Below are 72,089 nucleotides of genomic sequence, written 5' to 3' on the forward strand. Positions count from 1 at the left end.
TGTTGTATGGTTAGTGAAGGTCTTCTTCCACTCTGTAGGCTTTCTAGTTAGTTTGCTAGCTATGTCCTTTGCCATACAGAAGCTCGGCAGTTTATTGAAGTCCCACTTCTCCAGACTTTCTCTGATTTGTTGTGTTTCTTGGTCCTTATTAAGAAAGTTTCAACCTATGCCAAGGAGACCTAGTGTATGTATCTCCTTTTCCTTCTTGTAAAGTTTTTAGTGCATTTTCTTTTACCTCCAGGTCTTTGATCCATTTGGAGTTAGTCCTGGTGCAGAGCATGCCAACAATGCGAGGAAGGAGGCAACAATTAGGAAAGCAACTCCTTTTGCAATAGCCTCAAAGAAAATAAAGTACCTAGGAATTAATTAAGAATGTAAAGGACCTTTTTGATGAAAACTTTAAAACCCTGAAAAAGGAAATTAAAGCAGAACTGAGGAAATGGAAAAACCTCCCATGCTCCTGGATTGGAAGAATTAACATCGTGAAAATGACAATCTTGCCAAGGGCTATCTACAAATTCAATGCAATACCCATCAATATCCCAATGTCATTCTTTAAAGAAATAGAAGAGGCAACCCAAAATTTCATATGGAATAATAAAAGACCCCACATAGCAAAAACACTTCTTAGCAGAAAGAATAGGGATTTCAATACCAAACTTCAGACTTTATTACAGAGCTATAGTGACCAAAACAGCTTGGTACTGGCACAAGAACAAGCCTGAAGACCAATGGAATAGAACTGAGGACCTAGATATTAACCCACAGACCTATGGCCACCTAATCTTTGATAAGGGAGCCAAAAAAATAGAATTGAAGAAAGACAGCCTCTTCAACAAGTGGTGCTGGCAGAACTGGTTAAGCACCTGCAGAAAACTAAAGGAAAATTATTTTTAATTGTGTAACTTCGGATATAATTTGTGTGTGTGTGTGTGTGTGTGTGTGTGTGTGTGTGTGTGTGTGTGTGTGTGGCCTAGTGGTAGAGTGCTTGTCTAGCATGCACAAAAACCTAGGTTCAATTCCTTGGTAACACATATACAGAAAAGCCGGAAGTGGTGTGATTCTGCTGGTAGAGTGCTAGCCTTGAGGAAAGCCCCAAGGACAATGCTCAGGCCCTGAGTTCAAGCCCTAGTGGCAAAAAGAAAAAAGAAAGAAAGAAAACAAATAACTAGTAATTTTACTGATACTGATGATAGATGACTTTTTAATCAGCTGGAAGTGGTATCTCACATTCTCAACCCCATCTACTAAGGAGGTAAGAGATCAAGAAAACTGTGGTTTGAGGTCGGCCCAGGCAAAATATTTGTTAGCAAGAGCCTATCTTAAAAACAAAGTTGAATCCAGGCGCAGTGGCTTACACCTTTAATCCTAGCTACTCAGGAGGCTGAGATCTGAGGATTGAGGTTCAAAGCCAGCATGGGCATTAAAGAACCTGAGACTCTTATCTCCAAATAATCACTAGAAAATGGGAAGTGAGGCTGTGGCTCAAGGGTAGGGTGGTAGCCTTGAACTGAAGAGCTCAGGGACAGTGCCCAGGCCCAAGCCCCAGGACTCACAGAAAACAAAAGACAAAAATGAAGCTGAGAAGTACTGGCACATACTTGTAATCCCCCCAAATGGTAGGAGAATCAAGGCTAAATCAAGACTAGTGGGGAAAGAGTGAGATCCTATCTGAAAAGTAAGTAAAGTGAGAAAGACTGGCAGTGTGGCGTAGTGGTTGTGTGCTTACCTAGTCCACATGAAGCCCTGGGTTCAGTTCCTCCAAGACACATGCACAGAAAAAAAAAAAAAAACAACAACCCAGAAGTGGTGCTGTGGGTCAAGTAGCAGAGCACTAGCCTTGAGCAAAAAAGTATCCAAGAACAATGCCCAGGCCCTGAGTTCAAGACCTAGGATTGGCAAAAAACAAATAAATAAAAAATAAAAAGCTGGGGGGCCGGGGGAGAGTACCTCAAATGGTAGAGCCTGCCAAATCTGAGGCCCTGGGTTGAAATACTAGTACCAATTTTTTTTTTAAAAAGTATTCTTTTGATACATTTTTATTCAGGTATCAGGTTAGTTTCGTGGAAATCATTTTTCCTCTTCTTGTATAGAAAGTATTCATTTCCTTTCTTGTTGCAGTTTACAGAAATAACAAAAGCAAGCTAAAGAAAAATATAAAATGGCAATATTCCTCTCTCATGGTGGACACTGAGGAATGGTAGACGTGTATCTTAGCTCAGAGCTTCAAGGGTGTATTTTAAGGAGGAGGCGAGCCTCTGAATGAAGGAGTAACATGAGTGTCACTACCGCAGGGTGAACTCGAGTTTCCGTACTTGGAGACCTCGTCAAGAAATCGCTTCAGAATCAAATGTGGCGATGTATGCCTGTAATCCTCTCCACCTGGGAGGCAGAGGTTGAATTACAAAAAGATCGAGACACAAAGAGATGGAGAGAGTCACTCCCCTGGGCTGATAGGAGGCTGTCACCCAGCTACACAGGAAGTGCAATGGCACTGGCGCCAGCGTAAATGCAAGAAGACCCTTTCCAAAGCATAGCTAACGCCAGAACGGATTGTGGGAGTGGCTGGCGCAGTGGCGAGCCGGCCATAGCAAGCCTGAGGCCCTGATGCCAAGCCCAGCCAGCCCAAGATCACTTCGGGCTCTGTCTGGAGAATGAATGGGTCAATCAGTGTCTACATGGCACATGACGGCATGGAGTCAGGTGTCGGGACAGGTGCCTGTCATCCCAGCTACTTGAGAGGGGGAAAGTTCCAGAGCAGGCCCAGCAGAGAGATAAAGTAGAAAAGAGCCAGGGATCTAATCCATCCTGTAGAATGCTTTTGTAACATATGTGAGAGCCTGACTTCAAACCAGAAGGGAAGGAGGGAGAGGGGGAGAAGGGCAGCCACAAGTGGAGAACAAACCAGCATATCAGCACGGAGCTACGGAAAAAGAGTATCAGTTAGCCTGGAAACACACACATATATTTTTTTCACTCAGAAAAATAGGAGTTAAAACTTATTAAAGGAAAAACACAGAATATATAAATATCTGGCTTCAGTGAGTTTCACGAGGTCACAGAATTCTGTTGTCTGAGAGGCAGAAATCATAGACCAACATGAAAAAAGTAAGAGCATAATATATAAAAATGAAGGAAGCTAAAATGTGTAATACAATTCAATTTTATCTGGGAATAGAAAGAATCTGGGAATAGAAAGGGCAGGAAATCAAATTTGTAATTGGAAAAAATAGTTTGATAAAGTATATCTGAGAAATACCAATATTGCCCAAGAGTGAACAGAATAGTGGAAAAGGAAAGAATCAGAGATTTAAAGAACATATTCTAAAATAGGAGGGGAAAAAACTATCTGCACAGAAAAACAAATCAATTCTCAGCAACACTATGCAGCAAATAGTAAATACCAGTGACAGCAAAGCTGTCTTTACCTCTGCGTGTAAGTACAGCAGAATGATCTTCTTAGAAAGGACCAGCAAAATATACTCTTCTCTTTCCTTGGAGGAACAAAACGTTGGTTTGAAAATCTGGAATCTACTGGGAAGCTGACTCAAACTTTAGAGCTTTTCAGGCTGCTCAGTGAAAGTAGAATTTAACACTTAGCTAATATAATTATGAAGTATAAGTTAAATGGCATTTGTAGAGAGGAAAGAAATGACAAAAGTGCTACATGTCTCCTCATTTAGGAGGGTGTCAAGAAATGTGATTTAAGACAGGTGCCATAGCACATGTCTGTAGTCCTAGCTACTGTGGAGGCTAAGGCAGAAAGATTGCTTAAGCCCATGAGCTGAAGAACAATGAGTGATATCACAAGATCCTATGGGAGGGAGGGGAAGAGAAAAGAAAAGGAAAAAGGAAATACCATTTAAATCTTGATGCTAATATTAAAAATAGAACAAAACCAAGCTTCCCTAGTGGATTTCAATTCTTTTTAAAAATTTTAACTTGCAGACATTAATTATATAGAGTGGCTTCATTATGATAAGCATTGATTCCAAGGGAGAATAAAGAAATACACTTTCGGGCCAGGAGTGTGGTGGAAGTGGTATTGTAAACTTCCCTGGGAATAGACATGAATGCAGAGTCTCTTAAAGACAGAGTTAGAAACTGTATCAGAAGCTTCAAAATAGTCCTAAGGTAATTTATCCTAGGGAAATAGAGAGGCACACAGATATTTGGAAACAATGTTAATATTCAGTAAATTGAAACAATTATGGCATATCATGAAATATTTTACAGGTGTGAGAAACTATATTTTTTATTAACTTATGTGGAGAGGGATTTTATTGTAGGAACTAAGTTTTTAACCTAACCTGTGATATTTTTCTTGTTAATTGAGTAGTGCAGAGACACCTAAAATGTTTAGCTGTATTACTGGATGAGGGAGTAATGATTAACCATTTGAAATCTTTCTTCCTTCCCTCTTTTCTTTCCTTCCATCCTTCTTTCCGGATTGCTTACTTATGTGCTTGCTTCCTTGTAATTTTACTTATTTTGATATTTTTTAATTATTATTTTCTATAATGGCTTGCATTTCTTTTACTTTTTTTTCTTTTGCCAGTCCTGGGGCTTGGACTCAGGACCTGGGCACTATCCTTGGACTTTCTAAAGGATAGTGCTTTACCACTTGAGCCACAGCATCACTTCTGGCTTTTACTCTGTATGAGGTACTGAGGAATCAAACCCAGGGCTTCGTGCATGCTAGGCAAGCATTCTATCACTAGGCCATGCTCCCGACCCCTGCATTATTTTTATATTGAGAGAAACTAATTATTTTTAAATGAGATAATAAAAATATTTTGAAGTTATTGGAAATGTTCTTCTCATTAATGCAGAAACGAAATCATTGTAACACTTGCTGTTCATTAAAATTTTAATTTTATAAACAATATTAAGAGGGAAATTGCAGAAGAGTCATATAACCAACTTTAAAAGACTATAGTATGCAAAACTAATGTGTGTGTATGTGTGAAAAAAAGGGTATTTATTTTTTACAATGAAATGAGGAACTTGAAGAATTCAGAGATGGGAATGTGGAAACAAAGCATGGGAAGAGCATACAAGGGAAGTGCGAAATAGTCTAGTTTCTTGCCCTGTTGGTAATTCCTAAGAATTTATTTTCACCCTCTTTGGTAATTATTTTGTGTGTGTTTGGTGTTGACCTCAAGCCTGGCTGTAAAACTCATCCCTTTTTATATTCCCAGTGCTTCGCATATAATATGAACATTATTGACAGAATGAATTTAATGACAGTGTAGTAGAACACTGATGGGTAATTTTGGTGCTATTTCTCTACGTGCGGACTGTCAGTGCATTACAGCCTCCTCTCCCGCACAGCCGTGTACCACCCTCCCACCAGTGCGCAGGCGCCACGCTCCTGGGCTCTGCTGCAGAGCTGTGGGCTTCCCAGGACTGTGAAGTGCCGTGAGTTTTGAGTCTTCATGAGCATTGTCCCTATCTCTGTGCCAAGCGCTGAGGCCACTGACTTGTTGGACTTTTACCACTGGGCACACATTCTTTCCTAAATCCATCTTTCACGATTTCGGTCTGTGTTTCTTCGCTGGTGTCTGCACAGAGACTGGATTTTAAAAAGTTCCAGAGTAAGCCACAAATCCCTACAGGTTGGAAAAACGGAAAGAAATAGAGGAATAGATATCTCCTATGGGCCTATGCTGCCCGTTAAATCTCAAAATGTCAGCCTGCTGTGGTTTAGGTGTGTGATGGCAGGAACTTGTGTCAGAAAGCAGAGTACATTTATTTCCCTTTAGGCATAATAGGAAATACAACTACAATTTTACTTTTAGGAGACTATCCTGATAGAAGCAGGTTCCCAGTGGGGAGAAATGCAATCATTTCTTTTAGTGCAATAACTATGCTAATAGACAAGTAATTTAGTTTTCCACAACATGAAATAATTTACAGGTTGGTTTGAAGATGCAGAAGGTTTTTTTTGTTTGTTTTGTGGGTACAGGAACATGAACTCAGGCCTTACTTCAGGCATTCGACCCCTTGAGCAATAGCTTCACTTCTAGCTTTTCTCTGGTTAATAGGAGATAAGCGTCTTACAGAATGTTCTTATTGGGTTGACTTTTATCTGTAACCATTAAATCTCAGGCTCCTGATTAACTAAAATTACAGGGCCAAGCTACCAGTACTAGAGCTGAAGACTCAGTTTAAACTGGAGATTTATGGGTCCCTTGAAAGACAATTTCTTTTTTTTTTTTTTTTGCCAGTCTTGGGGCTTGAACTCAGGGCCTGGGCACCGTCCTTGGGCTTTCTCAAGGCTTGAGCCGCAGCACCACTTTTGGCTTTTTCTGTGTTATGTGGGTATTGAGGAATGGAACCCAGGGCTTTGTGCTTGCTAGGCAAGCACTCTAACACTAGGCCACATTCCTGGCCCCTTTTATTACTATAATAGGACCATCTCTCCTAATTTTTCAGATTTGAATGTCTGTCTATCATAGAAGGAAAATGTGTGCTTGAAGCTAATAATACTATATCAGAAATAAACCCTGGGCCTGCAGGTGTAAAGCTGAATAGTAAGTGCTTTCCTAGCATGCACAGGCCATGAGTTCAATCCCCTAGCACTGTCAGAGAGAAAAGGGGGTGGGAGGGAAGAAGGGAGGAAATATGAAGGAAGAAAGGAAGGAGGGAAGGAAGGGGGAAAGAAAACTGGGTGAGGAAGTCATTTGCTTCTTTATTATGAAATTATAGAGGCAATGGCTTATTCAAAACTACAATCATCTTGAGTATACAGATCTCAACTTTATAGTTGCTTTCAAATTATGGTCCATGTTTTGAGATGTGAGACAATCATTCTGCTCTGTGTCTACTTATAAAAGGGTTACCCTAAATGTCTTTTAAAATGCCAAGTCTGAGTCTTGTACTAGCTTCCCTAACAAGATGTGCTGGATGCTCCTGAAGTGACCTAACTATGATCATGAGACCTATATAAATGGAACTTCAAGGATCATCTGATTAAATGTGTTTCATGAACAAGAATGAAAAAGCATATATTGTGGGATTCATTTCATTCTTACATGAAGTTACTTAATATAGACCATGGATACATGTGACAGAGACTCTTCACAAATTTGAATGTAAGTAGTTTAAGTATGGATCTTGTAACTTAGAGCTGGAAGCTGTAAGGTGTGAGTATTAACATCAATGACTGAACAGACTTCCAATGACTTCTTAATCCTTCAGGGATGTATTTCATAGATAGTTCATAAAGGATTTTAATATTGAGTATAAGCTTTAAGAAACAATAACAGGGGATTTCCAGAGCATGAACTAGTTACTCCTGAATAGAGTTACTTTTCTTTTCTTTTAACAGGAATCTTTATTTTCTTTTTTTTTTTTTGCTTGAGCTCAGGGCCTGAGCACTGTTCTTGGGTTTTTCTCAAGGCTAGGGCTCTACCACTTGAGCCACAGCACCACTTCTGGCTTTTTTCTATGTATGTGGTACCAAGGAATCGAACCCGGGTCTTTGTGCATGCTAGGCAAGCACTCTACCACTAGGCCAAACTCCCGGCCTAGAGTTACTTTTCACAATATTTTATTGGTGATTTTTTTCCCCAATCTTGAGGTTGAACTCAGGGATTGGACAGTTTTTGCTCAAGGCTAATGCTCTACCACTTGAGCCACAGCACCACTTCTGGCTTTTTCTGTGTATGTGGTTCCAAGGAATGGAACCCAGGTCTTTGTGCATGCTAAGCAAGCACTCTACCACTAGGTCAAACTCCAGGCCCCTTTCACAAAATTTTATTGCTTACTATTCCCATCTTCTTAATTGCATCTTTTGAATCCTTATTTGTATTGGTCCATCATTTTTATTTACTTATTATTTATTTATTGTTCCAGTACTGGGCTTGAACTCAGGACCTGAGTGCTCACTCTAGCTTTTTCACTCAAGGCTGGTGCTCTATCACTTGAGCCATAATTCCACTCCAATTATTTGCTGATTAATGGAAGGCAAGAGTCTCACAGATGGTCCTGCCTGAGCTGACTGAACCACGATCGTTAGATCTCAGCCTCCTGAATAAGAACAATTACTGAATACACATGTTTCTTACATATCTTTCACATGTTTCTTAATTTCATGTAGTATGTAAATAATATTCGTATTACCTTCAGAACACCATGTCTCCTAAATTAAATAAAGCCCAGAATATTTAAGGGCTTTCTTTTTTTTTTGGTATTTGAATATCTGCCTGTGATAGAAAAATATGTGCCTGAAGCTAATCTTGCTCTATGAGAGATAAAAGTCGGGGACTGGAGACGTAAGAGTTCAACAGTAGCATATTCCCAGCAGGCACAAGGCCATGATTTTCATCTCCAGCAGAGAAAGGGGTTGGGGGGAGGGCGGCAGGGGGAGGACTGAAGATGGGGAGGGAGGGAAGGAAGGAAAAAGGTTAACCAGCAAAAACATCCATCTTGGTGATATATAATGCACTTTACCTGAGGGATCTGAAGGCCAAGCTCTTGGAGTGGGTTCGTGGTATACACACAGTCCCCGGCTGCCGGCCTCCCAGCCTGTCAGGTCAGAGTGGTGGGGCTCGGGGACCCTTGTGTGATGGTTGAGCTGGCCACGGGCCTTCGGCCACCGGCTTGTGCGGCAAGTACAAACTGGAAGCCGCGAGCCCGTGGTGCACAGGCAGCTTGGCTTTCACTGGGTGGAGGCCACAGGCCCTGGCCCGCGGTGTGGCTGCCGGGCACCTTGGCCCCCCCCGCCCCGGGGAAGCCCGGGTGGCCCGGGCTGGAGATGCGTTGACCAGCGTTGCGTGGCAACCACGGGCCCCCGAGGCCAACCGATTCTGCGCCCGGCTGCTGGGTGGAGGATCCCTGGAGGGACTCGGCCCGGTGTCGTTCGGAGGCTCCAGGGGAGACCACGGTGCGGGGAGGACGTGGCCGGGGTGGCAGCGTCCCATGAGGAAGTTCTTTGGCTTTGGGGCTAAAGTCAGGACGCCCCTGGGCTTCTGCGATGCCCCCCCGGGGTCGCGTGAGGCCAAGTCCCAGGAACTGTACAAGCTCTCCTACAAACCGCATTCGGATGACATGTTCCACTGGGCGGCCGTCCGCGGGGACATCGCCCACATCGAGAGATACCTGGCTGCAGGCTTCGACGTGAACTACAGGGAGCGCAAGAGGAGGTACCCAGGGCTTGGGGAGGGGCCCTGGGCGTGGGGCGGGCGGGACGGAGGGCCGGGAGGAGGGGAGGATGGGGGGAAGGAGAGAAGGGAGGAGGCCTGTGCCGGACGCAGGCTGTCACCTGCACACCTTGGAGAGGTGTGGCACCCCTAGGAGCAAGACAGCCAAACAAGACCAAGTCTTTCGGCACCATCATTCAGTGACTGAGCAACTCCTTTACTTCCAGATCTTGTCATGGCTCTGGTAGGAAAGGTAACATTATCCAGTAACGTTCAGGATGATTCCCACCAGTAGACATGGACATGTGTTTGGTCTTCAACGGAAAAAGGAAATCTGAAGCAGAAAAACGGGCTTCCTCATTCTCCTCCTCTCTTCCTTTTCCTCTGCTCTGTTGTTGTGGGGCTTAAACTCTGGGCCTGGACCCTGTCCCTGAGCTCTTCAGCTTAAGGCTAGCACTCTACCACTTGAGCTACAGAGCCACTTCTGGTTTTCTGGTGGTTAGTTGAAGACTCTCGGGGACTTTAGTGCCTGGTCTGGCTTTGAACCATGATCCTCAGACCTCAGCCTCTAGAGTAGCTAGGATTACAGACGTGAGCTACCGCACCTGGCCTTCCTCTACTTGTTTGTCTGCCAGGCAGCTCTGAGCCAACTGTATCTTCCAGCTGACAGTATTCCTCATGAGCATGTATTTTGCTGGCTTTCAAGCCCAGAAAGCCCTTTGAGATGAAGGTAATTGGCACTGGCCACTCGTTCTCACCAGCATGGCTTCACAATGACCAAGAGAGCTTCAGAGCTTGTCAATATAATAGACTTATATATTATATTTGTTTGTGAAAGACTGTAGGGCTTCCTTCAGTCTAGCTGACATTGGACAGGTCTTACCTTGCACTTTCTCAGGGGACCCCAGCGACTTACCAACTATGAGCACACCCAGAAAGATCCTCTCCTGCACTGGAGCTTCCTGGGCATAAGATTTAGTGTAAATGTATCTGCTGATTGACAGTATGCTAAACCACAGAGATTTCTTGTATCTAGTACACTTTAAGTTTTGAACCATTGTGTGTGGAGGGGGGGAGGGTGTTGCTCCAGCCAGGGCAAGCCTGTCCTTGCTCTTGTGCACCTGAATGCCTTTGGTTATTGGGCTGGTGAGCTTTGTGGAAGATGAAAACTACATGCTTGGTTAAACTCAGTCCCCTGCATTTACCAGCACTGTTGATAAAGAATCATTAGGGCCTATCACATATAGTTGTTAATAGATATCAATGCATAGACACTTTCAGTACATTTTTTTTTGCTTTGAAATTGACTCTTGAACCAATTTAGAATTTCACACTAATGCTTGGTTTTAGTGTTCCATTTGTAATTCAATAAGGAGGGAAAGCTTCAGAATAATGTGTCATTCTTATTTCCTGACATTACATAATCTTCAAAAACATTTATATATCAGTACATACCCATGCATGTTTACTCTTTACTGACATGCCTTACAAGGAAATTTCTTTGGGTAGAAGTATGGATTCTCATCATTTTCCCCCTTTCTTAGTCTCATTTCTTTTCTTTCTTCTTCTCATCCTTATCATCATGGATGTATGCCTCTTAATTTTCTTTTCTTCTTCTCCTCATCTTTTGCCCATATTCCTCCTGGTTCTGTTTCAAATTAATTATAGCATAGACTAGATTTTTATTGACCTTTTCCATTCTCACTGTATCTCTATTCCTCATATACTTGTTCATTCCATAGTTTATACAGTTTTTATAAAGGATGATTCAGTATAATTTTGATCAGCCAACTTTTTTTTTAAAAGAATAAGATTTGCTGGAAAACCTTCTGATCTCTGCAAGCACTTTTTTTTTCACTTTAGTCACTTCCTCACATAGAGGAAAATGAACCTGGCAGTTTTACTTTTTTTGTGTGTGCCAGTCCTGGTGCTAGGACTCTGCATTTGGGCGCAGTCCCTAATGTTTTTTTTTTTTCCTTAAGGCTAGCACTCTACCACTTGAGCTACAGCTCCACTTCTGACTATTGTTTTTTTCTTTTTTTTTTTTTGTAGTTTTAAAGGACATGCTATTTTTCTTTTCCTTTTGTTTGTTAGTTTGTATTTGGGAGGGTAAAAGAGGGCAATAAGAGGAGAAACAGGGTAAAAAAATACAACAGTGATACTCAATAGACAGTGTGGAAAATGAACTGCATAACTTGTGAGTGGGGATGGGAGGGAGAAAACCAGCAGAGAGTGCTGGAAGGGGAGACATGGTTCAGAAAGAATTGTACTCATTACCTGATTCATGTAACTTTAACATTCTGTATAGCAACATTCTGTAGAGCAACTTTACAATAACAAATGAAGAGTCTTGTGGATTTTCCTACCAGGTCTGGCTTCAAACCCCAACCCTGAGATTTCAGCCTCCTGAGAAGCTAGTCCTGAGTTTTCACCCTTTTCAAAGCTGTAATTTTATCTTGCTTTTTGTGTTGAGTAAAAACATTAGTCAACTGTAGTCAACAAATCTGTTCAACTTCATGTGCAAAATTGTTCATTGTCTCCGTGCATGCCGTTATTTGCTCTTTGTTGAAAAGCAGCAATGATATTAATTCTAATATTTACTGCGTTAAGTTGTTCATGCACTTATTCAAAAAATTTGCATAGAGTCTTACTGACGCATCACAGTAATGTCTCCAGAGAAAAGTACTAGTTTTGATTCTTATTTTATGGGTGACAAATTGAAGTATAGAATGATAAAAGATAGCTAGTAAGTAACAGAGGGATTTAAACACAATGTGAGTGAAAAGCAAAGGTTAAAAACTTTTTATTCAAATACACTTCTCTGGACTGGCAATACATCCCAATGTCAACTGCTTCAGGTGAGGGAGCCCATGTGTTCTATCTCCAATACCAAAATGTATCAAAAATAGACTGCACTTTATTTATTGTAGTGGGACATTAGATAGTAAGTCCCATTCTTCAGGACCAAGTGGAATGTTTGCTTAAAAGGCTGAGGAGCCAGGTACCAGTGGTTCACACCTGTAATCCCAACTACTCAGGAGGCAGAGATCTGAGGATCAAGTTTCAAAGCCAGCTGGGGCACAAAAAATTTGTGAGATTCTTGTCCCCAGTTAACCACCAGAAAACTGTAAGTGGTGCTATGGCTCAAGTAGAGCACTAACCTTGACCTGAAGAGCTCAGAGACAGCACCCAGGCCCAGAGTTCAAACCCCATCATGGACAAAAAAAAAAAAGGCAGAGGAATTACTTTCAATGTAATCTTGATACTTACATGCGTAATTGTGTATTTGAGACACTACTCTAAAACTTTATTGCAACTCTTTCCTCTCCTCAGGACTGCTCTGCATTTTGCCTCTTGGTATGGGAACCCAGATCTAATTACTTTCCTCCTGGAAAAGGGGTGTGATATAAATATCCGGGACAGCTGTGGTTACACACCTCTAATTAAGGTCGGCTACCCAACGTATTTCAGCGTGAGATAGGTTTGATTGAAATGCTTAGAGTAAAAGTGAATTAATCTTCTTTAAGCATAAGTATTTAGCTGTAACTATCGTCTTAACGATAACTCACCCATGAAATCTGCGTTTTTCTGGAGCTCTCGATCTGATGATGTTTCTTGTTCTATTCCCTTACAGAGTGTACAAGCCCGGAGGCTGCAGTGTTTGACTGTGCTCCTGGAATATGGGGCCGACCCAAACATGAAGGACCATAAGGGTTACACTGCCCTCTTCTATGCTATCTTTTGGGAATGGAAGCCAATGGTTGTCAAATTGCTAGAGTATAATGCATATCTAGAGATAAAAAATGAGGTATAGGTAACCTAATTTTCATTGAAAATATTTAAAGTGCCTGTGTTTAAATGGTACCCTACACGGGGTCACATTTTGGTGCTTATGAACTCAAGTGTCTGTTGAATGGAAATATTTTGAAGTGCTTCCTATATTTGTACTTTGAAAAATGTATTGGAGAGTACAGCTTTCTCTCTCTCTCTTTTTTTTTGTCAGTGGTGGGCTTGAGCTCAGGGCCTGAGCACTGTCCTTGGGTTTTCTCAAAGCTAGAGCTCTACCACTTGAGCCACAGCACCACTTCTGCCTTTTTCTATGTATGTGGTACTGAGGAATCAAACCCGGGTCTTCATGTATGCTAGGCAAGAACTCTTACCACTAGGCCAAACACCTGGCCCTACATCTTTCTTTTATGCCTCCAGACATATATGTATATATTTAGTATCACTGAATTTTTTGAAGGTAAATCTTCTGTGAAATGTACCTTGGCTTTGTTAAAAATGCATCATAACAAAAGCATGATTTCAGTGTGTCTATCAAGTTTACTAAACCCTTTTGTAACAACTGGGCAGTTGTAAAAACAAATCTATGACATTAGTAAGAACATAGACAGGAAGTCTGAATAATTATGCTTCAGTGGTCCTGTGTAACTCATCCATTTACGTAACACACCGGAGATCAATACAAATAGAGCATAAATTGTCAAGTGCTGGAAGGATTCTTAAGTCACTACTACGTGTTTTTATTTTTAATTTCATTTTGGAGATAGTGTTTCTGTAAAACAATATGAACTAAGGAAAATATTACATACGCATCTTGTTTTGTATGCTCCCATTGACAAATGCAAGCCCAGCAGAGATAAAGAGAAGGACGTGACTCAGTGTATCCTCGATGTGTCTATTTTGTATTCCATGAAAAGAGGCCACAGGAAATATCAACTTGTTCTTTAAGAATAGCATCCATTTTTCATTTCCTTCCTTCTTTCCTTCCTCCTTCCCTCCCTCCCTTTTTCCCTCCCTCCCTTTTTCCTTCCTTTCTTCTTCCCTTCCTTTTTGTTCTTTTTGTTGTCACTTTCTGTCTTTCTCTCTCCTCTCTTTCCTTCTCACCCCCCCCCCTTCCTCACTTCTTTCCCTCTCTCCTCTTGCTTCCTTTCTTTCTTTGCTGGAGATGGAACCCAGGGCCAAATACATACTAGGCATGCACAGAGCTATGTCCCGAGGACTATCTCTATTCAGTTATTTAATGAAGATGCCTGGCGGGGTGAAAATTGGTGGTACTGAGGTGAGCACTGTGAGGAGTTTGAGCCTTGGACGTAGGCATCGCCACAGCTTGGCCTTCTTCTTGTCTTTTTTTGTTGTCATCTTCCATGTCACCACTCTTCAAGCTCAGAATTTCAGAAAGGCCCATCAGGCAGCTTAAGCACCTGTCCTCCATAGAGGAGGCTGTGGAGTACCACGTTGCCTATGAAACCAGGTGGCTGGATATGAGCAGGATGATACCAGTGGAGAGGCGATTGGTGGTCTGAGCAGAGTAGTGATCAGATGTATGAGAGCAATGGCCTTTCCAAAGAGGACACTGAGAAAGGATGAGGCTATTGGAACTTTACACTAAGGATCCAGAGTTTGTAGCTTTTGGGAGAGAGCATTAAATGGAGCTCTAACACAACATGGATTCAAAGCCTGGAGAAGATGGGAGGACTGGGCTCCTTGTGTCTTATATGAATATGCACTTTCAACACCACTGGAAGAAGAATCTTCTACTAAAACAATAAAGATGGAACATACACTATTTCCCTAGCTTAAAACAATAGTATCCTGCCAGGAGCTTATGGCCGACACCTATAATTCTACCTAATTAAGATGCTGAGATCTGAAGGTCTGGATTCACACCCAGCTTACTGTGAGACTCTTATCTCCAATGAATCTCAAAAAATGTTAGACGTGGAGCAGTGGTTCAAGTGACAGAGTGTTAGACCTGAGCAAAAACATTAATGGACAAATGAAGAGGAAAAGAAGGGGCGGATGCAGTCAAGAATTCAATGTATATCCTATAAAATGAGGCAGAGTAAGGGGAGGAGTGGGTTGGAGGGAAGAGGTGAGAATATTGAAAAGGATGACATTGATCAAGATGCACCGTATTCATGACAACTTCTTTGTACAACTGCTTAATAAAAAAGACAAATAAAAATAAACATTAACAGACAGTGCTCAGGCTGTGAGGGCAAGCCCTAGTGATGGTAAAATATCTATATACTCAGTCTCCTTTAAGTCCATTTGATTGATGAGTGACTGTAAAGAAGGTATTTCCATTTTTAGCTGGACATCTATTTACTAACATTTTGGGGAGACATCTTTGCTTATATAAATTTAAGGTTTTCAGTTCTTATTGAAGCTATAGTTCATATTTTAGTGTATTCAGATATATATTTCAAAATTATGTTAACTTAGGGGTGTGTCTATACTCTTAGACATGGTGTTGAATTTTAGAACTTAGATACTTTTATAGTTTAAACTTGTTCTCTTTATTCTGTCAATAGTGGTATTCCCATTGGAATAGTTATAAAATTTACTAAGTTCTTCTCTATTAGTGCTGGACAGTTTGCATATTTTCTTACCTTCAACAGTGTCCCTTCATAATGCAAGTCATTTGTTGTCTTTGATAATGCTTTTAGATCAGTCTTAGAGTTTTCATCGATAAAGCTGATGTTTTAATTTTTGGATGAAGTGAAAATAACTTGAGCTGGGCATCAGTGGCTCACACCTATAATCCTAGCTACTCAGGAGGCGGAGATTTGAGGATCACAGTTCAAAGCCAGCCCAGGCACAGAAGTCTGTGAGACTCTTATCTCCAATTAACCACCAGAAAACCAGAAATAATGCTGTGGAGCAAAGTGATAGAGTGCTAGCCTTGAGTTGAAGAGCTCAGGAACAGCACCCAGACCCAGAGTTCCAGTCCTACAACCAACAACAACAAAAGTAAAAATAACTCAAGTAATTAAAGTACAGCAAGAATAACACTGAACTAAAATGAATAGATAAGCTGGGTGTGTTTGTGCACGCCTATATTCCCAGACCGTCAGGCTGCCTGGCTTACATAGTAATACCCTGTTGTGAAACAGAATAGAAAACAAACACAGTGTGCATCTGAGTCACGGGATTGTCATCAAAGTGTGAATGAAATTTTGTATTAAGCCTTTCAATTGCTAGGGCAAGAATCTTCTTGTAATAGAACACACAAGTTATTTGCTAAAAAACAGTAATTTCTTTGACGTTTATTTCATTAATTCAGAGACCGTTTCCTTAAAGACTAATTTCAAGCCAAAGCCTAGTATTAGTACTGGAGACTTAACACAATAAATAAAATAATCTTCCTTCATGAAACACTGCTTGTCACAGAAAGCATGTCTCATAATAATTAAGCAAAATCAAAGAGATTTAATTAATGATTCATCATATAATTTCATCATATTTCTTAAATTATCTGATCATGCAGTTTTTTTGTTGGAGCTCAGTATGTTAGTGACAGTAAATATTCTTTGGAATATATATTTTAAAAATCCCGATAAAAGTATGAAAATTTTGCTCATCCATTTTACTAAATATTACAAAAACTTCTTATGGTGTTTCTGAGTACTAGGTTTTAAAACAAAGATCTAGCTTTCGGCCAGGAATGTGGCCTAGTGGTAGAATACTTGTCTAGCATGCACGAAACCCTGGATTCCATTCCTCGGTACTACAAACAAAGGAAAAGCCATAAGTGGCGCTGCGGCTCAAGTGGCAGAGTGTTAGCTTTGAGCAAAAGTGCTCAAGGACAGTGCCCAGGCCCTGAGTTCAAACACTTGGACTGGCAGAAAAAAAAAAAGAACCAGGCTTTGCCCTTAAGAAGTTCTTGGGAGGGGCGGGGGGAGAGGGCAGGGGGCTGGGAGCATGGCCTAGAGGTAGAGTGCTTGCCTAGCATTCATGAAGCCCTGGCTGGGTTCAATTTCTCAGTACCACATATACAGAAAAAGCCAGAGGTGGCGCTATGGCTCAGTGGAAGAGCACTAGTCTTGAGAAAGCCCAAGGACAGTGCCCAGGCACTGAGTCTAAGCCCCAGGACTGACAAAAAGAAAAGAAAAAATCTTGGGGACCGGGAGTTTGGCCTAATGCTAGAGTGCTTGCCTAGCATGCACGAAGACCCAGGTTCAATTCCTTGATATCACATACAAGGAAAAAGCTGGAAGTGGTGCTGTGGCTCAAGAGGTAGAACTTTAGTTTTGAGAAAGCCCAAGGACAGGGCTCAGGCCCTGAGTTCAAGCCCTGGGACTGGCAAAAAAAGGTAAAATAAAAGAAGTAAATATAAAAGAAGTTCTTGGTTTGGATAGGATGAAAATATCCTGCGAGGTACAATGATAGAAATAAAAAATGCATGCTTAAAGTGAGATTAGAACAGCCACTGAGGTTTGTGTGACAAGAGAGACAAGAGAGGGGCACTGCAAATAAGAGCAGCAGAGATGATAAAACTACACTTTACTCTGGGTATTATTTGTTAAGTAGCTATGGTCTTAAAATTTTCACTTTAGTTGAGAAATACATACTTTCGTAATTATCAATTTTTTTGTCTTATAGGAAGGACTTACACCACTTCTATTTGCTCTAAAAGAGAACAAAGAGACTATAGCAGAATTTTTAATAAATAATGGAGCAAATATTAATGCATTTGACAGATTTCAAAGGTATGGTCTATTGTCTTTGTCAGTTAAAATCTTTAGTGGAGTTCTGTAGTAGTAACAATCTCTCAAGGCAATAAGAGTATATTGAGAGGAAGAAGGTTAAATCATACTAGTACATAGTGACAGTATCGCATTAGTCTTCAGTAAGGAATAGAATCAATTATTTGTAATAAGCAAATCAAAGAATAGTACAAAATAACATTTACCACCCCATCAGATGTTGGCTGATGTTTGTTATTTGTAATTTTGCCATTCCTACAATCTTGTACACATTCATTTTATGTGATTTGAAATCATATTGGTTTAATTTTGGATCCACAATGAATTTTTTCTTTCTTTTTTTTTTTTTGTCAGTCGTGGGGCTTGAACTCTGGGCCTGGACACTGTCCCTGAGCTCCTCAACTCAAGGCTACCGCCCTACCACTGGAGCCACAGCACCACTTCCATTTTTCTAGTGGTTAATTGGAGATAAGAGTCTCATGGACTTTAGTGTCCAGCCTGGCTTTGAACCTCAATCCTCAGATCTCAGCCTCCTGAGTAGGCGTGAACCACTGCACCCAGATTCAAGAGTCTTAAGCACAAACAGTAGTTGCAAAGTTGTAATTGGCTGGATAACTCATTAAATTGCCTTTTTTTTTGCCAGTCCTGGGCTTAAGCTCAGGGCCTGAGCACTGTCCTTGGACTTTGGACTTTCTTAAGGCTAGAGCTCAGTACCACTTCTGGCTTTTTTCTATGTATGTGGTACCGAGGAATCGAACCCGGGTCTTCATGCATGCTAGGCAAGCACTTTAACCACTAGGCGAAACTCCTGGCCCCTCATTAAATTGCTTTATTTGAAGAATATTGCTTTTTATAACTACATACTATTGTCATATTATTACCAAATGGGGCCTGTTTTTTTTTCCATTTTTGATGTGTTGATTTTATGATGAGTGAACAAATAAAATACAAAGTCCCTTAACCAGATAAACTTTAATGAGGACAAATACAGAAAGGATCAAAGCTTTAGATTCACACAAAATTGAATTTTATTCCTAACTTTTCCACTTGCTAATTGCATGCATGTTAGTGAGAATATTACCTGTCACTAAATATACCTTCATACATATATGAACAGGAAGGCATTATACTTGCAGGGTAATTGTAAGAAGATTTATACAGCATTTAGTTCAGGGCAGTTCATATGGTTATCAGCATCACCAAAATTATTATACTATGAATATCACCATTCTGAGTTTTATTAATTCTACTATTGCTTTTACCATGTTTTAATCATGCAGATGGTTCTTTCTTACTTAAACTTAGGTGACTATGAGTATTGCTTTATATTAGAGAAAAATGGACACTGTTTCATCGAAATGATTGCCGACTTCAGATGAACATTAGCATATTATTGTCCACTAAAAGATATTAAATAAGGAATTCTATGCTATCGTCTTCAGTGGGACACAATACTTTGGGTTTATTTTCTATTTCTCAAGATCATTTACAAATACGAACACTTGAGTTTCCAAGATACTTATGTGTGTAAGAAAATCATTACTTCACAAAGAGGGAAAATATGAACACTTGTAAAAAAATTGATTAGCCAGGCACCAGAGGCTCATGCCTATAACACTGTAATACTAACTACTCAGGAGGCTGAGATCTGAGGATCCTGGTTCAAAGCCAGCCCAGGCACTAAGGACCATGAGACTCTTATCTTCAGTTAATGACTAGAAAACAAGAAGGGGTAGGGTGGGTGATAGCCTTGAGCTGAAGAGCTCAGGGACAGTGCCCAGGCCCAGAGCTCAAGCCTTATGACACAAAAAAAATCAAATGGACTTGTTGAATTGCTTCATTCTGGTACTTAAAGATGCACTCTTCTCTGCTATTGTAGAAACACCCTCATGTATGCTGTAAGGTGCGAGTCAGCCCCTATGATTAAGCTTCTTCTTGACAGAGGTGTTGATCCCTGTTTTCAAGACGCCCACCTGTGGACGGCACAACGTTACGCTTTGGAAGGTCGCTGTAAAGTGTAAGTGTTTGCATTAAAATGCTAGGTGACAAGAGATGGCTGTTCAAAATAATGACAACTTTTACACTTTATACACCATGCGAGATTTCCTTGTTTAGGAAGCTTGGGAATGGAAGTGAGTTCACTTCATGAAGCAGAAACAGAGCAAAATGATAGACTAGTTAGAAGTGGCAGTGGATATACTATTACTTAGCTTCCAGCTATGTTTTAGCAGTGATAGGGATGGAATCCAGAGCCTTACATATACCAGGCCAGTGTTCTACTGAGTTCCAACCTCCTCCCCTACTTTTGGAAACTTTTTTGCCAGTCCTGGGCTTGAGCTCAGGGCCTGAGCACTGTCCTTGGACTTTCTCAAGGCTAGAGCTCTACCACTTGAGCCTCAGCACACTACCGGCTTTTTTCTATGTACTGGTACTGAGGAATCAAACCTGGGTCTTCGTGCACAGTAGGCAAGCACTCTACCTCTAGGCCAAACTCCTAGCCCCTACTCTTGGAATTTTAAGGCCCTTACTCATTTTTTAAAAAAAATTAATTTATTTTTATTGTAATTAATAGAGGGGTTACAGTCATATTCGCCAGACAGAAGATGCATTACTTCCACCTATCGATACCCCTTCTCATGTTTTTTGTCCCCATTTCCCTCATCTTGTTTTCCCCCTTCCCTTTCCTATTTCAAATAAATAAGCGTATATACAATATACCAGATTACAAGGTAAGATACTATAACAATATGAGAATAACCAAGGGACAACAAAAGAGAGAAGAGAAATAACATAGTACATTAAGAACAACAATCATACAAGATAAAGCTCTTATTTCCATATCTGGAGGTGCTTTCATTTAGCCTCATCCTATATGGTAAGGCCTTACTCTTGTATGTGTGCACATGCACGCACAAGTCCTGGGGCTTGTACTCAGGGCCTAAACTGCTGCTTTGCTCAAAGCTAGTGCCCTACCACTTGAGCCGCAGCTCTATTTCCGTTTCTATTGTTAGTTTAGTGGAGATAAATCTCATGAATTTTCCATGTTTCTCCAATCTCGGCCTCCTGGGAGGTTTAGTTAGGATGAAAATATCATGATAGGTGTAATGATAGGAGTAAAGATTGGCAGAACAATCACATGTTTAAAGTGAGATTAGAAGAGCCTTGAAGCTTAGGCAACAAATCTAAATGAGAGAGGTGCATTGCAAATAAGAGCAGAGTAGAGAGACAAGGTGTGAACCACTGGTGTTTAGTTCTTATAACCGCAGAAATTTCTATTTTATCCTAACTATAATTACACATGAGCTACAAATATTGTCAAATCTTTGAGTTTTCTAATTTGCTCTTTGAGTCCTGAAATATTCAGTTTACCAATAAATATTGTTACCTTTGAAAGCCCTGCTCCTTGGATTCTTAAGAACTTAAGGTTTTCTTTAAATTCAGGGGAATCAGTCATCTCTCACAAGTCAGCCAAAGATGAGAACATGAGAGTCATTGAGTCATTGTGTAGGTAGATTCTGCCTCTGCGTTGCTGTATTTACAGAAGCCTTTACTGGAGTTCTCTAATAATCCTTTCCTACTAGCTTCTTCTTACTGACCCAAAGCCCTAAGTTTTTATAGTAATACACAGGCATAAAAGATACAAATTTTGTTTTGTTTTGTTTGTTTTAATATCACAAGCACTTTTGTTGGTCACTGGGCTAGAATTCTAGGCCTGGGCACTGTCCCTGAGCCCTTCAGCTCAAGGCCACTTGAGCTACCAGTTTTCTGGTAGTTAGTTGGAAATAAGAGTCGCATGAACTTTCTTGCCTGCGCTGTCTTTGAACCTTGATCCTCAGATCTCAGTTTCCTGAGTAGCTAGAATTGCAGGTCTGAGCCGCTGGACCCAGTTTCAAGCACTTTTTTTTTGTTTTGCCAGCCCTGGGCCTTGAACTCAGGGTCTGAGCACTGTCCTTGGGCTTTTTCAAGGCTAGAGCTCTACCACTTGAACCACAGCACCACTTCGGCTTTTTCCATGTATGTGGTATCAAGGAATCGAACCAGGTCTTCATGCATGCTAGGCAAGCACTCTACCACTAGGCCAAACTCCCAGCATCAAGCACATTTCTTAAAGCTCAAACATTTCCAACGCCACAGCACTCTGCTTTGGTATTGGAGGCTCCTAGATTAGCCTCATTGCAAATTCTCCCATGTTCCATTCTAAAGCATATAAGAGGTTCCAACAGTGTTCCAGGAAGAGAAGACAGTTTCCTTTCTTCTTTGATGCTCCACCTGTATACATCCTATGTAGAATGTTCCCTCAACTTGTAGAAGTTGCTGTCTTCCTTCCTGGCGAAGAATGCCAACTTTTGATTAGCAATTCAAGTGACTTTTTCAAAAAATATATAATAATGAGAGTCTGCCAAGCTGTTTGAATCTGTTTCCATTTTGCAGGAGATTTTTGAATTTTTTATCTCACCAGGAAGCCATTAAACATAATTCTCTGGCTCTAGTTGGGTTTATTGAAATTAAACCCCATTCTCTCTCATCATTTCCAGTTGCCAAGAATGGTTTATTCTTTGAAAATCTGTTGAGATAACATTTGGAGATCAAATATTACTCTAGCAAGGATCTGCTAATTCAGAGCTGGGGAGCAAGAGTTCTATTTGAAGGCTAATCTTGGAATTCATTAGTTTCTGTATCTAGTGTGAAAGAGCATCAATTGATCTGACTTAGGGAGTTTATATAGTAATAAAAACTGCTTTGCTCTGCCTTACAAGTCACAATGAATAAAATAGCTGCTAAATAAAATCAGAGCTTACAGTCTTTTTTTTTCAGTCCTGGTGCATGAACTCAGGGCCTGAGCACTGTCATTGGACACTTTTTGCTCAAGGCTAGCGCTCTGCCACTTGAGCCACAATGCCACTTCTGGCTTTTTCTGAGTATGTGGTACCAAGGAATCAAACCTAGGGCTTCATGCACGCTTGGTGAGCACTCTACCACTAGGCTACGCTCCTCACCCCACTTACAATCTTCTGGTACTTAGAATACTAGAATGTTAGACTGGAGAGAAATACATGTAGGGTTTATTTGGTAATCCCAAACCTTTAGAAACCCAGCATTAAGAAATTATGCTGGCAACCCAGCCACAATACTCCTGCACATCTATCAAACACACCACAAGCCAGGATACCATAAAGACACTTGCACGTTCATGTTCATTGCTGCATTAATCACAATAGCCAAGTTATGGAAACAGCCCAGATACCCAATAATAGATGTGTGTATCCAAAAAATGTGGTACCTATGCACAATGGAAAGCTTTAAAGCTATAATTCTAAAGAGTACCTTCTTTATTGTCTGAAGTTTTCTTCACAATTTAGGTAGTTGGATCCAGGTGCCAGTGAATTACACCTATAATCTTCAGGTGCTGAGTAACAGAGCGTCTTGGTTCAAAGTCATTTCAGGCCAAAAATCCACAAGACTATACCTTCAGAATAACCATCAAAAATCTGGACCAGGGGCTGGGAGTTTGGCTTAGAGGTAGAGTGCTTGCCTAGCGTGCATGAAGACCCCGGTTCAATTCCTTGGTCCCACATACATAGAAAAAAGCCAGAAGTGGTGCTGAGGCTCAAGTGGTAGAGCTCTAGCCCTGAGAAAGTTCAAGGACAGTGATCAGGCCCTGAGCCCAAGCTCAGGACTGGCAAAAAAAAAAAATCTGGACCAAAGAGTGCCTGCCTAGCATGCATGAAGACCTGGGTTTGATTCCTTGGTACCACATACGTAGAAAAAAGCCAGAAGTGGTGCTGTGGCTCAAATGGTAGAGCTCTAGCCTTGAGAAAGCCCAAGGACAGTTCCCAGCCCCTAGGCTCAAGTCTAGAACTGGCAAAAAAAATTCTGGACCAAATGTGTGGCTTAAACGGTAAAGCCTCAGCCAAACAATTAAGCCAAACAAACGAGAGGCACTGAATTCAAACTCTAGTACCAGCAAACAGCAAAAGAGAATTCATGCATATGTCAAATGTATTATATGTGGATTTAAAATTGTAACTATCCTTTTTTGTATATGGCAGTAAGCACATATTTTCGAATTATGAAGAGGAAGAAATCAAATACTTAGAAAAACAAAATCAAATTGAAGGTAAGATATCTAGGAATGAATTGCTCTTAAGACACATCATAAATAAGAAAATTAAAGCATGAAATTTTAAATTGGAGAATAGTTAAAATATGTCAACAGCATTTTTTCAATTTTTAATAGTCTAGAGTTATTCATAAAATAACTAAGAAAATTCACAAAATTAATGAAATTTGCATTATGATCACTACAGGTGTAACTCAAGTTGCTCTGTTTCTGTCAGTGGATCAAAAGCTCATCAGTGAGTTAAAACTAGTATACAATAAAAAATTAAATGTATGCTTACATACCATGCCCCATGTGTGATCTAATCTTTCCATTGAGATACTACTACATTGTTTCTGCGATTCTTTTTTTTTAAAGATTTTATTAACATTGGTTTTTACATCATATCTCAAATGTCATGTTTGACATGACATTCAAGAAGGGAATCACTATATACAATCACTGGCACATAGATTTTAGAACATAATTAAAATTAAGCTGAGGATTTGTATGTCATAGATACATATGAATCTATAATGTAACATTATGTCTATAGAGTATATAGCCCATCGTATATTTTTATGTCCATATAGTTATGTTTGTATCTCCAATACCATGTCCATAACATTGAGTACCCAAATATTGAGTCATTGCTTTTGTACTGTTTGAATCTAATAGCCACATATTAAAGATACCATGCCCCTTTGGTCCTTTGGTCTTGACTTGTCTCACTCAACATGATTTGCTCTAGATTCATCCACTTCCCTGCGAATGCCATTATTTTATCTTGTCTGATGGCTATGTAGAATTCCATTGTATATATATATATACATATATATACATATATATACATATATATACATATATATACATATATATATGTATATATATCATTTTTTGTATCCATTCATCTGCAGTAGGGCATCTAGGTTGTTTCCATCACTTGGCTATTGTGAAGAGTATAGAGATGAACATGGCTGAGCAGGTGTCCTTATCATACATATCCTGGGTTACAATGTTCAGGATAGATGCCCAGGAGTGGTATGGCTGGATGGTAGGGAGGGTCCATTTTCAGTTTTTTAAGAAACTTCCAAACTGCCTTCCACAGTGGCTGTACTGGTTTACATTCCCACCGGCAGTACAGTAGGGTTCCTTTTTCTCCACAACCCCACCAGCATTTGTTGTTGTCTGAATTCAGAATATTGGCCATTCTAATTGGCATAAGCTGATATCGTAGGGTTGTTTTTATGTGCATTTCCTTTATGACCATGGATGATGAACATTTTCTCATATGTTTTTCTGCCATTTTAGCCTCTTCTTTGGATAAGTCTCTCTTTAGTTCCCTTGCCCGTTTAGTGATTGGGTTTGGGGGGGGGGATTAGTTTCTTGAATTCCCTGTAGATACTGGATATTAAACATTTGTCTGATATATTATTGGTAAATATCTTTTCCCATTTGGTTGGCTGTCTGTCTACTTTTGTGACTATGCTTTTATCGGTGCAGAAACTTCTTATTTTTAGGTAGTCTCAATTATCGAGTCTCTCTCCAATCTATTGTGATCCTGGGATTCTATTAGGAAGGTTTTGTCTGTGCCTATGAGTTCCAGTGTCTCTCCTACTTTATCATGTAGCAGTTTCACCGTTTCTGGTCTGACATTGAGGTCTTTGATCCATTTTGAGTTATTGCTTGTGCAGGGCGAAAGGCTAGCGTCAATTTTTAGTTTTCTGCATGTGGCTGCCCAGTTTTGCCAACAATAATAATAGAATAGGCTGTGTTTGTTCCACTGTATATCTTTGGCTCCTTTGTCAAATACAAGATGCCTATATGTATGTGGTTCTATTTCTGGATCTTCTATTCTGTTCCACTGATCTTCTGGTCTGTTTTTGTGCCAATACCAAGCAATTTTTGTTATTATGGCTCTATAGTAGAGTTTGAAGTCTGGTATTGTAATACCACCAGCATTGCTCTTTTTGCCTAGAATTGTTTTGGCTATTCTAGGTCTTTTCTTGTTCCATATGAATCTTTGGATTATATCTTCTATTTCCCTAAAGAATGTCTTTGGGATTTTGATGGGGATTGCATTGAATTTGTATATTAATTTTGGCAGTATGGCCATTTTCACTATATTGATTCTCCCTACCCTTGAACATGGGATGTCTCTCTATTTCCTGGTATCCTCTTTAATTTCTTTCATTAGGCTTTTATATTTTTCATTAAATAATTCCTTTACATGTTTGGTTAATTCCTAAGTATTTTATTCTTTTGGGGGCTATTGCAAATGGGATCATTTTCTTGATTTCTCCTTCTGTTTGTGTATTGTTGGTGTACAAGAAGGCTACTGGGCTAAAACTCTGAGTCTGAGCACTGTCCTTGGGCTTTCTCAAGGCTAGAGCTCTACTACATGAGCCACAGCACCACTTGTGGCTTTTTCTGTGTATGTGGTACTGAGGAATTGAATCCTGGTCTTCGTACATGCTAAGCAAGCACTTTACCACTAGGCCAAACTCCTGGCAGCTCCACACAGATTCTTTAAGAGTTGGAGATGGCAATATCAGGAAGCATGTTTTCAAGCCATAACAATGTCTGTCATATCTACCCTCCTAAGGGAAATAAGAGGAATATAAATGTGACAAATTAATCAAATTATCCACTTCCTCTGAGGGACGAGAATGAAATGATGTATAATATGATAGCATGACTCATTTTCTTATTCTTCTTGATATCTGTGTTTCTGAGAACTGAGCTCAGGATATCCTATGGGGGTACAAGGACTTATCCCTTAAGCCACACCTTTGCAGGACAAACACTACCACAGAATTAGGTTCTTACCTGCTATGAGCAGTTATTTTTCTGTGCCTGGAAATGCTAGCAGGGTCTTTGCCTTGTTTACACTTCACATGAAACGAAAAGATTTTTTTCCTATCACCAGGAGAGCATCTATATGTGTGTTCATCTATATATTCATATATCTATATATATTTAAACCTGTATCTAAAGCATATCCTCCCTCAAAACTGAAAAAAACTGGAAACTTCTAAATCCCTGTTCCTTCTTGTTAATGTCTTTCTAATTCTTAGCTATTGCTCAGTGGATAAACTCTGAAGGGAGTGATTTTTCCAGTGACTAGTTTCTCAACAGGTAAAATGGCAGATGTACCTGAACCTTCTTGGCAGGACAAATCAGAATGAGAAAACAGCTGAACTGAATCCTTTTTTTCCCAGCATCTATGCCAGGAGAGGATCAGAGAATGTGAACAACACAGTGATTTATTTATTTATTTATTTGTAGGTCATGGGACTTAATCTCAGCCCAGGGCTGTCCCTGAGCTCTTCAGTTCAAGGCTGCCATCATACCCTTGAGCCAACCCCCACTTCCTGTTTTCTAGAGCTTAACTGGAGATAAAAGTCTCAGGTTCTTTTGTTTCTGGCCTGGCTTTGAACCTTGATCCTCAGATATCAGCCAACTGAGTAGCTAGGATTACAGGCCACTGGGCCCAGCTTGCAGTGATTTCTTTTCTTTTCTTCTTTCTTCCTTCCTTCGTTTCTTTCTGTCTTTCTTTTCTTCCTCCTCTTCCTCCTCTTCTCCTCCTCCTCCTCTTCTCCTCCTCCTCTTCTTCTTCTTCTTCTTCTTCTTCTTCTTCTTCTTCTTCTTCTTCTTCTTCTTCTTCTTCTTCTTCTTCTCCTTCTTCTCCATCATGGGACTTGAACAGTGGCCTAGGTGCTGTCCCTGTGCTCATCAGCTCAAGGCTACTGCTCTATCAGTGAGCCACAGTGCCACTTTCGGTTTTCTGTTGGTTAATTGGAAGTCTCATGGACTTTCATGCCTGGCTGGCCTTGAACTGCAGTCTTCAGATCTTAGCCTCCTGATTAGCTAGGATTACAGGCATGAGCCACCAGTGCTCTGCTAAGTATGGTGATTTCTCTTTGAGCAATTCGCTGGTGGGAAAATCTTTACAGGGCCCTTATCTCTGACTGTTTCCCATTCCCCTGACGGTCAAAGCACAGTGCCTGTAGTGTAAGCCTACTTTGTGTCTTTCATCAGACAGTGTTAACTGAATATGTGGAAACACTGCACTGTATTATAGAAAAAAAGGTTTATTCTATGAGAATGGTTAATAGTTGCATCAGTCCAGAAATATTTGCCATTTGTTCAACATTGCCTATCTATAATGTGATACACATTATGTGAATGACACCATTTCTTGTCACTCTGAGAACATTTAGTTCAGTTTATAGCCTTTGTACAGAGTAGCTTTACTTTTAAGTATCAGACTGATTATTCTTCTCCTTGCATTTGATAAATACAACAAAGCAAATGAGTTCTTAATGTTTTCATTACCTGTCAGTAGCATGAGAAGTTTTCAGTTTTGAAGATTCAGGAGTATGGTTCTCAAATATTTGCTAGCAAAACACCACAAATTGTCCATAATTTATCACTTGTATTGTCAATTTAATACATGTTCACTTTTTTGTTACTAGCTCATGGAACTTTGGCAGATGCTTCTCTAGACAGGTATGATTTTATAGATTTTTGTTTTAAATCCTGTGTTATCTATTAACCATAGTAAAGATATGGAACCAATCCAGATGTCCCTCAGTTGATGAGTGGATCAACAAGATGTGGTATTTGTACACAATGGAATTCTATGCTGCTGTCAGAAAGAATGACATCTCCCCATTTGTAAGGAAATGGAAAGACTTAGAAAAAATCATATTAAGTGAAGAAAGCCAGACTCAAAGGAACATAGGCTCAATGTTTTCCCTCATTTGTCATAACCAGTAGAAACTGTGGGCTCTCCTAGCAGAGATTTACAATAGAGCAAAACCTAGATACATAAGGCCAGATAGGATGATGCTAAATGAAAGGACATCCAGAATATAGAAATAAAAGCCATATAATGAGTGAGTGTTATCCTTAATGTATTATGTTATCTCTCATCTCTTTTGTTGTCCCTTGGTTATCTCATATTGTTACAGTATTTCACCTCGTTATCTGATATATTGTATATATGTGTATTTGGTTTTTTGAAATCGGATAGGGAAGGGGGGAAACAAGATGAGGGATGGGGGTGGGGGGAGAGAAATGGGGACCAAGACATGAGAAAGGGTATCAATGTATGTGAAGTAATGTACCTTCTATCTGGTGAATATAATGTAACCCTTCTAATAATTACAATAAAAATATATGAAAAAATCCTGTGTTATGTAATTATAAAATGAGAATTAAGAATAATTTGTTTAGTAAGTGGCACTGTTGCTCAAGGGGTAGGGCAGTAGCCTTGAGCTGAAGAGCTCAGGGACAATGCCCAGGCCAGAGTTCAAGCTCCATGACCAAAAAAAGAGAGAATAATTTGTTTAGTAGTGTTGTATTCTGGACTATGTGTTCTTTTTTTGTATGTTTGTTTTTGTTTATTGAGTGAGAGAAGGAAGAAAACAATTGTACTGATGTAAAATAGGATGCTCTGGATATGTTAAATGGCATAGATAAGACAGACCTTAATGTGAGGTTCCTTAATGACAATTGTGTTCTTTGTCATAGTGTAGGTAGTTTCAGCAAGAATAGAATTGGGGAGTATTCTTTATGGAAGATGAGAAGAATGAGTTATCAGATGGGGGAATAAGAAAATCCTGGTTAATTTAGAATAAGAGATTATAGAATGAGATCAGAGCATGTGAGTTCATTATGAATTTTGTTAAACACAATGCAGGAGTTAATGGCACAAGAAAGGGAGAGCTAGTTATATAGGCATATTAAAGTTAAGGTTCCAGCCAAGTGTTAGTGGATAATGCCTGTCATCCTAACTACTCAGGTGGCTAAGGTTTAAGTATCACAGTTCAAAGTCAACATAGGCGGGAAAGTCTGAGACACTCCAATTAACTATTCAGAAAAGCTGGAAATGGAACTGTGGCTTAAAGTGGTAGAGCACTGATCTTGAACAAAAACACTCAGGTACAGTGCACAGACCCTGAGTTCAAGCCCCAGGTCCAACACACACACACACACACGTGCGCACATACACACCCCCCCCCACACACACAGAATTAGGGTTCCAATAGAACCATAAATAATATGTTGTATTTTTGTGTCACCTTAAAAACTTTGGAAGGTTTTTAAAACTTGCTAGGTAAAGTGGATGTGGATAAGGCAGGACCAAATAGGAAAACTAACTGAATTTGTAAAGTTTATCGTTCTAGGCTTTTTTTGGGGATATATGTGTGTGTGTGTGTGTGTGTGTGTGTGTGTGTGCGCGCACGCGTGCATTTTAAATTTTGTACGTGTATATTCAAATGTTTTAAATGTGCGAGGACTTAGTTTATTATTTTATATAAAGGAGTAACATTCTTTTTAATAGTCACTTGACATGCTGAAGTACGACGAGTGGCATTACTGAGTTACACAGATCATTCTTGGAGGCAGAAATAGACAATGGAGAAGGGCTGGTGTGTCTTTTTGTCTTCAGTTAGGCTATTGAGTTTTAGTACAGGTTAAAAATTATTTAAGTCATGGAAACAATTTTCAGCTCAGCTTGAAGGACAAGGAAATTATGAAGGCCAGTTCTTTTTTTATGTTTTTGTGCACTCAATTTTCCTTCAATTTTTCAAGGAGTTGTACTCTCCCATTTTATTATCTGTTTTTTGCTCTCAAGTCCAAACAAAGACACCGTTCCCTGTAAACCTGGTCTTGAGGAAACTGCTCCCAAAGACCCTCCTCCTCTGGCACCTTCTCCTGACCCCCAGAAGCCTGCTCAGAGAAATCTTACATCTACTTCAATGGAAGACGAGCTTCCTTCCAACTGCATGGTAAACTATTCTTCGGAACAGATCCTCTTGCTCTGAATTGTGTTTGTTGTTGTGTTTATTCTTAAAATTCAGCAGTAGTCTACTTGCCATTGTTTTATATAGAAACTAGTCAGAGGGCCGGGAAAGTGGCCTCCTGATAAGGTGCTTGCCTAGCATGCACAAAGACCCAGGTTGGATTCCTTGGTACCACATACACAGAAAAGGCCAGAGTGGTGCTGTGGCTCAAGTGGTAGAGTACTAGCCTTGAAAAAGCCCAAGGACAGAGCGAAGGCCCTGAATCCAAGCCCCAAGACTTTATGATACCAAATTTTAAAACGTCCAAGAAGAACATATAGTCTATGCTTCAGTGTTGTGAAACTAAAGGCACCCGGAAGATTCCTTGATTACTACAATGGCTAATTGATTTATTAAGTCATGCTGATACAATTTAAAAATCACAGTAAGAAACAAATTCCAAATTTCTTCTATTGTAGGAGCACTCCCTCCTGTCCTTTTCTCGTCACAATGCGGCTCTCACACTGTTTTGGTCACATCCCATTCCCTCAAAGCATTTACCAGCACTCTATCACTAGACCATGCTCCTGGCCTTCATCAAGTTTTTTAAGCGGGTTCAGGGGGTTCTTACTCTATTTCTTCCTTCCTGTGTTATGGATGGACTAATTAGATTACGCATTATGGAAATTTTCAAAACTCAAAATTGGTATCTCCACAGTTGTACTGCAAAGGATGTTTCCTGGCCTTCTAATTTATTCTTTTCAGAGTACATATTTACAACTGTTCTTGTCACTGAAGAACAGATATTTCTCAGGATACATTTTATTTTCACGTAATAACTAGATTCTATTTGGGGATTAATAGTTATAGAAATCCTTGGTGTTTACCTTTTATGAAAAAATTCATTCAAATTCCTTGTATCATATTGTAGTACTTAAATTTTTGGTATTTGTACTTAGCTCTTTAAATGTTTGCCTTAAAGTCCTATGAGTTACAGGAGGCTCAAAAGCCTGTTTGCTGTGCTTTTATATAGTTCTATTTGGGAAAGAGTTCTGCACTATGACCAGGATCTCTGATTCTTATTTCAACATGACCCAGAGACAGGATTTCTACCTCCTTGTCATTACTGAGTACATATGGTATGGATTATAATCAGATATTAAGCATCTGTTTGTAATATCCCTCTAGCCCAGCACTGGCACGAAGGATTCTATCATGAATGAGACACAAAGAAGATTAGAGGTCATACCATGCAAATCAGGTAAACTTTCCACTACAAATTACTCCGCAAAGGTTCACTGGAGAATATTTGAAAACCTTCTAGTCTCCCTGTTGCAAATTCTTTTCTTCCTAAATTTATCATCTAATTGGATATGTGGAATGCAAAAGTTAGCATTGGTGCTGTAGAATAGTACTTATAAGGAGTTTAAAATGCAGATTTTAACTTAGATGCTTCTATGCTTATGTTTCAGTGCCCCCAGTTCCCAATTTCTGCCTCTCCCATATTGGTTTACATAGGTTTTGCACCAGTAATCATGAGATATATGAGATTTTATTTCAGTATAGAGTTGTTTGTTGGGTATCACAACTACTTGGATGGTCGAGGCAAGAGATCCCTTGACCCCAGGAGTTTTGGACTTCACTGAGTACCCTGCAAGGGCCCATAGCTAGGCTTAATCATTTCTTTGATTAGTCTATTTCTGGGGTTTGAACTCAGGGCCTCACGACTGTTAAGCAGGCATTCTCTACTGCTTGAGCTATACGCTGAATCCTTTCTGCTTTAGTCATTTTCCCAAAAGCTTCTTGCATTTTGATTGTAGGCCAGTTTATGCTGTAAACTTCCTGTATGCTTCTCAGATAGCTGGAATGTCAGGCAAGTGCTATCATGCCCAGTTTTTATGGGTGTCACATGGAATTTTTGTCGCGGTAGGCCTCGAACTCTGCCTGGCTCCACTGTGCCTGGCTCAGTGAACTACTTAACTGCCTCTAAAGTGAGCTTTATTTCATGTATCAGTTAATTCAGTGCTGTTAACCAGCCATGTATCTAATCTTCAGCAATACATAAGAGAAAGGTCTATACAATGACTCTAAACCTAACTCAAAAGAGTCCTCCCACTCGTTTGTTCATGAGCTAAATGGCAAGAAGTCAATCATTAAATCCTAATGAGTTTCTGCAACATGGAAGGTGTGAAATTGAACAAGTTCACAGACTTACTTGAAGTTTTGCTAGCTCCCTTCACATTTTATTTGGCAACGTTGCTCACACAATAAGCAATCTAGTCTTCCACTAATCCAGTTTTGTATGCTTTCATTCTACAAATATTTAGTGAGTGACTACTGAACTCTGATGATTTTTGCATCTCCAGTGTTAATATGAATACTAGCCGTTGGTCAAACCATTAATATCCAAGCATCTTAGTTATGTATAATACTTTTATAACCTAACTCCTACCAATTCTTCATCTTTATCCCATTTCTGTATCTGCAGTTTTCTCTGACAGTATTAAAATGCTGGTAATGCCTTCCTCACCAATCTATATTTTGACAAATGCATCCACCTTTTACAATGTCTCTTTATCTCTTACATCTACCATTTTTTTAATGCTGTCATTCTCGCTTGTCCTCTATGGTCTAATATCCGTCTTTAGCTGTAGGAGCAGGTATTAGAAGCAGCAAAATCACCCTGACAACTTTTATTTACATTCTTTAAATTCCAGTGTCAGGCCAAGAATAAAACAAACAATAAATTATTCAGTGAAATAAAGACTGCCTGTTTATAAGATGATTTAAAAGACTGTCTTCTCCATTCCAGGAGTAGAAGGGATAATTATATAAAGAAATAGTTCATTTCCCACATTATATGTATTGAACACCATGACTGTATTTGTTCGCTCTCCTTTTCTCTGTCCCCACTTCTCTCTTAACTTTATTATTCCATTTTAACATAATTTATGGATTTGCCAGATGAATCAGACATACAAGTGACACCAGAGGAACAGCAAAGAAGGTGTCCTCATGACAGTGCTCACAGTCCGGTGTGTAACAATTTCCAAATTGATACTGTTTTTTTTTGTTTATTAGCGTCACATATGCCAATACTAAAGGATAATGCCTTTCTCACTACCTCATAGTCAGTAGATTGTGATTTAATATTTTAAAAGCATTGTAAATAGTAAAGTTCAGAATGTAATTAGAATTGATAATAACTTGTAGTTATTTTATACAAGTAAGTATTTTTGTTCTTTTCCTTTTATATGATTAGAGGCATGTAAGCATTGAGCCTTTGTGTTCCTCTCCTAAGACTATCCTCCTTTGATCTCACTGTGTATGAATGCCTAGAGTCCTGTATAATTTATTATCATGTCCCAGGCTATTTAGATCTAGCTTTATATATGAGAGCAAACATGCACTGTTTGTTTCTCTGAGCTTGGCTTACCTCACTTAACATGATTTGCTCTAGACAAAAAAAAAAGTTTTTGTAAGTCTTTTTGGTTTAAATGATACTGCCTTTAAAATGTACTATTTCAACTCAATATGCCGTACTCTGAATTCTGAAGCGAAATATCTTGTTTAAATATGACAGTAACTCATCTCATTGAAAGTGTTTTAGATGTCTAATGCTTTCATTATTCATTTGGTTTTTGCTGTGGTTGAGTTTGAACTCAAGACTGCATACTTGTTAGGAAGGTACTCTACTATTGGAAATAGGTCCCATCTCATTTTTCTTTTGTATTCTTAAACAATACTTGTACAAAGGGGTTTCATTGTGATAGTCCCATAAATTTATACTACATACTTTTGATTACTATTGTTATTATTACTATTTTGCAAGTCCTGGGGCTTGAACTCATGTCCTGAGCACTGTCCCTGAGCTGTTTTTTGCTCAAGGCTAGCATTCTACCCCTGGATCCACAGTGCCACTCCCAGCTTTTTCTGTTTATGTGGTAATGAGAAATAGAACAGAGGGCTTCATGCACACTACAAAAGCACTCTACTACTAAGCCACCTTACCAGCCTATTATATTATATATATGTTTTATAAATCTTATTTCCTCCAACTATCTTAGCTTCCCTTCTCTTTGTCAATAATTTTTATGGGTCTAATATTTCATACATGTATATTATTTAAACCATATTCGCCATCTCAATCCTTTCTTTTCACTGTTCTCAATCCTGGTAGTTTTGTTTTGTTTTTGTGGGTCATGGGGCTTGAAGTCGGCCTGGGCGATGTCCCTGAGCTCTTCAGCTCAAGGCTTCTATCCTTGAGCCAAGTGGGAGCCAAGCCCCACTTCCTATTTTTCTAGAGGTTAATTGGAGATAAGAGTCTCAAGTCTTTTTGTGCCCGGGCTGGCTTTGAACCTTGATCCTCAGATCTCAGCTTCTTGAGTAGCTAGGATTACAGGCATGAGCCACCATGCCCGGCACATTTTTCATTTTTATGACTAGATTCTACATAGGAGAGAGGACATGTGATGTTGTCTTTCTCAGTCTGTTTTATTTCATTTCACATGTGGATTTCTAATTTCACCTCTTTCTATCCATTTATCTTTTCACAGAGCTATAGTTTCATTATTCTTCATGGCCAAATAATCCTCCATTCCTAATCGAGTGTTAACAAAAATAATCAAGACAAGAAAGGGGTGGGGATTAGAGATATGGTTTCAGTGTTACGGTCTACCAACCATGATGCCTTGAGTTCACTCCTAGCATGACAAATATATACACACATATATGCATATATTTAAAAATGTATTTTTGTAAAACATTTTAATGTCAGTGTGTAATATAAGAATTCTGCCAATATAACAATTCTGCTATAAGATTATTGATTAAACTACACAAATTAGGAAGTATTGTGTTCTGGAATATGTTTCCTATCAAACTCCATATTTGGTTTTGAGAATCAGCAACCAAATGAATGTAGGAGATTGGCTTGATATGGAGATCATAAGCAGATTACTTATTGAACTATTTTGATTTTTAAAAGTCTCTGAATTTTAAATTAAATTGCTTTCAAAATAAAAAATAGATATCTTCTTCATAATGTTTAGGGAAATTTGTTATTGATATTAATTTTAATAGAGAATTCCTGAATATGTTCTACAGAAGTATGTGTTTCAGTTACCTGGAGCTGTATTTATTCCAGAAAAATGCACATCTAAGGGACCCAAGGAAGGTAAAAAATTTTAGAAAAATATTCTTCTGAGACAATATTTGTTGTAAATGTGATCACTGACACGTAATAATAGCCATAAATCCATATTAAATGCATATGAAAAGGGGGGTAAAAGGGAAATAAATAGTGTACTCTCTCAACTTTTAGCAACAGTTTAAACTGAGAATGCAAGAAAAGAACCTGAATTGTAGTCCTATTTGGAACATGCTTGTATCTAAAGGATGTAGAAGGGATAAGAATGAGAAAGTAGTAGCTCACATAAGAAGCGAGACACAAAAAACAGGGTATTAGCAAAGTTGAGAAAATTATCAATTTGGTAAGAAATTTCCAGTAACAGTCAGGTGCTGGTAGCTCACATCTGTAATCCTAGTTACTCAGAAGACTGAGATCTAAGGATCTCAGTTCAAAGCCAGCCTAGGCATGAAAGTCCATGAGACTCTTTTCTCCATTTAACTACTAGTAAACTAGAAGTAGTGCTGTGGCTCAAGGGATAAGATGGTAGCCTTGAGATGAAGAGCTTAGGAACAGCTCTCAGGCCCAGAGTTCAAGTCCCACAACCCACAAAAAAAAGGAAAGAAAGAAATTTTCAGTCACTATACCTGTTTCAGAAGTAGGGGACATGTTTAACTCTTCCTGTCTTCCTCACTGTTAGGAAGGCAATAAGGACAAGATCCCATGACCATTTGGAGTTCTGATTTACTTCTGACAGCAGAATATAGGCATAATTGTATATCCCATAAAATGCTGCTTCTTCACAGAATCATATTAGGTAGCCCAAAATATAGACTTGAATGTAGTTTGTTATGGAGAGATCAAAATAATCTATTACCAGATGAAAAATACTAAAAAGTTTATGAAATATTATGCAGTTTCAACTTTGAATGTGATAGGGAGAAGTATGAGGATAGATTTCGAGAAGGTAAGCGAAGGAAATCTGAAACCCTACTCCATAGAAACCAGCACCTCCCAACATTTAAAAACCTGGTGATGATGATTCGGCTGGTGGGGAAGTCACCCATTCTCAGTTCCAAAGGTTTAGCCATTTTTGCTGTCCATATTGTGATTCTTGTTTATAAGGAAATTCAGACCCAAGGCTATTCGAACATATGTCAAGACAGAACAACAAGAGAAAGCATAAATGTTACTCTATTTCTAAGCATATTCCTAGGGAACAAGAAAGAGAAATTTAAATTTTGCTACCTAAAGAAGAATTACATGCCATGCAAATAGTCAAACGTGGAAAGCATACTACTAATCTAGAGATTGCTTTTTTTTTTTTGCTATGTATGGGGTACCAAGGAATTGAACCTGGGTCTTCATGCGTGCTAGGTAAGCACTCTTACCACTAGGCCAAACTCCTGGCCCCTAGAGATTGCTTTTCGAAAGAAGAGTGGCCTTGTTTGTGTCATGGTGGCTCTTGCCTTCTATCCTAGCTACTTGGTTACTAAGATTAGGTTTTGAGGCCAAGCAAAGCATGACAGTGGAGAGAAGCTAGGCGGTGTTGATGCATGCTTGTCATTCGCTCATGATAGAAAGCATAAAGTAAGTGGCCTACAGTCTAAGCAGACTCTAGGGAAGGAAGCAACACTCTACTTCAAATTTGAGCAGTGCCATAAAGAGGTAGAGAAATGACTCAGGATTGCAGTATCTGCCTATAAAGCATGAGGCCTGAAACTCAAAACATTAGTACTGCTCTCTGAAGATAGTTTTCAGCAGAAAGAGGGAAAGAAGAGAATAGTTCCCTAGGTAATTTTAAAGTTCATGATGGGGATACTTGCAAGAGCTCATTTCAGCAGTCTCCAGTATATTTGTGTTCAAACTAAAGAAAAAAGTATAGCTGAGCAGAGGTGACTGTCTGGTGGAAGGGTGCTGGCATTGGTCATGCAGTAGCCACACATTTCATCTCTCTACCATTAACAACCTTCAGTGGTGTATGTTGCTTCACAGACATTAGTTATTTGGAAGATATTAAGTTGAATATAGAAGTCCTCACTGCTTTACAAACCTAGTTTTATAAGTCATTTGTTTCATATAGTCCCTTTAGAGTAACATTTTTTTTTTTTTTTGCCAGTCCTGGGCTTGAACTCAGCCTGAGCACTGCCCTTGGGCTTTCTCAAGGCTAGAGCTCTACCACTAGAGCCACAGCACCACTTCTGGCTTTTTTTTTTTTTGTCGGCAGTGGAACTTGAATTCTGGTCCTGGGCGCTGTTCCTGAGCTCTTCAGCTTTAGGCTACCACTCTACCCCTTGAGCCACAGCAACACTTCCCGTTTTTTGGTGGTTAATTGGAGATAAGAATCTCACGAACTTTAGTGACAGGGCTGGCTTTGAACTGTGATCCTCAGATCTCAGCCTCCTGAGTAGCTGGGATTACAGGCATGAGCCACCACATCCAGCCCTTCTGACTTTTTCTTTATATGTGGTAGCAAGCAATCAATCCTAGGCAAGCACTCTTACCACTAGGCTAAACTCCCAGCCAAAAAAATTATACCCAAAAAAATTGTGAATTAAAAAATAATTCCTAGTTTGTTGCTTATGCTAAATTTATTATTTTAGTAAATAACATACTGATTCTAAAATATAAAGTATGTAGTATAATTCTGTAGCAATTTAGATTTTTTTCCTCTGTGGATACTAGAATTCAAATTTGAAAACGCACTGCATATTATTTCTTAAATCTAGTTTACATAACTTCTTGGATCAAGAAAAATCTGAAGGAGTGGGTGCTGGTACTCACACCTGTAATCCTATCTACAGGACACTGAGATCTGAGGACTGGTTTGAAGCCAGCCCAGGCAGGAAAGTCTGCGAGACTCTTATCTCTAAATAGTCACAGAAAAAGCTATAGGTGGCACTGTGGCTCAAGCAATAGAGTGCCAGCTTTGAGGAACTATAGCTTAGAAACAGTGTCCAGGTCCAGGGTTCAGGCCCCAGGACCAGCGCAGAAAAAAAAAAAGTTCACCTCTGTAATCCTAGCTTCTAAGGAGGCTGAGGATCTGAGGACCATGGTTCAAAGCCAGCCCAGGCACAAAGTCTATAAAACTCTTATCTCCAATTAACCACTAGAAAACTGGAAGTGGCACTTTGGCTCAAGTGGTAGAGTGATAGTCTTGAGCTGAAGATCTCAGTGACAGCACGCAGGCCCAGAGTTGAAGCCCCACAATCAACAACAACAAGAAAATAGTCAAAATAAATGTATGGGTCAGGCACTGGTGGCTCACACCTGTAATGCTAACTACGCAGGAAGCTGAGATCTGAGGATCATGGTTCAAAGCCAGCTGAGATGGGAAAGTCTATAAGATTCTTCTCTTTAAATGACCATCAAATTGCTGGAAGTAGAGCTATACCTCTAGTGGTAGAATATCAGCTGTGCGCAAAAATTCAAAGCACTCAGGCCCTACATTCAAACCTAACGACTAGCACAGAAGAAGAGGAAGAGGAAGAGGAAGAGGAAGAGGAAGAGGAAGAAGAAGAAGAAGAAGAAGAAGAAGAAGAAGAAGAGGAGGAGGAAGAAAAGGAGGAGGAGGAAGAGGAGAAGCAGGAGGAGGAGAGTGAAAGCAAGAAAGAAATAGAGAGAGAAAGGAAAAACAAAAGGAAAGAAGGAAGGAAGAGGAAAGAAAAAACATGGAAATCAATAGTCAAAATGCCCATGGAGAAGTAATATTAACAAGTTTCTATTTATTCATGTCACTGGAGACTTCATTTTACTTTTAAATTCTCAATTGCAGATTTTATTAAATCTATATTCTTTTCTTCCCAGTCCTAGGGATTGAACTCAGGGCCTGGGCACTGTCCTTGGGTTTTCTCAAGGCCAGCACTCTACTACTTGAGCCACAGCATCATTTATGGCTTTTTCTCTTAGGTGGCACTGAGGAATCGAACTCAGGGCTTTGTGCATGCTGGGCAAGCATGTTAACACTTGGCCACATTCCCAGCTCAAAACTGCAGGTTTTATTAAATTTATATTCTTATTTTGTATTCAATATATGTCTATCATATTCATATTACTGCCCTAACCAGTAAAATGAAAATCAACCCTAAACCCAAAAATAATAGTTGTGATTGTGAACATAAAGCATGAGAATTTGGTGATACCTAACTTTGTGAATGTAAGACTGACATGGTCATATTTACATAGGATTTATTTCTTCTCTTTTTTATTTTTAGCATGGATTGAAAAACATCCTCATTTTAAGGTAGTAACTTTATATTTTTATCTTGTCATATACTTATTGCATGAATGATACCAACATTTATTAATTATCTTGTTTCAAAACCCATCCAGCCTCTCATAAACAATTCTGTTGGAGAAGATGACACAGAAAGGTTGAAGTTACAACCATTCAGATCAGGTAAACTGTGCAACATAAATTATTCTTGAAAGAACATTATATATTGGGAACGCTCCTAGCCATCCTAATCTTAATTCTTCTTTCCCAAAGTTGATTCTGTGTGTTGACATGAATGTCATTGTTGGCATCCATATTTCTCAAAAGCATTAGCAACAACAATAAAAAAAAATCTGCAGGTTGGGAGTGCTTTCCTAGCATGCACCAAGCCCTGGGTTCAATTCCTTGGGACCACATACATAGAAAAAGCTGGAAATGGTGTTGCGGCTCAAGTGATAGAACACTAGCCTGGAGGATCCCCCAGTGCTCAGGCCCTGAGTTCAAGCCCCAGGACTGACAAAAAAAATAACAACTACAGCATTCAACTTAATGTTTCTGTTTTAATGCTTTAGGATCCTCCCTATATTTGTTAGGTGTTTATGCACAAGACAATTATGGGACCTAAGTAAACACAACTGCTTGGGAGGGTGGGGTAAGAGGTTCTAAAACTAAGATTTTTTTTCTGGATGATTTTGGACACTAAGATGATTTATCTATGAAAACATGAATGGTATGGTGGTCTGTACCTGAAATCCCAGCCTTTTGGAACATAGCAATCAGTAGATCTCAATTTGAGATCAACTTGGGCAAGAAGTTACCAACATTTCCATCTCAACAAGGAAAGAAGACATTATGGGTCATTTGTAATAATATCATCTATGTAGCGAATCTAGTAAGAGGATTATTGTCTGAGGCCAACCCATAGAAAAACTAATTGGAAACCTAACCTAAAGGAAAAAAAAGGGCTGGACCTATAACTAACATGGTAGAACATGTGCAAGGCTCTGGGTTAAAATAATAATAATAATAATAATAATAATAATAATAATAATAATTAATTTGACTAGGTCACCCAATGTATTTATTAGCTACATCTGAAATGTTTTGAAGAGAAATCCACAGGATACACCATATAATTGACTAAAAGATCTAAAGCAATAGTTATTTCCAATTGAAGTGTGTGTGTGTGTGTGTGTGTGTGTGTGTGTGTGTGTGTGTGTGTTTGCCAGTACAATTTCAGTTATAGGTTCATCAGTGCAAGATTTAAGCATGAATTCACCTCCCATGCAGTAGATTTGTGCTTGCTGCTCTTCTCACTTTTATTTTCTTTTGAACTTTGGGTGTGAAGTTTTACCCATATGACCCCGGAAGGATCTCAAAAGCTAAATCAATGATCTAAACCCCTAGTCACAATAGTTTGCAAAGAATTTGTTAGATGCAAGAAAACAAGACATCGCATTAAAACACTAAACCAATTTCTTAACTTTAGAAGGATATGGAAAAGAAAACATGGGAAGTTCACCTCCAATGTTTTGTGGCAGGTATTGCCAAGAAAGAGGGGACTGTATGCTCTAAATCAGTAACTTTATAAACATAGCCAATCTCACTTGAAGTCTTGAGTGCTGATAACATTATATCATAAATGAACTTTGGAATATTCCCTTGATTCAGGCATCCCACAAAATTTCTCACTCCATTTATCCACATGTCTTTTCTTCTGTCCACCCTTTCCTCACATGTACACTGGTCTCTCTCCATTGCAAAACCACTTCACAAAACATAAACCTCCAAGATTCTGAATAGCTGAGCATTCAGAAAATGCAATTCATGTTTCTTGAAGAAAGGTCATTGGGGAAGTAGGTACCTCTTTGCCAACAACAAAAGGGAATAATCCATTCCTGAAGTTAAAGAGACAGTAAAAAAAAGTCAATAAAGAGCTAACGCAGCCCAATGAGAGTTGGATCCGGTCATCCAGGGAAGAAAGGCATGGTTGCGGAAGGGTTCACATACTACACTGAGTCTTAGAAGAAGAAGAGAGATGTATAAGGGTAAGGGAGAAAATATTTCAAATGTAAAGAAACAGGGTAAGGTATCCACATCAAAGTGCAAAAAGCAGCCAAGCTTGAGGCGAAGAAAATGTGAAATTGATTATATAAAAGTTACTGCTGTGAAGTAGAGAATTCATTTCTATGTCATTTTAAAGTTTTGTTTCAGAGTATTTGTTCATTTGTGTTCATTTGTGAATCTTTGTGAGATAGAATGTATACTACCTGGTAACATGCAGAGCTGTTCCAGTAACATATTGAAGAATTGCAGTACAAGTATTTCCTATAAGAAGGAGTATGAGTATTCAGCTAAAGATTAAGCTGAATAACTGGATAAGTACAAGACATTCTAAAATTACAGTCTATTTAAGAACAACTATTATCTATAGACTTCTGTTTATCTATAACTTGTTATAAGTAGTTTCATTTGAAGAGATATATGAATTTTTCCCCCAAAGACTCAGAATCTATGGCAGAGACAGAACAAGAAAGTCAGGATGGCTATGAACATAACTGGTCATTGGTATGTTCCATATTTGAAATTTTTCCCCTCTTGTAATATTGTTTTATTTTGTTTTGTTTAACAATGTAGCATAAGCCAGAGAAAATTTCTACCCTAAAGAATCAAATAGTCCACTAAGCACCAGTAAGATCTGGGGACCGTGGTTCAAAGCCAGTCCAGGCAGAAAAGTCCCCATCTCCAATTGACCACTCAAAATCTAGTGGTCAAAGTGTAGAGCACTAGCTTTGACTAAAAGAGCTCAGGGACAGTGCCCGGACCCTGAGTTCAAGTCCCACAACACCACCAAAAAGAAAAAAAAAAGTCAATAGTTCATGATTACCACTTGATATAAAATTAACTTCTAAACACATATATGGGGGCCTACGCATGTGTACATGAATGTATAAATCAAAATATGGCATATGCAGGGGATAATTCAAATGATGAAATTCCTTTAAAAATAAACTTTAACAGTCTAATAACGTGAATATCAGGAAGATGGTACTTGAGATGTGTGCGCATGCTCAAGGAAATGGGGGAAAATGAGCGAAGAGAGGAAGGGGAGAGTAGGGGCTGGATGCAGCCATAATATTCAATGCATGCCCTATGAAACTATGAAAGTTGAGGGGAGGAGTTGAGTTGGGAAGGGTGGGGGAGAATGATGGAAAGGGTAATCTTGATCAAGATGCATTGCACTTATAAATTAGTTCGTTGAGTGGTACAACGTAAAAGATAATATATAATAAACAATTAAATTAACTTACTTGTAAAACTTAGGATATACTTGGTGTTTTTAATATCCTCTAATATGATCCTTATATTTATGGCCTAATATTTCCCATCATGGTTTGTGCTTCTAATTGCAACTGTTGCCTTCTAAGATAATAGCTTATGGCCAAACTGGCATCTTATGACTAAGCAGTTAGAATTAAAGACCTAGTCTAGTGTTGGTTCCTAGATTCATGTTAAAATATTGATATTTTAACCAGCTCTAAGTATGTGGTTTTATATTCCCATGCAACAGTGCCAAGGCAAATCTATGAATGTATGGTTTGGCAGTTAAATTGCCTTTTTTTGGGTGGGGTTAGGGATGAGGAACAAATAATCGAACTCACTGCCTAGTAAGAGAGTGACAACGTTTAGAAGAGGATATTTGATGTTAGGGTACAAGCCATACCTTCCATTCAATGAAAAGAAAAAGCAGGAAACAACCTTAAAGCTTAGTATAGACTGTTCTAAATGTAATGCAGGATAGATAATAGCCAAGTAAAATGATGAGTTTTGTTACTATGTCTTATAAAATTCATAGGAAATTCAGTGACAATTCATGTCTTTTGAAGTTAATTCCTTGCTGAAATATGGCCACAGGCTGTAGTTTTTGTCTATGGACACATTTTCTCTGTTTCTACATATTTGGTTTACAGATGCACACATGATGCAAAAAAAGTAGACTTTATGGCTAGAGCATGTATGAGACACATTTCTCCTATTTTCAAGGCCACTTATTCCAATATAGGAGATTCCCAGAGCTTATGAGAAAGAGATGGGAGCATCATCACATAATTCATTACTTATGCTAATGTTCACAGAGTTCCTCAAAGACTATTCCAGAGAAGGGCGCTGCACATTCATCTGGGGATACACATCAAAGAGGAACCGAGCAGAGGGACAAGTGCAAGATAAGAACAACATGATTTCCTCCTAAAAAAGCATCCCAGTTAACGTTTCTTTTTAAGCAGTAAGACTGGTGTATTTTACTACCCAAAGAAAATTAGCTATTTAAATTAATTTCAATAGGTAATAAAAATTACCTGCTGCGTACTCTGTTTCCCTCCTAAACGAAACAAAGTTGGTATGTGAAGCCACAGATTAAATTGAAGAGTATTTACAAGGGGTGCCACTTGACTTCATACCTAAGACATGTTATGAGAGAAACTGGAGAAATGAAGTGAATATGGAGAATAAGCAAGGTGAAAGGCCAAAGTATTAGATCAGGATAAATACTGCAGGTGTGTATAGAAATAAGTGGGAAGCCAGGTGTTGTGGCTCACTCCTGCAATCCTAGCTACTCAGGAAGCTGAGATCTGAGGTTTGCAGTTTAAAGGCAGACAGAACAGAAAGTCCATGCTTATCTCCTATTAACCACCAAAAAGCCAGAAGTGGAGCTGTGACTAAGTGGTAGAGCACTATCCTTGAATTTTGAAAATCTCAGGGATAATACCCAGGCTTCTGAGTTCCAGCTCCAGGACTAGCACCAAAAAAGAAGGAAATGGAGACAGAGAGAAATAAAGAAAGTGAGGTGAATATCTTTAGAAAAAGCAGAGTAAAGAATTACAACTGTAATATAACTTGACCTTCTATTTTTAAAATTAGCTGGAAGGGCATTAAAGATGGAAGCATCTGATCATTCAGATATGTGTTGTATAAGCCTGTAAATCATCATCTTCTAGGGACAGACAACATGCCCATATGTTAATATCCCTCACCATTTTTATGCTCTGCAGGATGTATTTTATAGACAAAATTAGAAGGGTTAGATGAAGAAAATAAGCAAGATTGCCTATGGAGAATAGAGGAATTCCAGGCCAGATCAAAACTCCATTACATAGTTTGTGAGATTTATAGTCTGTTAGGAAAATATGGTAGGAAGCAACTCCAGGCTATACCAAAAAGAGAAGTTCAAGAGAAAAGAATCTAGAGGCCGAGTTTGTGTTAAACTGTGATTCTCAAACATTGATCAAGTACCCAATGAATGTCATGCCCCCAGGGCACATTCTGATTCAGATTCTTGAAGATTCTGCACATGTGGTAAATTCAGATTTCATGGAGATGCTATACCAGATACTCATCCTGAATAGCAAGGGTATAGACTTTCTATGCAAGAATATACAAAGAGCCATGGGATAATATTGCAAAGCATAGCAAGACTAAATGTGAGCCTAATGTTTTCTTTTCTTTTCTGGTCAAAACCAGCTTAATACTGAGTTTTCCAAAACAACTTTAAATGGGGTATTTATTTCTATTTTGCTAATTTAGTGTATTCCAAGATTGGTAGTCTTAAGTCCCTGCACATATGAGGACTTACCAAAGGATAACTGTCAGTATGGAAAGGATTCCCAGAGTTTTAAAAAAATGTTTATCAGAGAGCTGTGCTTAAAGGCATACAGCTATCATCCCTTTGGGATGATAATCACTACCATACTGAGATTTTGTATGTTAAATAATAAACAATCAATTTACATTTTATCCTTTCAAGGCAACCAGTGTATTGATTATATTTTCTGTGTGTTCTCAGTTTTTAGCTATGAACTCAGTTCTAGAATCAGATGTGACACAATAAATAATATAATTTAATAAGATATACTTTCCTCTTTTTGCTACACTTTCTAGTTAAAACTGTATGTTATAGTAACAATGTCAAGTATCTTCTGGAGAAGGCAATGCAAGCTGGAAGCCCCAAAGCCATTTTTTCCATACAAAATATTGGTCTCTTCTATTACTTTTCCAACTATCTCCTTTTTTTCTTCTTGTGTTCTATGTTCAGAGTTTGTTGGTTGAACCCCAGGACTGTCTAGAATGATCAGAGGCTAACCCAGTGATTGAAATCTCTAGCCATACATATAATAATTATGTAATGAGATTGATAGGTACACACAATAGAAATTCCAGCATGGAAGGATGTTCACCAGCGGCTACCAGCATCATAAACTGTTTTAGTAGCTCAGTTCTTATCTGATTTGATAACGATTGCCAAGTAATGAGGAGGGTGTTATGCTGCAGGATCCAGATTTGAACATTTATTCGTTTAGTCAGAAATGACAAAAACAGAAAACAGGGAATTAAACAATAAAGTAGAAAATCTCTGCCGCATAACAGATGATGTGGAAGACAGAGTCTCTGGGCTAGAAGACAGAGCATACACAATAAGAGAGAGGAGGCAATCATACAGAAGAAATCCAAGAAACAAGAAATGAGCTTGCAGGAGCTTGAGGACTCAATTCAACAACTGTATTTGTGGTATCAAGGAAGGAGAAGGGCAGGAGATCAAGAGAGGGTAGGAACATACGTCACAGAAAGTCCCAAATATCCTCTAAATAAAGGTCCATTCAGATACCAGAAGAATTTATGATACTCCAACAGACAATACCAGAAAGGAACATCCCAGTACCACATTACAGTCCACACAGGATCAACAGACATCAAGGAAAGGATCCTTAAAGCTGACAGAAAAGATTGATTACTTATAAAGGAAAACCAATCAGAATAATACAGATTTCTCAGCTGAAAACATGGAAGCAAGAAGAGCTTACCATGATCTATTCCAAATAGTAAAGGCAAACAATTACCAACACAGAATATTATACCCAGCAAAGCTCTCCTTTATCACCAAAGGATAAATAAAAATACTCCATAACCAAGAAAAAACTGAAATAATTTATTTTTACCAATCCAGCACTAGAGAAGATACTTAAAGCTGTCCTACATACAGAAAATCAACAAGAATGCAATATTGGCAAGGAATATTCTCCTTAGCGATAAATATAGTAGGACTAGACAAGACACAGTCTCTAAGAACATAGATGACATGGCAGGAATTATCTTTCACCCCTCGGTCCTAACTCTCAATGTCAATAGACTTAACTCTCCAACTAAAAGACAGAGTGATTAGCTGGATCAAACAGCAAGACCTCTCTGCCTGCTGTTTATAGGAAACACATCTTGCCTTACCACCCTTCTCAAAGTGAAAGGCTACAAAAAAAATCTTTCAAGCAAACAGCCCCCACAAACAGACTAATATCAGGTACAACAGATTTAAAATTAGAAAAGACAAAGAAGGACATTGCATACGAATAAGGGGCTCCCTCCTGCAAGAGGATATAATAAGCAAATGCTAGTGTACCCAACTTCATCAAACACACCACTTGACTCAAAAACACACAAGCACACATTGATAGTGACTTCAACACAGCATTGTCACCTCTGGATAGATCAGGCAAGGACTCAACGAAGAAACCTCAGACCTAAATAACTAGTTTACCAACTAAACAGACATCTGCAAGCTATTTCACTTTAACAGCCTCAGGATATACACACTTCTCAGCAGCCCCTAGAACATTCTCCAAAATAGATCATGTTTTAAGTCACAAAGCAAATCTGTGAAATTTTTTTTAAAGTTGAAATTATTCCTCACATCCTGTCAGACCAGAATGGAATAAAATTAGAGCTCAAGAGCAAAAGCCATCACAGAAAATTCCCATGGAAAATGAATCACAAATTGCTTTATGATCAGTGGATCATTGAAGAGATTAGAAGGGATATTCAAATGTTGACGGGATTTTTTAAAAATGAACACACAATAACAGTTCCTCTGGGACACATCGAAAGTAATACTCAAAGGAAAATTCATAGCTCTGAGTGCCTACATCAACAAATTGGAGAAATCTCAACACTTGCTACACCTCAAGCTCCTTGAAAAACAGGAATAAGCTAAACCTAAATAAGTAGAAACAATCAAAATTAAATCAGAAATTAGAGACTAAAACCATAGAATGAACAAAACAGAGTTGGTTCTTTGAAAAAATTGATACCAGATTTTTTTTCCAGTCTTGGGGCTTGAACTCAGGGCCTGGGCACTGTCCTTGGACACTTTTTGCTCAAGGCTAGCCTCTGCCACTTGAGCCACAGCGCCACTTTTCTGTGTATGTGGTACTGAGGAATCAAGCCCATCTGGCCTTGATGCCAGATTTTTTTTTTAATGAGTAAGTTATCTACATACCAGTGGCTCACATCTGTAATTAGAGCTACTTGGGAGGCTGAGATCTCATGGTTCAAAGTTCAAGGCTAACTCTGGCAGAACAATTCAATCAACTCCATCTCTAAAACTACAAGCAAAAAGCAGGGCTGGAGGCATGGCTCAAGTAGAGCACCAGCCCAGCAAGAACAAGGCCTTGAGTTTAGCCTTAGTACAGAGAGAGAGAGAGGGTGGGGGAAATCTCAGCTTCTAGGCACGTGTACCCTGCTGCTTCTGCTTGGGACTATTGTGGTGGTTAATTTTATGTGCAAACAAGGCTAGTCTGGGGCATCCATTTTGGGGATCGAACTCCAGCCTAGATGCCTCTGTGAAGATAATTTTTGCAAGCCGTTTCTCCTCTACAATACGGAGGGGGTCAGTTATGTCAGTTATCAACCATTTGAAAGCCTTAAGAGGTTGATGTACCATCAGGAAGAGGGAATTCCACCCCCAGACTGGCTTGACTCGACTGTGTCATCAGCTCTCCCTCTGGTTCTCAGACTACCTGTCTGCACTGAAGAATTTGGTTTACCAACTGCACACAGAATGTTCCAATTCCTTAAGCTAAATTTCTCTCCCTATAATTATTCATCTTATTGGGTTTGTTTCTTACTAATTTAACTATCTTTTCAAGGTTGTAAACAGCTTTGGAAAAGTGAAATAAGTGCTTTCTGAGTAAAAGGCAGCTGTTGTTTCTGTCCAATAAAATAAAAAGGTGCCTCCCTCCTGGACAAAAGCTGAGCATATCATAATTGGCAATCCATTATAGAAAACTGAAGTACCAAGCAATAGTAGCTCACACCAGTAGCTAGTAATTCGAGCCATTTGGGAGGATACATTGAAAGGATTGCTATTCCAGCCTAAACATACACTTAAGACTCCTTCTTAACAAATAGTTGGGCACAGTGGTCTGTTCTTGTCATCCCAGCTATGTGGGGTGGGGGTGGGGCAAAAACTTGGCAAGATAATGGTTGCAGGCTTGCTCAGACAGAAAACCCACCTCAATAGAAGAAGCTGGGCATAGTGGCACATATCTGCCAGCCTAAGATTAGAAATATGAAATAGGCAAGTAACAGTCTAGGCATGCATCCAGGCAGAAAGCAAGATCCTATCTCAGAGCAATAATAATCATGGAGAAGAAAACAGAGTTGAAAGTATGTCTAGAGATAAGAGTATCTACCTGTTGAACACAAAGCCCTGAGTTCAAACAGCAGTACCGCCAAACAGAAAAGCAAGTAAGACTGAGGTTTCTTACATGTGGGTTGTTCAGCTGTGACACAAACCCACGGCAAGCCCGGGCCCACCAGGGCTGCATGCATGTGCTGCTAGTGGGGTGTGCTCTCAGAACCTGGGTGTCCACTTTGCTCTGTTGCTCAAGGCTGGCACTCTACCACTTGAGCTACACTTCCATTTCTGGCCTTTTCTGGTCCACTGGGGATTTGTCTGCCTGTGCTGACTCTAAATCTCAGTCTTCAGATCTCAGTTTCCTGAGTAGCTAGGATTATGGGCATGAACTGCCAGCACCTGGCTCATGTTTTGTTTTTTTTTCTTAATATTTTTATTGTGATTAATAGAAGGGTTACATTATATTCACAGATAGAAGGTGCATAACTTCACAAACATTGATACCCTTTCTCATGACATATGGTCCCCATGTCCCTCCCAGCCTCCCCTGCTTATCTTGATTTCCCCCCTTCCCTATCCAATATCAAATAACCAATTAATCACATAAAATATATCAGATAACAAGGTGAAATATTATAATAATATGAGATAACCAAGGGATGGCAAAAGAGATGAGAGATAACATGGTACATTAAGGACAACAGTCACTCATTATATGGCTTTTGTTTCCTTATCCTGGAGGTCTGTAAAAGACCTTTTTTTAAAAAAATTATTAATGTTGATTTTTACATCATATTTTAAATGACAAGTTTAACAAACAAGTGTTCGAGGAGGGAATTTCTATTTACAATCACTGGGACTTAGTATTTAGAACTTAATCAAAATTAGGCTAAGGGTTTGTATGTCATAGAAACATATTAATTCAAGAAATAAAACATTATGTCTATAGAGTCATAGGTTTTTATGTCTATATAGTTATGTTTGTATTTCCATTACCATGTCCATAACTTTGGGTATGCAGTTATCGAGTCCTCGCTCTTGTACTCTTTGGATTTAATATCCACATATTAAGGATACCATGCGCCTTTTGTTCCTTAGGTCTTGACTTGTCTCACTCAACATGATTCACTCTAGATTCATCCACTTCCCTGCGAATGCCATTATTTTATCTTGTCTGTTGGGTGTGTAGAATTCCATTGTGTATATATACCATATTTTCTGTATCCATTCATCTGCAGTAGGGCATCTGGATTGTTTCCATTGCCTGGCTATTGTGAATAGTGCAGTTTTCTGTATTAACTATTGTATGATCTATTTTGGAGTGTGTTCCATGTGCTGCTGATAAAAATGTAAAAAGTTTTGCCCTTGGGTGGAAAACTCTGTGTATATCTGTTAAGCCCAGCTGGGCTATGGTGTCGTTTAAGTCGATGCTGTCTTTGCTTAACTTTTGTTGAGTTGACCTCTCATTTGTTGAGAGTGGTGTATTGAGGTCTCCCACAATGATTGTGTTTGAGTCTACCTTGTTCTGTAATTCTAAAAGAGTTTGTTTGACGAATTTGGGTGCTCCAGTGTTGGGGGAGTAGATGTTTATAACTGTAATATTATGGGCATGGATTGTACCCTTTACTAATATATAATGGTCGTCTCTATCTTTATGTACTGATTTTATTGAGAAGTTAATTTCATCGGAGATTAAGTTCGCTACTCCCGCTTTTTTGCTTGGTGCATTGGAGTGGAAAATTCGTTTCCATCATTTCACTTGGATTTGTTTCTGTCTTTGGCAGTGAGGTGGGTCTCTTGGAGGCAACATATGGATGGGTGGTGTTTCTTAATCCAGTCTGCTGCTCTGTGTCTTTTGATTGGATTGTTCAGCCCATTCACATTTAGGGAAATTATAGAGAAATGGTCAGTGTCCATTGTCATTATTTATTTTTACTTCTAAGTTTCTTTCTCTCTCTTTTTTTCACCCCTTTTGTGTTTAGTGAATTATAGCAGAAAGGACATCCAAACTAAAAAGAAATGAGGGCCAAGAGTTTGGCCTAGGGGTAGAGTTCTTGCTTAGCATGCACGAAGACCCAGGTTTGATTCCTTGGTACCATATACATAGAAAAGCCGGAAGTGGTGCTGAAGCTCAAGTGGCAGAACTCTAGCCTTGAGAAAAAAGCCCAAGGACAGTGCTCAGGCCCTGAGTTCAAGGCCCAGGATTGCAAAAAAATGAAAGAAAAAGAAGGAGTCAGGAACCACAGTTCTTAGCAGAAAGGAAGACAATAAATAAAGGGAAAGAAAAAAGTGACATGGTGTGACTACCAAGTAATGTAGTACTTTCCATAAGAGATATGAATAGAGGCTTCTTTTGTATCTGAGGCAAAAGATATTTGCTTGCATCATGCAACTGGACTACGAACATTTGTGCTGCTGGTTTCTTTCGAGTCATGAATGAAACATACATCAAATGTTTGGCTGTAATAACGAATAAGAGAAGTTAAGCTGAGCACAGTAGCTCAGGCCCTCAGGCCTGCCATCTCAGCTGTGTGAGAAGCTGAGATTGGGAGGACTGAGGTTCCAGCCAGGGCAGGCCAAAAATAGCTCATAAGACTCCATCTTAACAGAGATAGCTGGGCAAGGTAGAATGTTCCTATCATCTCAACTATGGTAGGAAGTGTAAAATAGGAGAGTCACAGTCCAGGAATACCCTTGGGCAAAACTCAAGGCCCTATATCAAAGTAACCAAGGCAGAAAAAGGATTAAGGTATGGCTCAGGAATAGAATACCTGCCAAGTAAACTTGAGGCCCTGAGTTCAAACCCCATTTCTCCCATCCCCTGACAGAGAGCGGGGGGGAAGGGCAATTTGTATTTCAAAGACTTGTGGAAGAATCTGTCATCTATCTATTTGCCTTCCATGTGAACGTGTTTCAGATTAATTAATAAGATTTACTGGGTGTCAGGGGCTCAACATCTGTAAACATAGGAGCTTGGGCTCAGAGGATCCTGGTATGAATTCAGCCTAAGCAAGAAACTGTAATTATCAACAGTTCACCAACAAAAATCCAAAAGTGGAGCTGTGACTCATAAAGATTTCTGATTAAAACAAAAGAATGTGGGAAACAGAAGAAGAAAAAAGAGAAGAGTCTATGAAATAATCTATTAAATTGTCTTTTATAGAAATTCTGGCTTGTGGTGCCCTGTAATCACTCATATGTATTTAAAGGAAATTGAGGCCCAGACAAGGGTTTTCCTTGGGCTTTTGTTGCAGCCAAGCACCCATGCTGCCTGAAGCCCTTTCTGAAAGGGCAATGTGTGCAGTCTGTAGCTTCCTTTCCCTGCTTTCAGTAGAGTTTGCTTATAAAAAAAAATCCTATTTCCTCACATAGCACGTCCATTTTCCCTATTTTCTTGAATCAGTAATTAAGTCAGATTTGCAATCACTGATGTGAATTTTGCTTTTCCATTTGAAAGTAGGATCAATAAAGGCTAGAATGTGGCCTGTAAAGAAATGGATAGGGGCAGGCGTGGTGGCTCACGCCTATAATCTTTGGAGGCTGAGATCTTAGGATCTCGGTTCAGAGGTAGTCTGGACACTAAAATCCATCAGTTCTTATTTATTCTACTATACCCAGCATCCTGATCCAAAACAAAGATAAAACATACAAGAGACCTTTCTTCCAAATGAACTCAGAAATCTTTTGACAAGGAATGTCATTATAAATGGTTATCGTCAGCCGGGAGAGTGACCTTGTGGTAGTGTATTCACCTAGCAAGCCCTGGGTTCAGTTCCTCCATACCACATACACAGAAAAAGCCAGATGTTCTGTGGCTCAAGTGACAGAGCGCTAGCTTTGAGCAAAAAGTGTCCAATGACAGTGCCCAGGCCCTGAGTTCAAGCTCCAGGACTGGCAAAAAATAATAATAATCACAAAAACAACTCTACACACCAGTGGCTCATGCTTGTAATCATAACTACTGAGAAGGCATGAGGACACTAGATTGATTGCAGGTACAAGATAGCCAGTGACCTCACATGCTTGGTGAGCAAGCTGACACACAGCGGGCTGTGCAGAATACTGTGGAGAGCCAGGGGCCATGCTTGTGGCTGACTAGAATGAGGGAGAGAACAGGAGCCTCGGGGAAAGCATGGAATGGGCAGGGCTAACACTGCTGTGGGTATGGAAGGAGATAGCGGGAGCCTGAAGCAGTCACCTGGCCTCTGTCTGCAGTGTGGCCCTGCCAGGACCAGCCTGGTCTTGGGCTGGGGGTGCCAGCTCCCGCCTGCTAATAGCAGTGTGGCTATTATGACCCTGGCCTAAAACAGCCCCAGACATGTCTGTTTTGGGAGGCTCGGTCCTCCACTTGTGGTGCCGTTGAGACATGGGCATCCATAAATGATGAAACCACAGCTGACTTAGCCCCATCTTTATCACACACACACACACACACACACACACACACACACACACACACACACACACACATATCCCCCTTTCTGTGAGGTAAATGTATGGCGCTGACAAACACTGAATCTACTTAACAGAGACCCAGCAACACAAAGTCAAATGATTTCAGACTATCATTGTGAGCTAAAATAAATCGTAACCCCTCGTTCATTTTTTACATTTTTATTATTCTTTTCCAGTCCTGGGGCCTGAGCACTGTCCTTGGGCTTTCTCAAGGCTAGAGCTCTGCCACTTGAGCCACAATGCCACATCCAGCTTTCTTCTACATATGTGGTACCAAGGAATTGAACCCAGATCTTTGGGCATGCTAGGCAATGCCCACCCAAGGGCATTTGTTTTTGAATACTGTTACCCCATTCCTCATTTTCTCCTGCTTACCCCTCCCCACTTCCCTCCCTCTCCAAGTTGTAAAGTTCATTTTCAACATAGTATCAAGTGAGTATCCATGTTGCTTCAGTTCATCCTTCCACCTGCTGTTTCTGTGATTCCCTTTCCCTTCCACAGATCAGATAAACTTATAAACAGGACACAAGGAGAACTAGGAAAACTAACAGAAAGAAAAACAACTACATAGGAGACATAATAAGAGCCTCTTGTTTCCAAGTTGCTGGAGACCATGTTAATATGTTGCATTATATTTGCTCCTGTGTATTAGCAATTGAGTTATTGAGAGCCCCAAGAATATCATAGACATATTGTAGCTCTTACAAACGAGGGAAACCATGCAACCTATTTTTCTTTGGATCTGGCTTACTTCACTTAATATACTTGTTTTTGCAGGTCTTTCCATTTCCTCATGAATGGTAAGCCCCGCCTCTTAAAGGTCCCATCCCTCATTGCCACATTCTGGACATGAACCCGTAGGGGAGATACTCAAGCCATAATGAACTATAACAGGGCTCAAACACGTTTCCCTGCATTATGAGCATCAAAGACAGAAGGTCAAATCCAGCACATCCTTACTAACTCATGATTTTGGATCTTTCTCAACCTCCTTGTCCTAGTCTTGTCACCTATAAATATGTTCCAGGACAGCCTCACAAGCCAGCAGAAGTGCCCTGTGGGAGTGAAAAGATTTTAAACAATCCATAGCACACACACATTATACCGGTCAATATTAGCTGCTACTCTTTTATTTGGACTACACTAAACATCTGATAGATAAGTATTTTTTGTTGGGAAACTGTTATCTGTAAGGCAGGCTTCCAGCACCAAGACTGCCCTTTCTAGACTACAAGGCTAACACAAAAGAGACAACAAGATGCATTGAACTCATAATCTGAGCTGTGGAATTGAAACTCCTTTGTATAACAAGGAAATGAATTTGCTGGATGCTGGTAGCTCACACCTATAATCCTAGATATTCAGGAGGCTGAGATCTGAAGCTAACCATCTCAAAAGCCAAAGGAGAGCTGTATCTCAACTGGTAAAGCACTAGCCTTGAGAAAACAAAACAAAACAAAACAAAACAACTTAGGGACAATGCCCCAGGACCTGAATTCAAACCCCAGAACCAGAACAGAAATAAATAAATAAACAATTAAAATAGCCAGCCTATTGTCCAAGGAACTGACACAGGTTCTGGCTTTGTAGCCCAGTTAAGCTCAAACTCAAATTCCTCCTGCTTCAAACTCCTAGGCGTTGCAATTATGTTTAACCTCTATGCCAGACAGAAGTCTTTTTATTATTATTATTATTATTATTATTATTATTATTATTATTATTATTTTGCCTGTCCTGGGGCTCAAACTCAGGGCCTGGGTGCTGTCTCTGAGCTTCTTTTGCTTAAGCTAATACTCTACCACTTGAGCCATAGTGCTACTTCCGGCTTTTTCTTTATGTGGTACTGAGGACTGGAATTCAGTGCTTCACGCGTGCTAGGCAAGCACTCTACCACGAAGCCACATTCTTAGCCCCAGAAGTCATTTTGTAAGTACAACAAAGGGTAGCAGAACCACAAGGAAGGCAAGGGGAAAGATCTAGGGGCTTCGAAATGAGCTTCTGATTCAGAATTCTGAAAGAATGGTACAAACCAGGGTCTAGGGCCAGGGTGGAAACTATCCAGGTGATTTCAGGAACCGTGTTTAGTGTGGCTGGACTTCAAAGGGTGTAATCACTTGAGGGGTAAAGAGCAATGGAGGTTGTGGGGCTTGAACTCTGAGGCTGGGCGCTGTCCCTGAGATCTTCAGCTCAAAGCTGGTGCTTTACCACATTGAGTCACAGCACTACTCCCAATTTTCTGGTGATTAATTGGAGATAAGAGTCTCTAGGAAGCCAGGTGTGGTGGCTCATGAATGTAATTCTAGCTATTCAGGAGGCTGAGATCTGAGGATCGTGGTTCAAAGCCCAGCTGGGCACTAAAGTCCATGAGGCTTATCTCTAACCACCAGAAAGCCAGAAGTGGTGCTGTGGCTCAAGGGGTAGGGTGGTAGCCTTGAGCTAAAGAGCTCAGAAACAGTGCCCAGGCCCAGAGTTCAAGTCCTATGACTGACAAAAAAAAAGTCTCATGGATGGTGGCTGGGAGTTTGGCCTAGTGGTACAGTGCTTGCCTAGCATGCATGAAGTCCCGGGTTCGATTCCTCAGTACCACATACATAGAAAAAGCCGGAAGTGATGCTGTGGTTCAAGTGGTAAAGCTCTAGCCTTAAGAAAGACCAAGGACAGTGCTCAGGCCCTGAGTTCAAGCTCCAGGACAGGCAAAAATGAAAAAGAATCTCATGGACTTCCATGCTCAGGCTGGCTTTGAACCACAATCCTCAGATCTCAGCCTCTTGATTAGCTCAGATTACAGGTGTGAGCCAAGGGGTCCATCTCCATTCCTGAATTTTCTTTTTACTCAAGGCTAGTGCTTTACTAGTTAGTCATAGCTCCATTTCCAGTTTTCTGGGAGTTAATGGGAAATAAGATTCTCAGGGACTTTTCTATCTGGGCTGGCTTCAAACCTTGATCCTCAGATCTCAGCCTCAGAATGTATGATGGGTTCATTTGTGAATGTTTCCCTACACACTAGAATGATCCCTTTATGAAGTTCTTCAACATCTGACCTGCCATGCCCCTGGCTGTAAACTGGGTGTGAAAATTGTGCTCTCCTCAACTGGCCATTGCAAAGTCTTGACTGTGTTTACATAGTGGTACATAAACTGTAGAACATGAAGCAAATATTGTTCATCTCTAAGCAATAGGACTACCCCAGAATAGGAGGAAGACAGAAGCAGGTGGCCTCTGAGCACACAATTCCATCTCGGGTCATGTAGTGAAACTTCTCAGGATGGCAGAGGCTAGAAGTTTCCTGCTGTGAACAAATGTGGGCAGCATGGAGCAGAGCTGAGAGCCGGGATCTCATCTGTCATCTGACTGCCTGGCTGGCTTAGCATCCACTTCACCAGAGCATGTTACACAAGTCACAAACTTGTCAGCTGCTGGTGCCTCATGCTTGTAATCCTAGCTACTTAGAAGGCTGAGATCTGAGGGTCACAGTTCAAAGCCAGCCCAGACTCAAAAGCCCATGAGATTCTTATCTCCAATTAACCACCAGAAAACTGGAAGTGGTGCTGTGGCTTAACATGGTAGAGTGGTAGCCTTGAGCTGAAGAGCTCAGGGACAGCACCCAGACCCAGAGTTCAAGCCCCACTACCAACAAAAATAAATAAATAAATATATAGAGAGAGAGTCACAAACTCCTGGAGGAAGCTAGAGGTGAGTGCTTGGATGATACCTGGAGTTTAAATTTGGTTTCCCTTTCTCTTTAAAACATATTTGTAGACTTGGGGTGTAGTTCATTAGTGTAACACTTGTCTAGCATACTCATGGTCCCATTCTTAGCATTGCAAGTGTGTGTGTGTGTGTGTGTGTGTGTAAAAGAGAAAACCTTCTTAAAAAGATATTGCATCAAAAGAGGGCTGAGAAGGTGGCTTAGTGGTAGAGTGCTTGCCTAGTATACATGAGGCATATGTTTACATGGTACCTTAGTACTACATAAACAGAAAAAGCCAGAAGTGGCACTGTGGCTCAAGTGGTAGAGTGCTAACCTCGAGCAAAAGAAGCTTAGGGACAGTGCCCTGAGGTCAAGCCCCAGGACACAAAATTTTTTTTGAAAGATACTGCATCAGAGGAGTACAAGCCTTTATTTACAACTCTTCTGCATACTAAATTTGATTTACATGCCGGTAAATAATGGAATCTGGATCTTTACCAATGAAAGTTGCCCTATACTTAGTACTTCTAGCTATGGAATTGCTCTTTCTTCTCCAGTCTCTTAGTTCCTACTGGCAACAATTCTAGTGCTAAGCTTGTTGATGCTGGCTTATGCCTGTAATCTTAGCTACTATGCAAGCCAACATCTGAGGATGGTGGTTCAAAGCCAACATGGAAGTCTATAAGACTCTCATCTCCAGTTAACCACCTAAAAGCTGGAAGTAGAGCTGTGGTTCAAATGGTAGAGTGCCAGCTTTGAGTAATATAGTGAAGGGACAGCACTCAGGCCCTGAGTTCAAGCCCAGTGGCACCAAAGAACAACAGAAAATGATTCAATTACTAAAACTTTCACAGAAAATCAAATAGGACTGATGTCATCTCAGAGGATGCATTTGTTTTCTCTGCCAATTAAAGAATTCAAAAGCAGAAGAGTGTTTAAGGTAGAGAGAGTACAGTTATGTGAAAGGATGGGAAAGCCAGGAAAGGAAGAAAGTAGTTCTCCATTCAGGAAGGGAATTCAAGGGAATCTAGTAGAGTCCTTTACAGTATGGATTCCTCCATACCCTCCCCTTGGCTTTCTGCTTATTCCTTGGTAGTTTGTGCAGGTATTACCCCAGCTTTTCATTGGTTGAGTGAGCACCCAGGGAGTTATGGGAAGAAGAAACATTTGAGTTGAAACACATAGCATTGTGAGAAGAAAAGGCTTTGAGCAGGAGTCCCAGGCACAATGGGAAAAACAAATCTCATGATTGGACATGCATTATCTGTCATGTGTTATATCTGCCACTTTTTATTCTTATCTAAGTATTAGTTCCCTCTCTCTCCTTCTCTCTCAGAATGCTAGAATGCCTGGGATTGGAACTCTAAAGAATGGATCCAGACTGCTGATTCTTCCATCCACTTCCATCTACTAACTTCTAGAAAGCCCAATTTCTCGCTTAGTAAAATGGAGATAATGCAGCCATGTGTCACTTAAGGCCATGGGACACATTCTGAAAACTGTTGCTGAACAACCTAGAACTTACCCCAAAGCAAGATGGTCTAAATTGCAAGGCTCCAGTGGCTGGTGCCTATAATCTCATCTACTCAGAAGGCTACACCTCAGATCTGATGACTGTGATTCAAAAACAGCTCCTCGAGACTCTTATCTCAAATAAACTGCTCAAAAAAAAGCTGCAAGTGGAACTGTGGCTCAAGTGATAGAGCAATAGCCCTGCGTAAAAAGGAAGTTCAGGGGCAGTGGCCAGGGCCTGAGTTTAAGCACCGAGAACCAACTTTACAGTAAAGTTTGTTTTGCTTTGCTTTGCTTTTTAAAAATAATTAGGAACACACTTGAATGATTAACAAAAATCTATATGGTAAGGACATAAACCCAGTCCTATTTGTGATTCTTGTCAAGCGTCTCGTACTGCACGTAGACTTTTCTAAGCCTGGCAGCACAGCAGGTGTGTCTCCACCATGGCTAGTGTGTGTCGCAGACAGCTCATTGACTACAACCTCACTGAGTGAACGGAATCAGCTCACTGCCATGGCAAGAAGCCCCTGAGGAAAGGTGGCTGTGTGATCAAAGTGAATGACGCAGGGCGCGATGGTACAGCTGCCATGAAGCAGGAAAGGTCTAAGGCGGTGTGTGTGAACTCACCGCCTGTCACGCTGCTGTGGCCCCGCTGCTGCTCACTTTGATTTCAAGATGAGTAACCAGCAGCTCTGCATCAAGCACTCGGCGGGGGGGGGGGGGATTATAAGGAGAGACAGCTCCCATTCCTGGCTGAAATAGATGGCTGGCATTGCCTCAGGAAAATCCACTGCCAGAAGACACCAGTGGTTCTGTCCACAGCCGCTTCCCCTTCTGCGGAAACGTCCCGGGCCCGGTTGCAGTTACCTCACGCCGCCGCCAGATGGCGACGCGCGCACGGGCACCACAGTTGGCTGGCACAGCTCTGCCTACTCCAGGACAGAGGAGCTTGTGAGTGAGGGTTTTAAGAAGTGAAGGAGAGGATGGGACAGGCCCTGAGAGTGACTGATAAAGGGTGGTCACCCCATGTGATGCAGTGATTCCTCATCAAGGGACAGGACAGTAGGGGTCACATTCCTGAGGTACTAAGCATAAGGTAAAGGAGAGGATGCCTTAGGGATCTCAACCAAGACAGTGACAGATGAAGGTGCCATTTGGGGAATTTTATCCTACTTAGGAAACTAACCCTAGGTTTGAGCCAGCATCTTTTAAGCTCCCAGCCTAGTTTGGGGAAGAGGAGGATAGCTGATTTCATTTTAGAAACGTGGACATTCCCAGTACATTGTGAGCTTCCTGGCATAGCCCGGGTCCTCTCCCTAATTCAAACCTTTCCAGGAAGCACATGCTCAGGGACTCCTGTTCTCCCTCTGCCTCCTCCAGACCATCCAGCATGGGCCAGCCTGGCACCCACCTTCACATCACCCTGCTCTCTCTTCCACCCTCAGAAGGGTGTGGGTGCACTGGGCAAGGCTATCTGGCAGTGCCTCCTGGGCCTGCTTCCTGGAAGAGCAGTGAGGAAATCCCCAACCTCCCACCACCTCCGGCCTCCTCTGGATTGCAGCTGAAAAACCAGTGGCCATTGTTGTTATGATTCTCAAATGCATTCACCAACTCTACTTCCACTAATGTAAAGATGTTTTGATTTGCTTTTTTATTTTTAATCGACACATAAACGGACTTAGTTGTGGGGATAGTGTAAATGGCCTATCCATCACTGTGAATGCAAAATTTCTTGGTGTTAGAAACATCCAAATTTCCATTAGCTACATTCAAAGATGCAAAAATATACTGGTTGGTCTACGTCTACATAACCAGTCCCATACCCACTCACCATTCTCCCTTCCCATCCTCCAACTTGCAAGGCTTTGATAAATCTGCTCAAGTGATATAAAATTTAACTGAACTCTGTAGACGAAGACTTTGTAGTTCATTTTGTTTGGTTTACAGTGCTGGGAATGAGAGCCAAGGCCCTATGCATGCCAGGCTAGGCAAGTGTTCTGTCACTGAGAAGCACTCTAACCCTTGACCTAGGAGTTTTATATACCAAAGGTTTAGCTAAAAACAAAGACTAAGCCAGGCTCTGGTGGCTTACATTTGAAATTCTAGCTATTCAGCAGACTGTATGCTGAGGATTGAGGTCTGATGTTAGCCCAGGCAGAAAAGGCCATGAGACACTTGTTTGTTTATTTATTTATTATTTATTGTCGGTCATGGGGCTTGAACTCTTCAGCTCAAGGCTAGCGCTCTACCCCTGAAGCCACAGTACCACTTCTGGTTTTCTGGTGGTTAATTGGAGATAAGAGTCTCACTGACTTTTGTGCCCATGCTGGCTTTGAACCATGATCCTCAGATCTTAGCCACCTGAGTAGCTAGGATTACAGGTGTGAGCTACCAGAACCCAGCTCATGAGACTCTTATCTTCAATTAACTCGCAAAAATCTGGAAGTGGATATGTAGTTCAAGTGGTAAAGTGTCAGCCTTGAGTGAAAAAGCCAAGTGAATATGCAAGACCCTGAGTTCAAGCCCCAGTACTAATAAACACACATACACACACACACACACACACACACACACACACACACACACACAATTAGAAGATGAAGTATTCTCACCACACCACCATATTATCTCCACAAGGATTGTCAAGAGCAGATGGGTAAGGCTTCCACAATTTTTTGAAATTTCCCCAAATTTTGGTCTCTAAAATCTTTTTTCTAAAAGGAGGTTTGGTTCTCCTTGAACTTGACTCACGTGTCCTCCTGTCTCAGATTTTTGCCTGCATGGGACTATAGAGTGTCCTTCTACACTAGATCCAAGTTTTGAAGGCTTTTTAACAAGACTTCAGGCAACAAAATCATGTAGAGCAAGAATTTGAATTGCCAATTGCATTTTAAAGTATTTACAGCCTCTAGGGGCAAAGTTTTCTTAGCTGCTTCTTGACCTGGTATTCTGTAAAGAAAATGAATCACCCACAGAATTCTGACCCTAAATTAAGTATTAAAATTATTATTGAACCAGATAGAGAAAATGGATTTCTGGGAAGTCACAGAAGGAATAAGAAAAGACCTCTGTCTCTGGTTCATAAAAGAGAGTCAAGGAAAATACAGAGGCTCAAGTCTGCAATTCTAGCTACTTGGAAAGTCAGGATCACATTTCAAAGCCAGCCCAAGTGAAAAGAAACTTGAGACACTTCATGCCAACCAATCACTAGGCACAGTGGTTTAGAATTATCTCAGCTATGGAGGAAGCACAATGGGTGCATACAGAGTCTCAGCTAGTCAAGGGAGAAGACTGGAGGATCACAGCCCAAGCTAGCCCTGGCAAAATCAAGGCCCTCCAACCAAAACAAAACCACTGTAAAGGAGAGGCAGGCTGGAGGCACAGCTGCAATGAGTGATCATCTGCTAGACAACACAAGACCCTGAGTTCAATCTCCAGAATGGGCAAAAGATAAACAGTCACAATTATCCTGCTCCAGGCCTGGAATTGCCCAGAATGATCAAGAGTAATGAGAAGTGAAGAAAACACCTTCCACGTCTACCTTCCTTCCTGAACTTTTCAGCTCAAGGCTACTGTCCTACCCCTTGAACCACAGCACCACTTCCTGTTTTCTGGTGGTTAGTTGAAGATAAGACTGTCACAGACTTTAGTGTCCAGGACTGGCTTTGAACCAGGATCCTCAGATCTCAGCCTCCTGAGTAGCCAGAATTATCAGCATGAGCCACTATACCAGGCTCTGCTCTAATTTTCTGAATAAAAAAAGTTTATCACAGATGATTGGAAAAATAAGAATTATGGATATAATGAAGGGTTGATGAATGTCAAGAATTACTCTTGAAGCCAAAGAAAACTGAGAACTTTAGTTAACAGCAGCCAACACAAGTCTGGTACAAAATGTGATCTCAGTAAAATACCTTTCCAGGTTATTCATTTGGTAAGATTTTCAGCTGTGAGGTAGAGATGCACAAAAGATGTTCCAGCAGAAACCTGTATCTTCTAGCTCAGGACAACTACAAGATACCTTAGAGTTCATGTGATTAAACTCAGCTAATTAGAACTTAGGAGATCATTAATTTAGATGGACCTCTTGTATTAAATTCATTCCTGCCAAGGTTTCATGTCACCAAAGTGAGATGGAGAAATCTGAACTTGGAGATAAGGGGAAATGTATCAGTCAAATTACCCAAACAGGCCAGATAACAAAAATGTCATCTGCTCCCCTCATTACAAATGAAGACACCGGGCCCAAAGGGAGGAGTTCCTGAGAATACAACCAGTCTAGTTGAGAACAAGGAAAATTAATAATTATTTGGGGCTAATTAGCATTGCAATCTGGGAAAACACAAACTTAAGCAATCTTGTATTATGTTCCCAGTCTTAACAGTGCCATTCATAGTTTTAAACTATAGAAGAGTTGAAAATTATACCCATTCTTAGCTGCCATTACAGTTGGTTGTGGTAGAAGTTGAGTTGCTTGTAAGAAAGGGGGCGACCTCAGTCCCTGAGTGGCTTGGAGAAAGGGATCCATTTCGTGTGAGGTCAGAAATCAACAGGGCTTCAAAACCAGTTCCCATGGAGTAGGCGTGCCTGCTGCCCAATGGAAAGAAGGCTGCCTGGTGGTCTGAGATGTGATTAGCAGTGATATCCTGAGTCCATTTAACTGCCCCCTGCCCGACCAAAGCTGCTTCATCTTGATTTGTTTTCTTACAGGAGGAAGCGTCTTTCCCCAACTCTTACAGTTTGCTTATTGGGGGCAAGGGGGGGGAGGACAAACTGGACCACAAATCCCCCAAGTATGCATTCTATGACTGCAGAAGCAGAAAGCAGACAACAGGCAGTCATCTGATACGATGGGCTGCCATCTTTAAGGCCATACACCCCTATAGGATCACATTTCTCTGCCAGGGTAAATGCCTTAGATTCTCTGATTCTTGATTTTCCATCTATTACATGGATACTGATATAAAGGTGATGAGACAAGAAGATCGCCGAAAAGAGGCAGAGTAACGGATGCCAAAGTGACAAAAATGAGCAGCAAGTAGATGTTATCAATGTTTTACGTAGCTTCATCAGTGCTCAAGTGAGTACATCTGGACTTTGAACCTGGTTTCTTCTACTCCCCAAGTGAAACTCTTGAGCTACTATGGGATAAATAAGTTCTATTCTCTCCAATTCTGTTTTGATTTCCTTTTTCCCTCTGATTGAAATGGAAAGATCAAGTACTAGATTCTTGAAAGAACTAAATCAGTTTTTTCAAGGTCTCCACTTGAACCCGGTGCCCAGGCTTTTCTGAGCAGTGACTCAGTTTTTCTCCAGGCCTTTCCACCCACTGCTGGACACACCCTAAGCCAGGAATTCAGCATCACTGACAGGTTCTTCATGTAGGTGCTGTTCTACAACCTATGGAAAGATTAAAATATACAGAGAGACCCAGAGAGCCAGAAACAGGGCGACAGAGACACAGAGAAAACAACGTCTCCATTCTCTAACACATGGCCAAGCTCATTAGTGGGTTCTCATTTCCTAGGACTGGACTTGGAATCATATCATGCAGGCTTAGTCGTATGTCTTGCCCTGTTGTCAGAAAGTCCCACGAGCTCTTGATGAGCAGATGTCACATGTGCGCGAGGAAAGTGCCAGCCTTGTTTGCACACAGCTTCTCATTTATCTGAGTGTGGACTCAACTGTACTGATCATCAAACAGTGGCCACCTGCTAGTTTGTCATTTCTCCTTCACCATCACTCTGCATGCGAGGGGCTAGTATCATTTACAGCAAAGGCACACAAGCTTGGCGCTGGTGGCTCATATCAGAATCTGAGATCCGAGGATGGCTGTTCAAAGCCAACCCAGGCAGAAAAGGCCCCATGAGACCCGTCTTCAATTACCCACTCAAAAACCAAAAGTGGAACTGTGCCTCCAAGTAGTGGAGTGCCAGCTTCCAGCAAAAGAGCTCAAGGACAGTGCCCAGGATCACAGTTCAAGCCCTAAAACCAATGTTAAAAAAAGGTGTTGTGGGGGGAGGGTAGGGGAGGAGGGAGAGTTGCCAAGATTTCTGCAAGTCCAAAGCAATCAACAGCAGCATAGATCCATGTCCCCAGGGCTCTTGGGTCCTGACCCACAGACTTACCTGCTCTACTCAGACAATGGTAAACAAGATAATCAGACTGTTGTACTCCAGCTCCGAAATGAAATGTTTTATCCTGTTCTTTGTCTCAGAGGAAATGGGACAGATTGTTTTTAAAGGTCCAAACAAAACTTTTAGAAATGAAACTCATATAGGCATTTTAATTCCTGTTTGATAACCAAACACACACAGATATTTAGATCAGGCAAGGAGGCACATGCCTATAATCCTAGCAGTTGAGATGCAGAGGTAGGAAGACAGGAAGAAAGGCCAATCGGGGGGATACACCTAGAGACCCTATCAAAAAAGGGGGAAGCAGGAGTTTGGTCTAATGGTAGAGTGCTTGTGTAGCAGGAGCGAAGACCCGCGTTTGATTCCTCAGTACCACATACATAGAAAAGCCTGAAGTAGCTCTGTGGCTCAAGAGTGGCAGAGCTCTAGCCTTGAGGAAAAAGCCCAAGAACAGTGCTCAGGTCATGAGTTCAAGCCCCAGGACTGGCAGAGAGAGGACCTGGGTTCAACTCCTTGGTACCACATACATAGAAAAAGCTGGAAATGATGCTGTGGCTCAAGTGGTAGAGCTCTAGCCTTGAGAAAGCCCAAGGACTGGTGGGGGGGGTGAGAGGGGGAGAGAGAGAGAGAAAGAGAGAGAGGGGGGATTTAGTGGATTTGAAAGATATGTGTAAGGAAACTACATAGGAGACTATAGCAAAGGAAAATGAGATTTTAAATGTTCAAGCGACACCGGAAACATGGAAAACAGAAGAGAAAAAGCTCTTTACACTCACAGACGTTTCAAAATTAGAAAATCAGTAAACTATTCTAAAGTTATTGCTGAGAATTAAAAACAACTTCAGATGCGAACATGCTGGATTGTCTAGCCAGCTTGGCACGGGGGGCTCATGCCTGTAATCTTAGGACTCAGGAAGGTTGAAATCTAAGGGTCAAAGTGAGCCTGGAAAGGAAACCTCATGAGTCTCATCTCCAATTAACCATCAAGAAGCTGGATGTGTCACTGTGGCTCAAGTGGTAAAGTGCTAGCCTTGAGCAAAAAAAAAAAAAAGAAAAAAGAAAAAGAAAAGAAAAGAAAAAGCTCAGAAAAAGTACCTGAATTCAAGCTCCATGCACACACACACACACACACACACACACACACACACACACACACAGAGGCAAGTCCCCCCCCCCAATACTAGTAATAAGAAACCCAATGCTTTAGTAAAATGAAGACAAGATAAGACATTTTTTAAGTAACATAAATTTAAAATTGCTTTCACTGAACAAATGTGGAGGTGTCCACAGTGGGGTTGATGCAGGATGAGATCATCAGGACCATTCCTTCAGGAAGCTCACTGGGAGAGGATGTTTTCTGGCCTTTTCCAGCTCCAGTGGCCCCCTGTATTCCCTGGTTTGTGGGCCTTCTATCTCTGTGAGGCATCCCATTCCAAGGTCTGCTTCCATCACAACCTTTGTGATTCCAGCAGCCTGCCGGGACAGTGGAGGGTAATCTCTGCCCAAGGTCATCTGGGAAACAGAAATGCCATACACCATCCATTCACATCAATTGCATCTTTGGTCAGATGTATCTCTGAGGCCAGAGGGGAAAGATGGCTTTCCCTTTGAACATCCAGCACACCCTTTTTGAGGAACAAAACTGGAGTAAAGCAGTGGTTCTTAGGGCAGACAGAGGAGGAAAGGGCGAGATGGGGAAGGTGATAGTACCCTGAGGAAGAAAGGACTGGAGGATCTTGGACTTTATAAGTAGAAAGAGGGGCTGGCTCTATAAAGCCTGATGTCTTTCTGTGCTAGGAATTGAACTTGGGGCCTTTTGTATACTAAGCTTGTGCCTTGACACAGATTTACAAAATCTAAAGGGACTTTCTGAGGCTGCGTGTTGAAAATTCACGAAGCAATCTATAGTGGGAAGACAATCTAAGACGAACTTACAAGATTCTAGCATTCTGAATGTTGGCACTAAAATTTGCTGAGTCTTTTATATACTGGGAAAATGAGTTTTCTCTCTTTGTGGTACTTGGTGTGTCTCTTACAGCTAGAGGTCCTTCTAAATATCTGTAGGAAGACTGACTGCCTCTCTGTCTTTTGTACCAGTATTAGTACATTAAAGAAAGTGAAGTTTCATTCAAGCTTTGACATCACCAAAAGAAACAAATGAAGAGAAGTATTTTATACCTGTAGCCCCAGCTCCTCAGAAGGCTGAAGTGGAAGATGGCTTGAGTGATGAGTTCTGTAGGATGCTAGGCATAATCTCACTAAGTTAGTGAGATGCCTGTCAAAACAGGAAGGCGGAAAGAAAGAAGAAAAGGGAGAGAAGAGAGAAGAAAGGGAGGGAGGACAGAAGAGAAGGAAAAAAGAAATGAGGAAGAAGAGGAGAAAGAAGAGAAAGCAAAAAAGAAGGAAGGAAAGGGGAGGGGGAGAAGGGGTGGAGAAAGTAGGGGAGGAAAAGAGGAGATAGGGAAGGGGAGGGGTAGGTAGTGGAAGAGAAAAGAAGGATGGAGGGGAGGAGATGGAGAGGGAGGAGAGGAGAGGAAAGGGAGGGGGAAAGAACAGGAAAAGGGGGAAAGAGGGGAAAGGAGAGAAGAGGGGAGGAGAAGGTAAGGGAGAGGGGAAGAAAGGGGAGAAGAAAGGAGAGAAGAGGAGAAGAGAAAATCCACACTAATCCAAGTTCCCAGAAAAGCCATGTAGCACTACTCACCCAGCGACATGTTATTGTAAACTCACCCCTCCTGCCTGGGCCATGAAAGCCAGCAGTTCTCACCTTCGACATCACCTAGCATCATCACCACTGTGCTTAAAATATTTTATTGTCCCCACAAAATGCTTGCCAATTAAGCCAAGCTCAGAGAGACCAACAGTGCCTGTTTTCTCTTCTATGCATCGTAAATTATACAGGACACTAAGCATTCACACACAGTGACACCAAAGGATACTCTTAGGAGAGAAACCCAAAGGTACAATGCCTATGGGCCTCTGATCATATAAAATAATATTGGTTTTACTGACATGAACTCCAGAAAATGGAAACTAAAGGTTTTTCCTTTGTTGCCCTTTTTTTTTCTTTTGTCTTGTTTGTTCATTTCTGTCTCTGGGAGGAAAATTAGGGGCCCAGAAGTGGGGAGACAAAAGGCAAAAAACAAGTGTCAGTGGTACTCACTAGATACTGTGTTGGAAATTAGCTATACAAATTGGGAGGGAAAAATTGGAAGAGAATAAGGGAAGGGGATGATGTTGTCCAAAAAGAAATGTATTCTGTACTTCACATGGAGACACAACTCAAGTGGTACAATATGAGTAGAAAAATTGAGGCCCTCTTTAAAGTGCCATGACTAGCATACACATACAAATTACCGAGATGTTATTCAACAAATCACAACAGTCTCGCAAGCAGGAGGCCCTGAATTTAAAGCCTTATTCTACAAAAACATACAAGAGAAAAAACTTCAGGATGGAGGTGTGGAGGTATGGCTCAAGGGGTAGAGTACAAGCTGAGCATGGAAGCAAAGCAAGCACAAACTCAAGCCTGGGTACCAGGTTGGGGCATGGCTCCAGTGAGAGAGTATCTGCCTATCAGGGTAAGTCTCTGAGTTCACTTCTTATTACCAACCAAACAAAACAACAACAAAGAAGACCACTTTGTCAGGTGCTGATGGCTCACTCCTGTAATCCTAGCTGCTGAGGAGGCTGAGATATGAGCATTGTAGTTCAAAGCCAGTTCAGGCAAAAAAGGCCTGTGAGACTCTTATCACCAATTAACTACCAAGTGACATGGCTCAAACCTTGAATTCAAGCCCCAGTACCAGCTACCAGCATTATACACACACACACCACACACACACACACACACACACACACACACACACACACACACACACGAGAGAGAGGAGACACAAGTTACATAGAATATATGTTATTATTTCTGGAATGAACTATTCAAAAATTATAGGTAAATTCATCTCAATTTGTTTTTTCCCAGTCCTGGGGCTTGAACTGAGGACCTGGGCACTGTCCTTAGACACTTTTTGCTCAAGGCTAGTGCTCTGCCACTTGAGCCACAGAGCCACTTCCAGCTTTTTCTGTGTATATGGTACAGAGGATTCGAACCCAGGGCTTTTTGCCTGCTAGGCAAGCACTGTTCTATTAGGTTACCCTCCCAGCCGGTAATGGGTCTTGTTGTATAATCAATGCCTAATATCCACACTATACAAGAGCTTAATAAACTGAACCCTCAAGGAATCTATAATCTAATTAAGGGCAATAGACTAAATGGAGACTTCTCAGAAGAAGTAAACATGACTAATATATGCATAAAGAAATACTCAACCCGGGGCCGGGAGTTTGACTTAGAGGTAGAGTGCTTGCCTATCATGCACGAAGACCTGGGTTCGATTCCTCAGTACCACATACATAGCAAAAAGCCAGAAGTGGTGTTGAGGCTCAAGTGGTAGAGCTCTAGCCTTGAGAAAGTCCAAGGACAGTGCTCAGACCCTGAGCCCAAACCCAGGACTGGCAAAAAAAAAAAGAAGAAATACTCAACCCTATTGCACTGTTAGTAGGAATGTAAACTAATGCAACCACTATAGAAGGCAGAGACTCATCAAAAAAAAAGTAAACTATCTTACTGTCCAGAGATACCTCTCCTGAGCATTTATCCTAAGGATAACTAGTCAGCATACAGTTAAAGACATTTTGTGCACTCATGTTCAATATATAAGCATATATGTAGGAATATATGCATATGTGTGTATATATACATGTGTGTATATTTGAATTTTACTCACCCATCAGAAAAAATAATAGTATACCAATAGCATTAACCTGGGAAAAAATTATACTAAGTGAAATAAGCCTGACTCAGAGAGATCAAAAGCAATGTTTTATCTCATATATGGAAATTAGATCTAAATTATGACTATAGATGGAAACATATACAGGGCCATGTGCCTATACACACAAACACATGAACTAAATTATGCTGTATGCAGGATATAGCCAGTGATGCGACTCCTTTGAATGACTAACTTACAGTGCAACAAAATGAATACCAGAAAGCTCAAACATGGGTTTTCTGGGGGAGAGGACATCAATGGGAAGCAGGAAAAAAGAAAAGGAGAGAGGAATGGTACAGAATGCACGCATAATATTCAAAGTGCATTGTGAAAATGGAACCAGGTAGTGAAGAGTGGTGGGATGTGGGGAGAGAAGGGAGCACGATACAAGGGGTGGCACTGATTAAGATGTACCCACAAATTTACACGTTGACTTAAAATCTCTTCGTACAACAAAAGAATTTTTAAGTAAAAAAAAAACAACTATGTTTATCATTTCTATAGTTATCTTCCTCCAGAGAAGCACACATTGTTCACCAGTGGGTCACAGACACCGCTTTCATTTGTTAGCTGAAACAAATCTTAAATCACTGAAGCAGGCACCTCTTCCATTTCTTAAGTTACTGAAGAGGTTAGGTCACTGGACAAAATGCTATGGAAATCTACATACTTCTGTAACAGAAAGAAATACTCAAAAGATATCATCACCATTGTAAGTACTCATAAACTGCAACTTAAGATGATAATTAACTAAAGCTTTGAAAAATTGGCTAAGTTTAAATGTGTTGCTAAAATAAAATCCATTTTTCTGGTGATTAAATGGAGATAAGTGTCTCGGACTTTCTAGTGCCTGGGTTGGCTTTGAACCTCGATCTTCAGATCTCAGCCTCCTGAGTAGCTAGGGTTACAGGCGTGAGCCACTTCACTAGTACTTTTTCTTGCCTGGATTTGCTGGCCAAGCAGGGTCATATTTACCTCTATTTGATGTTTCTAATCCTAAAAGTATAAAGTCTGATCTAAAAACAACTCTGCAGATGACGGACAATGCAATGAAGTATCTGTTGCTTTCTGTTGATCAAGAACAGCCATACAACTTTCAGGGTGGCAAAGAGGATGTTTCTTCTGCTCTGTTTTTCTGTAGTTACTGAGGCTTGAACTGAGGGCTTTGTGTTCTGTTTAGCCTTTTCACCAGGGGTTATCACCGGGGGTTAATTATCTACACTTAAGCCACACACATCTTTCCTTCCAGCCTTTTGCTAGTTATATGGCAATTAAGAGTCTCTCGGGTGTGCGTGGCTCACGCCTGTAATCCTAGCTACTCAGGAGGCTGAGATCTGAGAATCAAGGTTCAAAGCCAGCCCCGGCACAAAAGGCTCTGAGACTCTTATCTCCAATGAACCTCTAGAAAATGGAAGTGGGACTTGGCTCAAGGGTAGGGCAGTAGCCTTGAGCTGAAAAGCTCAGAGACAGGGCCCAGGTTGAGTTCAAGCCCCATGACCCACAACAAAAAAAAAAAAAAAAAAGAAAGAAAGAAAGAAAAAAGAAAAGAAAAGGAAAAGAAAGCAAGAGTCTCTCAGATTTATCTGCCCAGGCAGGCTTCAAACTTCAATCACAGGTGTGAGCCACCAGTACCTAGCAATAAACATTTGATATAACTTAATTTTTAAGTGTTTCTTGTTAAATTAAGTAACATACACTCATCAAACTACTTATAAAATGAGGAATTTCTTTTTATTTACTTATTTTTGTCAGTACCAGTATTTGTATCCAAAGCCTCATAGTTTCTACGCTGGTATGATACCATTGAGCCACACCTCCAGTCCCACTTCTTTTTTTTTTTTTTTTTTTTTTTTTGCCAGTCCTGGGCTTGAGCTCAGGGCCTGAGCACTGTCCTTGGACTTTCTCAAGGTTAGAGCTCTACCACTTGAGCCTCAGCACCACTTCCGGCTTTTTTTCTATGTATGTGGTACCAAGGAATCGAACCCAGGTCTTCATGCATGCTAGGCAAGCACTTTAACCACTAGGCCAAACTCCCGGCCCCTCCCCACTTCTTTTAGATTAGGGTCATTCCTTCCTGCACAGGCCTGGATCCTGGCTGTGATCTAGTTGTTGCTAGA

The 72,089-nt window shown here is 40.4% G+C and overlaps 1 protein-coding gene across 1 annotated transcript; it reads left to right on the forward strand.

Annotated features, from left to right (window-relative positions):
- Positions 1-8,760: 8,760 nt before the first annotated feature.
- Positions 8,761-45,785, forward strand: LOC150057274 (uncharacterized; the record flags this gene model as incomplete). Its single annotated transcript, XM_090341817.1, has 15 exons — positions 8,761-9,149; positions 12,480-12,594; positions 12,781-12,954; positions 17,538-17,644; positions 19,521-19,658; positions 23,692-23,759; positions 28,220-28,253; positions 30,388-30,541; positions 31,724-31,796; positions 33,500-33,570; positions 35,618-35,711; positions 39,878-39,906; positions 39,996-40,062; positions 42,383-42,447; positions 44,016-45,785. Coding segments are annotated over 15 exons (1,683 nt in total), but the record flags the coding sequence as incomplete, so codon positions are not given.
- Positions 45,786-72,089: the final 26,304 nt, after the last annotated feature.

The sequence above is a fragment of the Megascapheus bottae genome, chromosome 11, assembly GCF_031878675.1.
Source record: "Megascapheus bottae isolate mThoBot1 chromosome 11, mThoBot2.hap1, whole genome shotgun sequence".
In the NCBI taxonomy this organism is placed as follows: domain Eukaryota; kingdom Metazoa; phylum Chordata; class Mammalia; order Rodentia; family Geomyidae; genus Megascapheus; species Megascapheus bottae.